This window comes from Nicotiana tomentosiformis, chromosome 3, assembly GCF_000390325.3.
Source record: "Nicotiana tomentosiformis chromosome 3, ASM39032v3, whole genome shotgun sequence".
NCBI classification, from domain to species: domain Eukaryota; kingdom Viridiplantae; phylum Streptophyta; class Magnoliopsida; order Solanales; family Solanaceae; genus Nicotiana; species Nicotiana tomentosiformis.
In genome coordinates, this window is record NC_090814.1 from 137,475,301 (window position 1) to 137,547,389 (window position 72,089).

The following is a 72,089-nucleotide window of genomic DNA, read 5'->3' on the forward strand; positions in this document are numbered from 1 at the left end:
TAATGGATGGTAAAATTTTATTAGAAAGATAGTGTTTGTATCTTCTCTAGAGAGAGTCTTCTTCTCAAAAAGTGCTCTTATCCGAAAATATTACATGCCTTTTCCCCTTATCTCTTTTTCTATTTATATGGGACATATCTCCAGTCAACCCTAAAAGTACCAGTACATAGAATATTAGTGAAATATTCCCTTAAATATCCGAATACAAAAACTAGCTATTAGTACTGTCCTTGATACTTGACCTTGGCCGTTATTGACCGCTCGGCTACGAGCCCCGCTATCCACTAGTCGACCTCGGCCACATCATTTTTCATAATACCACTCCATGCTAAATCCCATTGAGGCAGATTTTGACCTATACAACTATGGGTATAATAGGAAAAAAAAACGTCTTCTCTTGATATGCTAAAAGTGACACTTAAAAGTAAAAATCTATTTTTAGAATATTGGACAAGTAAAAGTGAACGGAGGGAGTATTTTATACTGGATTCACTCAGCATATATTTTTGCCCATTTATAGCAGGAGTATAGTTAAGTAGTATGATATCATACCGCATTCTAATTTCTTCTTAAAATTCTTCTCTGTTTGAGGTAATGTTAATAATTATGATTTTATATAACTACATTCATCCTTATTACTGTTTACCCGAAAAAAGGGATAGAGTTGAATTTATGCGCAGTTCCGAAGATACGTGGTATAACTTAATACAGAATGCTAGGATAAATAAAAGTATGAATATAGATTCGAGAAAACGTAACCTAGGCCAATCAGTTATGAACAGTGAAATTTAGGTTTTAACAAAAATAGAATCACTCTCAAAAAACTAGAAAGATCCCTCTTGCTTGTAGAGGGGATAATACAATTTGTGATAGTGTAAGTCCTCCAATAGATGCCTTACAAAAATGATAAACAAGTCTTCTTATAGTGAAGGGGTTTGGTTCCAATAAAATAAATATTCAGTGGGAAACCCATGGTAAATCAGCTTTTCCATAATTTCTGCCAAGATTCCCTCTAGTGGGATTACAACGGCTTTTTGTCTGCGAGCTCGATCTTGCTTCGAACCCTCGATTTTGGTTCGAGCTTGATTTCGGCTCGAACTTGTGATCTTGACTCGAGCTCGATCCCGGTTCAAGCTCTCGAACGGATTCCTGGTCTATGTAGGTTGGTTTTTGGATTATCTGCACGATAGATCTACCCGCGCCATGGTTCGATTCTTGTACGAGTTTGATTGTGATATCGATCTCAACATGGACCGGCCTTCCCAGGCTTTAGATTAGTTCGTGCCCCCCTTCGGGATCTTACTTCGATACATCACCCTTCGAACCGTACCAGACATGCCAAATCCATTCCGACCGTATACAGATAGTCCCCTCGTTTCTCAAAAATAAATACGGCGAGAAACGATATGATTTTCAACAGCTCGATCAGATTATATTTTGTTGATTCCATCAGGTTCGACCATGACGCACATGATAGCTGTCCTGTCGGCTTAGTCTCCCAAGGCATTTAATGCATATCAGGCGGTGGTCGGCCACTGCTGATAATGAACCGCCGTTGCTTTGAACCTATAAATCACTCTCACCTTTATCTTTTACCAATTTTACATCTTCAATCTTCTAAAATTTCTCAATCTCTTCTTACAAAAAAAAAGCTGTGATTTCTTTCCGAAAGGATCTCTCAATTCTACCAAATCTCTATCACCTCCTTCTGCTCCTTATTTTTGAATTCAAAAATGGCAAAAACATCGCAAACAGTTCTTCAGAAAGAGAAATCTTCATCTTCACAGTGTGTCGCCGATGAGACACCGGTGGAACCACGGCCAGAGGAGTGTGTCCCCGGGGCGTGCATCCTTACTTCAGATTTTAAAGTTGATAAAGGTTCATCGGTCCCTGGCCAGTGCGAGCCGGTATCGAGGTACATGTGTTTGATTACTGAGAAACACCTCGATCTGTTAAAGAAAGACTGCAATTGGGGGGAAAAAGTGATAATACCTACCCCTGACGAAGGCATTACTTCCCACGTGAAAGGGTTTTTGAACGTATATACTTACCCTTTCACTTTGGGTCCCCTCGATTCCGTCGTTATCGACTTCTGTCGACAGTATCAGGTAACCTTAGGCCAGGTCCATCCTTCTTTGTGGCGGATCGTTATTCTGATCTGATATTTTGTGAGCAAAATCGAGGGGATGTCGTTCACCCTTGATCATCTTATTTGGCTATATCGTCCCCGACTTTTTCGGGGAGGGTTAATAAAACTCCAGCGTCGGGATACCAAGGCTTTGTTCTCGAGTATTGATGAGGACAGGGACCGGGGTTGGATGAGCAGGTTCATTCGAGTAAGGACTTCAGACCTGATCCCGACCGAAAATATGCCCTTTCCCGAGGACTGGAATTTGAAACGTAAGTGTGATTTTGCTGTTGTTTCTATTTTGTTCTTTCATTTGTTCTCTTATCGACACTCCTCTTTTCATGATGTAGCGGTTCCCTGGATGCCCGGAGTGGTTCCCGACCTCAAGAATTGGGTACGGGCTCTTGTTTCGACTTCCACATACGCCGAGCGCTCATGGCGTGATTTATCTAAGGGTCGGTGGGAGGCCATAAACCACGGTAAGTTCATTTCTCGGAATCTGACGAGGCACTTCTCGATATATTTTTGATAAGGTTTGATAAGGTTTCCCATATGTAGGTTTGGGTAAGGATGCGGTCTTGAGACCTCTGTCTAATGAGGAGGATGTCTCGAACTTCGTTCCAAAGCCTGTGAAGGAAAATAAAAAGAAGAGAGCTTAGTTGTCCGAATATCCAAAACAGAAGAAGAGGACGGCTCGTAAACCAAACAAGAATGTCATTCCTTTGACCGTAGAATCCGTTTTGCGCCTAAGGAATGAAGAACAAGAAGAAGAAGAAGAAGAAAATAATGAGTCCACGCTGGCGGTCCGGACGAAGAGAGCCACCGATGCTGCAATGCCGGCTGGATCAATGATGCCCTATGGGGCTCCGTCTCGAACTGAAAATATATCGGAGAGTGGTTCCGGTAGAGTCCCCGAACTATCGGATGTTGAAGATACCTCTTATCGGAATCAACCCGCAGGGGTTATAATCAGGGAGCCCTTCGAACCCCTCCGAGCCGAGGGGAATGCTCTGAGCGATTCACTTGAGGCAGCAGCAATCGAGGACTCGCCTCTCTTTCTTGCTTTTTCCGCAGGGGTGATTCGGGAAGCTCAAGCTTTGGGGGCCCTTAATCTAGATAGGCCTCACGATGAAGAGGATCCGTTTCGTGACCTGTTTACTGGTATCGAGGACGTTGCCGGTGCCGGTGATGAATCAGATCTTTTTCATGGTTTGCGGCAGGCTTTGGACCAAGTGAGTCTTTTGAAAACCTTTTTGTTGGTATTGCCTTTACGTTCGTCTTTCGTTAACTTCGCCCCTTGTTTCTTCGTAGGCTGTGGCAGTCCATCGAGAACAATGTTCTCGTTCCCAGAATGAGCTGCATCGATACGCGGCCGACCTGAAACGCGCTATCGATGAGAGGAACTCTCTCAAACTTTCCTTAGGACAGAGAGAGGAGGAAATAAAGGATCTCCGGGCCGAGCTGTCCAAGGCTTATCGAGACCAGAATGATTTGTTTGAGCAGGTAATGATGCTTTTGAAAACCTATGGGTTCGATACCGGAATGGTATCTAACATTTCGGTCTCACAGCTGCAGCGAAAAATCGAGATGATAGGGAGGCTGCGTGAGGAGGTCGATGTGATAAGGATGGAATCCTTGCGGTGGAAAGAAGGTATGGACCGCTTTGCTGCAAAAAAAGAGACCGCTTGAGCCCAGTTATCGTCGTATGAAACCCAACTTCAGAAAGTGAAGGAGAAAAACCTGGTTCAAGCAAAGAAAATCGAGGAGCTTGAGGCTCGGTTGGCCTCAGTACTCGCCAAGGCCGAATCCGATGCCGAAAAGGATAAGACTTATGCGGATGCGCTCGTGGCCGTCTATCGGGCTGATGCTGAAGCTGCCCAAGTTCAGGCAAGAAAGGCAGCCGAATCCGCCGATGGTCGGGCGCATTGGGTTGCCGAACTTGCTAAGTACCGATCCAGGAGAGAAACCCTCGAGGAGATTCATGATCGCGGCTTCGATCTCACAGAAGAGATAAAAAGGGCAAAAGAACTCGAAGCTGATGCCGAAGCTCTGGTTTTCGATGATGATGATGACGACGATGGGAGCAAAAGTGGATCCGATAACCGGGGGAGAACGGGGGGGGAATCTGATAAAGAAAAAACCGCTCCCGTTTAATTTTTTTTTTTTGTAGCCACCCATAAATAAATTTTGTGTATAGGCCTCTTCTCTTGCCGACTTGCTTTTGATTCTGTTTTCTGGGTTGCTGTGATTTGCCTCATGAATATTTCCATAATATTTTAAACCAATTAATCAAACTCGAACTTCGTAGTCTCTTCAACCGAGTGAGTGTCCGCTTGTGCTCGATTTAATTGTCAACGATTCAATTTTGAAGAGAATATAGTCTGTGGTGGTCGAGCGAGTGTTTGCTTGTGCTCGAATTAATGTAGCCCGTAGGCTTGGTCGAGTGAATGATTCGAACTCGAATTAATGCAGCCCGTAGGATATTTGGTCGAGTGAGTTTTTGCTCGAACTCGAGATAAAAAATAGCCCGTAGGCTTGATCGAGTGAACGATTTGAACTCAAATTAATGTAGCCCGTAGGCTATTTGGTTGAGTGAGTGTTTGCTCGAACTCGAATTAAAGAATAGCCCATAGGCTTGATCGAGTGAATGATTCGAACTCGAATTAATGCAGCCCGTAGGCTATTTGGTCGAGTGAGTTTTTGCTCGAACTCGAGATAAAAAATAGCCCGTAGGCTTGATCGAGTGAATGATTCGAACTCGAATTAATGCAGCCCGTAGGCTATTTGGTCGAGTGAGTGTTTGCTCGAACTCGAATTAAAAAATAGCCCGTAGGCTTGATCGAGTGAATGATTCGAACTCGAATTAATGCAGTCCGTAGGCTATTTGGTCGAGTGAGTGTTTCCTCGAACTTAAAATGAGAAATAGCCCGTAGGCTTATTTGGTCGAGACAGTTTTTGCTTGAACTTGAGATAAAAAATATATAGCCCGTAGGCTTAATGGTCGCATTATATCTTAATTTTTCACATGTTATTACACGCCTGGGTTCAGGCCAACTTATACGAGCATGGCTTGCTTCGATCATTTGGCTCTTTACAGTTTTCCTATCGGGACCCTGTTGCTGTGAAGTAACTCTCTTACGGGGCCTCGGATATTATCATAAGTGCTGCACGACCAGTGGTTGCCTAATTAAAAACCTTACCGAAAAACCCATTTGGGATAAAAACCGGTCTTAAGAAAAAAAGAGTGCAACGCGTGCTTTCTGATGAGAGATCCGTCCCCTGTTCGGACTTCTACAGGGGTCAATTTCGAGATGTAAACGAATATGGAAAGGTTGTACCTTAACAGTAGTATCGTTTCAGATGTGATACATTCCAGTTGCTTGATAACTGTTTGCCATTTATAACGCCGATCCTGTACGATCCCTTTCTGATGTCCTCGAGTACCTGATATGGTCCTTCCCAATTCGGTCCTAGCTTCCCTTCATTCGGATTTTGGGTATTGATGGTAATTTTTCTTAACACTAAGTCCCCAGGCTTGAAATGGCGGAGCTTGGTTCTTTGGTTATAATACCTTTCGATTCGTTGCTTTTGGGCGGCCATTCGGACGAGGGCAGTTTCTCGCCTTTCGTCCGATAGTTCGAGGCTTGTGTTCATAGCCTCGTTATTTTATTCTTCCATCGAGAATCGAAATCTAGCACTGGGTTTACCAACCTCGACTGGTATTAATGCTTCGGATCCATATACTAAGGAGAACGGGGTCGCCCCCGTATGGATTTTGATGTTGTCTGATATGCCCAAAGGACTTCGGGCAGGATTTCTTGCCATCTCCCTTTAGCATCGTTCAGCCTCTTCTTTAAGTTTTGAATGACAGTTTTATTCGTTGATTCGGCCTGCTCGTTCCCACTGGGGTGGTACGACGTCGACAGTATCCTTTTTATCTTGTGTTCTTCGAGGAATCTTGTTACTTTGCCGCCAATGAATTTCTTTCCATTGTCACATACTATTTCGGCGGGTATCCCGAACCGGCATATGATATGATCCCAAATAAAGTCTATAACTTCTTTCTCTCTTTATTTTCTCGAACGCCTGCGCTTCAACCCATTTAGAAAAATAGTCAGTCATAAACAAAATGAATTTAGTTTTACGTGGGGTCGATGATAGAGGGCCGACGATATCCATTCCCCATTTCATGAAAGGCCACGGGGATAAGACCGAGTGGAGTTGTTCTCCGGGCTGGTGGATCATTGGCACGAACCTTTGACATTTATCACATTTACGAACAAATTCCTTTGTATCTTTGCCCATATCGATCCAATAATACCCTGCTCTGATTATTTTTTGGACTAATGTGTCAGCTCCAGAGTGATTCCCGCAAGTACCCTCATGCACTTCCCGTAGGACATAATCGACATCCCCCGGACTCAAGCATACCGCCAATTGTCCGTCGAACGTTCTTCGGTACAGTGTTCCATCTGAAGCCAGAGTGAATCGAGCAGCCTTGGTCCGTAGGGTTCTGGACTCTTTAGGGTCCAATGGGAGTTTTTCGTTTTTCAAATATTCGATATACTTGTTTCTCCAATCCCAAGTTAAGCTTGTAGAATTTATTTCGGCGTGTCCTTCTTCGACTACCGATCTCGAAAGTTGAACCATATTCCCCGAGCCCATATCATCTACCTCGATCGATGACCCCAAATTCGTCAGTACGTCGGCCTCATTATTCTGTTCCCGTGGTACATGCCGTAAAATCCATTGTTTGAAATGGCGCAAAGTGATAAGCAGTTTATCTAAATACCTCTGCATTCTACCTTCTCGAACTTTGAAAGTTTTGTTTACTTGACTCACCACCAGCAAGGAATCGCAGTTGGCTTCAATGATTTCTGCTCCCAAATTTCTAGCTAGCTCGAGACCTTGCTCTTCTCGAACCAGGACACCGCTTATGGCGACTTCCGACACTGCTAGGTACAAACAAAGTTTCTCATCGATTTTTAGAGTGTGAAGCAGTAGTGCGCTTGACAGATATCGTTTTAGTCCTTCTAATGCTTGTTGGCACTCCGGGGTCCACAAAAAATCGTTCTTCTTTTTGAGTAGAGAAAAAAATTTATGACTTCGATCGGATGACCTCGATATGAAATGGCTTAGGGCGGCGATCCGACCCGTTAGTCTTTGCACGGCCTTTACGCTGTCTACGATGGTGATGTCTTCAACAACCTTGATTTTATCGGGGTTAATCTCTATTCCCCGATGTGATACTATGAAGCCGAGGAACTTGTCCGAACCGACACCGAAGACCCATTTTTCGGGGTTGAGCTTCATTTTGTATTTCCTCAGAATCTCGAACGTTTCCTGCAAATGAATTAAATGGTCCTCTGCGCGCAGGGATTTGACTAACATGTCATCAATATAAACCTCCATTGATTTTCCTATTTGTTCTTCGAATATTTTATTCACTAGGCGTTGGTAAGTGGCCCCTGCATTTTTTAGCCCGAAGGGCATCACATTATAACAATACGTCCCATATTTGGTGACAAACGAGGTTTTCTCCTGGTCCTCCGGGTTCATCTATATTTGATTATACCCGGAATAGGCATCGAGAAAAGTGAGGATCTCGTGGCCGGCCGTGGCATCGATCATGTGATCGATGTTGGGCAATGAAAAAGAATCTTTGGGGCATGCTTTGTTCAAATCCTTATAGTCCACGCACATCCTAAGTTTGTCCCCTTTTTTAGGGACTACGACTACGTTGGCTAACCATTCGGGGTATTTTACCTCTCGAATGGATCCTATTTGAGAAGTTTGGTTACCTCGTCCTTTATGAAGGCGTTCTTTCTATCGGACTGGGGTCTTCTTTTTTGCTTCACCGGTCTGAACCTATGGTCCAAACTTAGTTGATGTGTCGTTATGTCCGGCGGGATCCCTGTTATATCTAAATGGGACCAGGCGAAACAATCGATGTTATTGATAAGAAATTGAACGAGTTTCTTCCTGAGTTCAGGGCTTAGCCCCGTTCCCAAGTATACCTTTTGTTCGGGCCGGCGGTCGATTAATACGACTTGTTCTAGCTCCTCGATCGTTGATTTTGTGGCATCGGAGTCATCGGGAGTTATGAAAGATCGAGGGACCCTTTGGTCTTCATTCTCTTCGACTTTCTAGTTGTCAGGCTGGGTTGGAATCATTGTCTGTGATTGCTATTTGGTGTCCCGTTCTCCTTCCGGGACCGGTCCCTTTATCGGTGAAAGTGAGGACATTGGTTTGGCTTCATCGACGGCGAACATTTCTTTTGCGGTTGGCTGCTCTCCGTATACCATTTTGACATCTCCCGACGCCGAAAATTTGAGGACCTGGTGCAGGGTCGAAGGCACGGCTCTCATATTGTGGATCCATGGCCTTCCAAAAAGGGCGTTATACCTCATATCGCCTTCGATCACGTGAAACTTTGTTTCCTGGACAGTTCCGGCCACGTTTATTGGCAAGGCTATCTCCCCTTTGGTGGTTTCGCATGCCATATTGAACCCGTTTAGGACCAGAGTTGCAGGCATGATTCCATCCTGCAGGCCGAGCTGCTCTACTACCTTCAATCGGATGATATTGGCCGAGCTACATGGATCGATCAACACACGCTTAATCTTAGTTTTATTTACGAGTACGGATATTACCAGTGCGTCGTTGTGAGGTTGGATGACCCCTTCTGCATCTTTATCACCAAAGGACAAAGTCCCCATGGGTGCGTACTCTTGAGTCCGAGATCGCTTTTCCCTCACCATCGATGTTTTAGTGTGCTTAAGCATCGGTCCCCGGGGGGTATCGGTGCCGCCGATGATCATGTGGATAACATGCCGTGGTTCTTCTTGCTCGTTCTGCTTGCTGACATCCCTACTTCTAAAATGTCTCTTTGCTCTATCACTCAGAAACTCTCGAAGGTGCCCTTTGTTAAATAGGCGAGCTATTTCCTCTCTTAGTTGCTTGCAATCTTCCGTTCTGTGGCCATGGGATCCATGGTATTCGCACGTTTGATTGGGATTTCTCCAGGCAGGATAGGTTTGCATTGGTCGGGGCCATTTAGTGTCTTCGATGCGTCCGATGGCCGATACGAGAGCGGATGCGCCAATGCTGAAGTTATACTCTGATAATTGAGGTGCTTCTATATGCTCGGCGTATTTGTCGAAGCCGCTCTTACTCATAAGCCCCCGAAATTTTGTCCCTGATCAACTCTTTGACAGTTCCGAATTGTGTTGCGTGTTGAACCATTGTTTACTCGATCGGTGATGTATGGTCGATATCGGTCTTTATTTGACCTTTATTCCCTGTCGATCTGCTTTTGATTAATAACTGTCCTGTTCTGATGAACAAGTCCGTACGGGGTCCCCAACTGATCGTCCTCGACCCTAATTTTCGATTGATATCGGTTATGTACATCTGCCCAAGTTACCGCCGGGTACTCGATCAAATTTTGCTTCAGCCGATGTGATGCTGTCGAACTTAGCTCGTTCAATCCTTGGGTGAAAGCTTGTACGGACCAGTCGTCGGTGACCGGGGGTAATTCCATGCGTTCCATTTGAAATCAGGATACGAATTCCCTTAGCATTTCTCCCTCCCTTTGCTTTACTTTGAAGAGGTCTGATTTTCTCGTTACGACCTTTATGGCACCAGCATGTGCTTTTACGAACGAATCTGTATCATGGCAAAAGAATCGATGGAATTTGGTGGTAAATTGTGGTACCAAATCATAGCTCCTTTTGAGAGGGTCTCCCCGAACTTTTTCAATAGCACGGATTCAATCTCATCATCTTCCAAATCGTTGCCTTTTATGGCACACGTGTAAGAGGTGACATGTTCGTTAGGATCGGTCGTACCGTTGTATTTAGGAATTTCGGGCATACGAAACTTTTTGGGGATTGGCTTTGGTGCTGCCCTCGATGGAAAAGGCATTTGTATGAATTTTTTTGAATCAAGCCCTTTTATCATTGGCGGAGCTCCCGGGATTTGATCGCCCCTGGCATTATACGTCTCCACCCTCTTGTCGTTGGCTTCGGCTCGTTTCGTGAGTTCCTCGAGCAGTTTAGTAATTCCGGGATTAGTCCCCGATTCCTGCTCGTTAGATTTTACTATGGCAGGCTCTGTTCTGGGGGTGACCTCTCGAAGTAGGTTGGAAACCAGCATGCTTTGCGCGCGAGTTTGGCTCTGTAGCTAAGCTATTGCTAATTGTTGGGCTTGTAACATCTCGAAGATCATGCGTAAGCTGGCCCCGATCTCCTCTGGGTTTTGGGTGTCTTGGGCTACGGATCGAGCGCCGCCCTGAATGCTTCTTTCCGGTTCGGAATGCTGATTTGCTTCCAAAGCAATTTGTGAATTGACATCTAGTGGTATTCCGGCTCGAATCTCGGGTAGTGCCAAGTTGTTGGTTTCATCTTGAAGGCCAGCTTCGTAATCGGTCGGCGAAGCCATTTGGTCGGTGGCTATTCGTATCCGAATCTGAATTGAAGGTTGTTTTCGAAAATCAGTGACCACTATTATCCTCGGCCCCACGGTGGGCGCCAAACTGTTTACCCGAAAAAAAGGGATAGAGTTGAATTTATGCGCAGTTCCGAAGATACGTGGTACAACTTAATACAGAATGCTAGGATAAATAAAAGTATGAATATAGATTGGAGAAAATGTAACTTAGGCCAATCAGTTATGAACAGTGAAATTTAGGTTTTAACAAAAATAGAATCACTCTCAGAAAACTAGAAAGATCCCTCTTGCTTGTAGAAGGGATAATACAATTTGTGATAGTGTAAGTCCTCCAATAGATGCCTTACAAAAATGATAAACAAGTCTTCTTATAGTGAAGGGGTTTGGCTCCAATAAAATAAACATTCAGTGGGAAACCCATGGTAAATCAGCTTTTCCATAATTTCTGCCAAGATTCCCTCTAGTGGGATTACAACGGCTTTTGTCTGCGAGCCCGATCTTGCTTCGAACCCTCGATTTTGGTTCGAGCTGGATTTCGGCTCGAACTTGTGATCTTGACTCGAGCTCGATCCTGGTTCGAGCCCTCGAACGGATTCCTGGTCTATGTAGGTTGGTTTTTGGATTATCTGCACGATAGATCTACTCGCGCCATGGTTCGATTCTTGTTCGAGTTTGATTATGATATCGATCTCAACACGGACCGGCCTTCCCAGGCTCTAGATTAGTTCGTGCCCCCCCTTTCGGGATCTTACTTCGATACATCACCCTTCGAACCGTACCGGACATGCCAAATCCATTCCGACCGTATACAATTACTGAATGAGTAATAAGTTAGATTAAGTAAAGTAATATAAGCCAAATGTACTTTTGGAAATTTAAGACCAATGTGTTAGAGATTATATTCACCATATATCATAACTTCACAATTATTAATAAAACAAAACATCTAACGACATAGAATGCAATTTTCCGATATTATTTAACTTAAGAAAACTACATCTTAATGCATCACCAATATTGCGAAATAGTCTTTACTTCGGGGTATGAGCTTTAATTTTGTGTTGTTTTCATTAATATTATGATAGAATGGATAAAATCTCTCTAACATCAGCCACAAGTTTTGGGTTGTGATGGCAAAATTCTTGATAGGATGCAATGTGAACTAGTCAAGCTTGTAATTTTGAATATGGAAAAAATATTTGTCAAACCCCCACCTAGAGAGCTTGATTATAAAAATTATGGAAATTTGGGGAAACAACTAGGCTACGTGGGTATTTGCCAATCGCCACATGGAAATTTCTTCAGAATGGCATGTGGAAGTGCAGCTGTCTTATTTTCTAATTGTTTCAGGGTTCGTTCCATCTGAATTTTTGTATAATCATACTGAACCTTGAACATGTTAGTATATACAGTCAAAACCGTTTTCGACCTACGTATGATTAATCAATATTGGAACATAATAGACCGAAAGTTATCTTCATAATATCGAGATGGGTTCTGAATCCAAGTACAAAGCTCGAAGTTCTGGGACCGATCAAGTACCGAGCTCGAAGTCATTACCGAGCTCGAGTCCAAATCAAACCATGAGGTGAAGCTGTGTCATCGAGCTCAAGAGCTAGAGACCGACCAATATCAACCCGGTTTCGATACCGAGCCCTGAGTCACTATCGAGCTCGAATTAATATCGAGCTCTAAATCTGGAAATCAACCAATATCAAATCCGACCGAGATCGAGCCAAGAGACAAGAATCATTACAGCCGCACTAAGGAGAGAGAATCTTGGCGAGAATTAGGAAAAAGCTATTCTATCATGGTTTCCCCACTATGTATTTTTAAATATATCCAAAGTAGGATCCCTCCACTATAAGAGGGATGTCTGTTATTTCTGTAAGGCATCCAATATTAAGGCATTGATACATTCTCACATTATTGATATTCATAGAGAAAAACATATTGATATTTATATTGAGATTATCCTCTTGTGAGCTATATACATTGATTCATCTTGCTTGTTCATAAAATAGCTTTCTATTTCAATTTGGTTGGTATTTCATTCTTCATACAGTCAATACCTAGTATATTTCTACTTACTTTCTGATTTGTGCCAAGTTGTATCACGTATCCTTAGAACTATGTATAAATTCAACTATATCCGTTTTTTGGGTAAACAATTTGGCGCCCACCATGGGGCTAAGGATAACAGTGGTTGTTTGGTACGAATCTCTACAAAACACACTATTTTACACTTGCTCTTGGATGTATCTTTGATTTCAGGTTAAAAATGACGAATTCTCAATTAATGGCCCTACCTATCGACAACGAAGTTGGCCTTCAAGATGAGAACAACAACTTAACCCCCGGGGGTGGAAGGCCACTCGTCGATCCCGTTGGAGCTCGGGTCGAAGAGCCAATAGACGTCAATTCACATGCGGCCATCGAGGTGAACTAACATTCCGACCCTGAAAACAACATTCATGGTGGAACTCGGTCTGCAGCTCGAAATACCCAAAACGCTGAGGAAAACAGAATCAGCTTGCGTATGATCTTCGAGATGTTGCAAGCTCAACAAGTAGCAATAGCCCAGTTGCAGAACCAAACCTAGGCACCGACCAGACTTGAGCCCAGTCCACCCCAAGAAGTCACCCACAAAACGGGACCAGCTATAGTAAGGTCAAATGAGTAAGAATCGGGGACTAATCCCGAAATTGTTAAGATGTTCGAAGAACTGACAAAACGAATAGAGTCAGGAGAAAGGAGGATCGAGGCAAACGACAAAAAGGTGGAAACATATAACTCCAGGGTTGATCAGATCCCGGGGGCACCGCCGATATTGAAGGGCTTAGATTCCAAAATATTCATACAAAAGCCTTTCCCCCCAAGCGCGACTCCTAAACCGATCCCAAAAAGGTTTCGCATGCCCGAAGTTCCTAAATACAATGGAACGACCGACCCCAACGAACATGTTACCTCTTACACATATTCCATTAAAGGGAACGATCTAGAGGGGGATGAGATCAAATCTGTATTATTGAAAACATTTGGTGAAACCCTATCAAAGGGAGCAATGATATGGTATCATAATTTACCATCTAACTCTATCGATTCTTTTGCTATGCTTGCAGATTCTTTCGTAAAAGCACATGCTGGGGCCATAAAGGTCGAAACCAGAAAGTCGAACCTGTTCAAAGTAAGACAAAAGGATAATGAGATGCTAAGAGAATTCGTATCTCGTTTCCAAATAGAACGAATGGATCTACCACCAGCCACAGACGATTGGGATGTTCAAGCTTTCACTCAAGGTTTAAACGAACAGAGCTCGATGGCTTCACGACGGTTGAAGCATAACCTGATTGAGTACCCAGCTATTACTTGGGCCGATGTACACAATCAGTATCAATCCAAAATAAGAGTCGAAGATGACCAGTTGGGTTCTGGGTCCGATATTAAAAGGGATATCGACCGAGAACCAAGGTCAAACAAGGATCGATATCGGCTGTATAACGGAGATCGTAGGGGTAGGGAACCTTCATGCAACCCCGTACGAGGCGAAATGAGAAATGATTGAGGCCAAGGGTCTAGGGGCTGATGAACAAGAATGGGTTCGACATGCATACCGGACCTAAGGAAGCACCTCGGTTATCGGAGTATAACTTCAACATCGATGCATCCGATATCGTGTCAGCTATCAGACACATCAAAGATACTAAATGGCCTCGACCTATGCAGACCGATCCTGCTCAGAGGAATCCCAATCAAATGTGCGAATATCATGGCACTCATGGCCACAGAACGGAAGATTGCAAGCAACTAAGAGAGGAGGTAGCCCGATTATTCAATAAAGGGCACCTTCGAGAATTTTTAAGTGACAGGGCCAAAAACCATTTCAAAAACAAGAATTTCAATAGACAAAACGAACAAGAAGAGCCACAACACATCATCCATGTGATCATTGGTAGAATCGATACCCCTTAGGGGTCGGTGCTTAAACGCACTAAGATGTCGGTTGTAAGAGAAAAGCGATCCCGAACTCAGGATTATACCCCTGAAGGAACCTTGTCCTTTAATAGCAAAGACGCGGAAGGAATAATGTAACTACTTAATGATGCACTGGTAATATCTGTACTTATGAATAAAACTCAAGTTAAAAGTGTGTTAATTGATCCGGGTAGTTCGGCCAACATCATTCGATCGAGGTTCGTAGAGCAACTCGGTCTATAAGACCAGGTCGTGCCCGCAACCTTGGTACTAAACGTATTCAATATGGCATGTGAAACTACTAAGGGTGAAATAATCCTGCCAGTTAACGTGGCCGGAACCATCCAATAAACAAAGTTCCACGTGATCGAAGGCGATATGAGATACAATGCCCTGTTCGGAAGGTCGTGGATCCATAATATGAGGGTTGTACCCTCGACCCTCCACCAGGTTTTGAAGTTCCCAACATCGGAGGGAATAAAAACGGTCTACGAGGAGCAACTGGCAGCAAAAGAAATGTTTGTCATTGATGAAGTGATTCTGATATCATCATTATCATCAGCACAAGGATCAGATTCGAAGGAGGAACAGACTACCAAATAGCAATCACAAACGTCATCTTCGACTCAATTGGAGAATCAGAAGACTGGTGAAGATGATGAACATAGGATCCCTCGATCATTGTGGTTCCCGATAATTCCGACGTTACCCAATCAACAATCGAAGAACCGGAGCAAGTCATACTAATCGAATATCTACCCGAACGAAAGGTATACCTGGGCACGGGGTTAGATCCTGAGCTCAGGAGAAAGCTTATTCAATTTCTTATAGCTAACATAGACTGTTTTGCCTGGTCCATCTTGACATGACAGGGATCCCACCAGGAATCACCACTCATAAGCTAAGCTTGGACCCAAAATTCCACCCGGTAAAACAAAAAAGAAGGCCCCAGTCCGAGGTCAAACAAGCCTTCATCAAAGACGAGGTAACCAAACTTTTCAAAATAGGGTCCATTCTGGAATTAAAGTACCCCGAATGGCTAGCAAATGTGGTGGTAGTCCCTAAAAAGGGGAACAAACTTAGAATGTGTATAGATTATAAAGATCTGAATAGAGCATGCCCTAAGGACTCTTTTACTTTGCCTAATATCAATCGTATGATCGATGCCACGGCTGGCCACGAGACTCTCAGTTCTCTCGATGCCTATTCCGGGTACAACTAAATACAGATGAACCCGGAGGATCGGGGAAAGACCTCATTTATCACTAAGTACGGGACCTACTGTTATAATGTAATGCCATTCGACCTAAAAAACAATGGTGCAACTTATCAACGCCTAGTAAACAGAATGTTCGAAAAGAAAATAGGAAAATCAATGGAAGTTTATATTGATGACATGTTAGTTAAATTCCTGTGAGCAGAGGACCATTTAAAGCGTTTGCAAGAAACTTTCGACATACTAAGGGAGTGCAATATGAAGCTCAATCCCGAAAAATGTGCTTTCGGGATTGGGTCGGGCAAGATTCTCTGTTTCATGGTGTCCAATCGAGGAATCGAGATTAACCCCGATAAAATCAAAGCTATCGAGGACATCACAGTGGTAGATAATGTAAAGGTCGTGCAAAGGCTAACGGGACGGATAGCCGCCCTGGGACATTTCATTTCGAGATCCTCGGATAGGAGCCACCGATTTTTCTCTTTGCTTAAAAAGAAAATCAATTTTTTATGGACTACGGAATGTCAGCAGACTTTGGAAGAGCTAAAATGGTATCTATCGAGCCCTCCGTTGCTTCATACCCCGAAGGCAGACGAACAACTTTACCTGTATCTAGCTATCTCGGAGGTAGCGGTAAGTGGAGTCCTAATTCGAAAAGAACGAGGTATGCAATTCCCTATTTATTATGTCAGTAGAACTCTAGGCGAGGCCGAAACTAGATACCCATACTTAGAAAAATTAGCGCTTGCTTTAATAAGTGCCTCTAGGAAATTAAAACCATATTTCCCGTGCCATCCGATACATGTTGTAACAATTTATCCTCTACGAAATATTTTACACAAACCTGAGCTTTGAGGTCGATTGGCCAAATGGGCCATAGAGATCGGCGGGTACGACATCGAGTATCGACCTTGAACCGCTATCAAATCTCAAATCTTAGCAGACTTCATGGCTAACGTTACGCCGGCCTTCGTACCCGAGACGAAAAGGAATTATTGATAAAATCGGGTAGCCCTTCGGGAATCTGGACCCTCTTTACAGACGGTGCGTCGAACGCAAAAGGGTCCGGACTGGGCATCGTACTAAAATCGCCCACATGTAATATAGTTAGACAGTCTATTAAAACTACAAAATTGACTAACAATGAGGTGGAGTATGAGGCCGTGATTGCAGGTCTCGAACTAGCTAGAAGTTTGGGAGCCGAGGTCGTGGAGGCTAAATGTGATTCCCTCTTCGTGATAAATCAAGTCAACGGGACTTTTGAAGTTCGGGAAGATCGAATGCAGAGGTACTTAGATAAATTGCAAGTGACTCTACATCGATTTAAGGAATGGACTTTGCAACATGTACTTCAAGAGCAGAACAGTGAGGCCGACGCTCTTGCAAACTTAGGCTCATCGGTCGAGGATGATGAACTGAACTCGGGGACTGGCGTGCAACTCATGAAATCGGTAATCGAGGAAGGTCATGCCTAGATAAACTCTACAAGTCTAACCTGGGATTGGATAAACAAATATATAGAGTACTTCAAGAATGGGAAACTTCCATCGGATCCAAAGAAATCGGTAACTCTACTCACAAAAGCTGCACGGTTCACCTTATCCAATGATGGAATGTTGTTTAGAAGGACGTTAGATGGTCCACTGGCAATATGTTTGGGACCAAGAAATACCGACTACATCCTACATGAGATTCACGAGGGTACTTGTAGGAATCATTCTGGTGTCGATTCATTAGTCCACAAAATAATCAGAGCAGGATATTATTGGATCAGTATGGATAAAGATTCAAGGGAGTTCGTTCGAAAATGCGACAAATGTCAAAGACATGCGCCCATGATTCATCAAACCGGGGAACTTCTCCACTCGGTCCTAGCTCCTTGGCCTTTCATGAAATGGGGAATGGACATCATTGGCCCCCTCTCATCGGCCCCAGGTAAGGCTCAGTTTATTTTGTTTATGACTGATTATTTCTCTAAATGGGTTGAAGCACAGGCTTTCGAGAAAGTCAGAGAAAAGGAGGTGATAGACTTCATTTGGGACCACATCATATGTCGATTCGGGATGCCATCTGAGATGGTATGTGACAATGGAAAGTAATTCATCAGAAGCAAAGTAACCAAATTTCTCGAAGGCTACAAAATCAAAAGGATCCTATCAACACCTTATCATCCCAGCGAAAACGGACAGGCCGAATCTACCAACAAAACCATCATCCAAAATCGTAAGAAAATATTAACTGACACTAAAGAAAAATAGAGAGAAATACTACCCGAAGTTCTATGGGCTTATCGTACAACATTGAAATCGAGTACCGGGGCTACATCATTCTCATTGGTTTATGGCGCCGAAGCTCTTATCCCGGTTGAGGTAGGGGAACCTAACATCAGGTTTCGATATGAAACAAATAAGTCGAATAAAGAGATGATGAACACGAGCCTAGAATTATTGGACGAAAAACCAGAAGCAGCTCTCGTCCGATTAGCTGCCCAAAAATAACGGATCGAAAGGTATTATAATCAAAGAACCAATCTTCGATATTTTAAAATCGGGGATTTAGTGCTAAGGAAAATTACCCTCAACACCTGAAATTCAAATGAAGGAAAACTTGGTCCATACTGGGAAGGACCGTATCAGGTTCTCGAAATCGTCGGAAAAGGATCCTACAAGCTCGGTGTGATAAATGGAAAACAACTACCAAGCAATTGGAACGTGTCGCACCTAAAACGATACTACTGTTAAGGTACGACCCTCATATGTTTATTTATATTTCGAAATTAACCCTTGCAGGTGTTCGATCATAAACAAGGATGGATTATTCAACTCGAAGCCTTAGGCCTGAAAGCACGCGTTGCTCTTTTTTCCCCTTAGACCGGTATTGTCCCAAATGGGTTTTTCGGCAAGGTTTTTAATGAGGCAACCATTGATCGTGCTAACTCAGAACAATTCAACAGTATCTGAGGCCTCTTTACAATCAACTTCGAATACTGGGGGGCATTACCCTCGAATATATCAAATTCGATGAAAGAAAGTTACTTCATGACAACAGGGTTTCGATAGAAAAAATTGTAAGAGCCAAATGGTCAAAACGAACCATGTTCATGTAGTTTGCTCGATCCCTGATACAGAACATAAACACATGTATAATGACATAAAGAGAATTTTCTTCTTTACCGATATCTTATATTTCAGAATCCATCCTCTATTTCGCGATCTATTATCCATAAACCGGGGACTGCCAACCGAAAAATTGACGAGATCAAACCCCACATAAGCCTACGGGCCACATTACTTCGAGTTCGAGCAATAACTCACTCGACTATTAAGCCTACAGTCTACATTACTTCGAGTTCGAGAAATCACTCACTCGACTACTAAGCCTACAGGCTATATCATTTTGAGTTTGAGCAAACACTCACTCGACTATTAAGCCTACAGGCTACATTACTTCGAGTTCGAGCAAATTCTCACTCGACTATTAAGCCTACAGGCTACATTACTTCAAGTTTGAGCAAGCACTCACTCAACTATTAAGCCTACGAGCTACATTACCTCGAGTTCGAGCAATCACTCACTCGACTACTAAGCCTACGGGCTACATTACTTCGAGTTCGAGAAAATACTCCCTCAACTATTAATCCTAAGGGCTACTTTTATTTCGAGTTCGAGAAACCAAATACACTCGACTATTAAGCCCAAGGGTTATTTTTATTTCAAGTTCGAACAAACGCTCGCTCAGTTATAAAGGCTACAAGGTCCAACTTCGATCAAATTGCCTAAGGCCTCGAACTTATGAAAACTTTCATAAGGCATGAATGAAAAACAATCTTCAAAAGGAAGAGAATAAAATAGAGACAAGTCGGGAAAGGAAAATATATTTATATATATAAGAGTATTTACAATGTCCGATCAGGACCCTACACAAAAAATCAATATGGAAAAAACCTAAGTTTCCTGGTTATCTCCGAGGGCAGTCTCTTCTCCATCGGGCTCCTCCCCGCTCTCATACCCACTCCCACTCCCATCATCATAATCGGAAGCCAAGGCTCCGACATCGGCTTAAAGCTCTTTAGCCTTTTTTATCTCTTCGGTAAGATCAAAACCTTGAGCATGGATCTCCTCGAGGGTTTCCCTCAGAGATTGGTATTTGGCGAGTTCAACAACCCAATATGCTCGAGTTTTAGCGGTCTCGGCTGCCTTTTTTGCTTGTATTTTAGCGGCTTCAACATCGGCTCGATAAGCGGCCACGATTGCATCCGCCTCGGCCTTTGATTTTTTGGCTTCAGATTTGGCCTTGGCAAGTTCGGAAGCCAATCGAGCCTCAAGCTCCTCTATATTTCTTGTTTGAATCGAGCTCTTCTCCTTCATGCCTTGAAGTTGACTTTTGGTCGATGATAATTAGGCTCGAGTGGTCTCTTTTTCTGCATTGAGGAGGTCCATGCCTTCTTTCCACCACAAGGTCTCCGCCCTTACCGTATCAACCTCCTTACGAAGAAGCCCGATCACCTCAAGCTTCTGCTGCAGCTGTGAGATCGAAATATTAGCCACCGTTCCCGAATTGAGCCCATGAGTTTTTAAGATTATCATTACCTGCTCGGTCAGGTCGGTCTGATCTTGGTATGCTTTGGCCAACTCGGCTTGGAGATCTTTGATCTCTTCCTTTTTCTGCCCATTAAGAAGTTTGAGGGCATTTCTCTCTTTTGAAAGCCCTCGGAAGTCGCTTCACGTCGGCTCAGTTCCGTTCGGGATTTAGAAAACTCCTCTTGATGAAGAGCTAAAGCCTATACGAAAAAGAGAAAAAGTTAGGCAGAAAATGGAAAAATATGACATCAACAAAGGGAATCGAGACTTACCCGATTCAGGGTTCATTGAACCTCGAAGAAAAGACCTGATGCATCACTCGGGCCGATGGCATCTTCAATACCGGTAAACAAATCACGAAAGGGGTCCTCTCCCTCATGGGCCCCATCTATCTCGAGGGTCCCCAAAGCTCGGGCTTCCCGAATCGCCCATTCGGAAAAAGCGGGGAGAGTAGGCGATTCTCCGATTACTATTGCCCCAAGCGAGTCGCTTGGTGCGTTTTCCTCAGTTTGAAGAGCTTCAGGGCCGGCCCCTTCAGATATACCAACCGTTTGTTGACTTCAGTGGGAGGAATCCTCGATATCTAATGACTCGGAAACTTTGCCCGAGTCCTTTACTGACATCCCCTCAGTCCGAGATGGAGCCTCATCAAACGCCATCGATTCCGTTGCCTTTGGGGCATCGATGGTTTTCTTTACTCAGGACACCAGTATGGACCCGTCGTTTTCTTTTTCCTCTTCGTCTTCATCCCTTAGATGTCGAACTGATTCTTTGGTCAAAGGGATGGTGTTCTTCCTCGGCTTACGAGCGTCTTTGTCTTAAATGTTGGATCCTCGGAGGTAGAGGCCCTTTTTCTTTTGTTATCCTTCACCGGTTTTGGAACCGGGGCCAAAGTCTCTTCCTCGCCATACGAGGGCCTCATGACCGCATCTTTGCCCAGGCCTACACACAAGAGAATTAGTTAAGTATAAGAAAGTCACTTCATTCGAATCTTCGAAGGCATGGGGAAAAGGCTTACCATGATTTTTAGCCTCCCATCGGCCCTTTGATAAGTCGCGCCATGAACGCTCGGCATATGTGGAGGTCGAAGCCAGGTCCCGTACCCAGCTCTTCAGGTTAAGAATAGCATCGGGCATCCAAGCAACCGCTACATCATGGGAAAGGATATCGACAAGAAACAAAAGAGCAAAACAATAGGAGCTAACAATAGAATTATACTTATGCTTCATGCTCCATTCCTCGGGAAATGGCATCTTCTCGGCCGGGATTTGGTCTGAAGTCTTCACTCGAATGAACCTGCCCATCCAGCCTTGGTCCTTGTCCTCATCTATGCTCGAGAACATCACTTTGGTATCCCGGCGCTGGAGTTTTATTAACCCATCTCGATAGAGGCGGGGGATGTACAATCTAATGAGGTGGTCGAGGGTGAAAGGAATCCTCTCGACTTTGTTCACGAAGAAGCGGATCATAATAATGATCCGCCAAAAAGAAGGGTGGATTTTGCCTAGAGTTACTTGGTATTGGCGGCAAAAATCGATGACAACAGGGTCGAGGGGGCCCAACGTGAAAGGGTAAGTGTACACACTTAGAAACCCTTTCACATGAGTAGTAATATTTTCTTCGGGAGCCGGGATTATCACTTCTATTTTCTCCCAGTTGCAATCTTTCCTTAACTGTTTAAGATGGACCTCGGTTATCGAGCACATATATCTCGATACTGGCTCGCATCGACCAGGGACCGACGAGGATTTGTTGATCTTAAAATCGGAGGTAAGAACATATCCCCCGGGAACACACTCCTCAGGTCGTGGCTCCACCGGTGTTTTGTCGCCGGCGGGCCGCGAAGAAGAAGTTTTTTCTTTCTGAGGAACGGTTTTTGATGTTTTCGCCATTAGGATCTGAAGATTGAAGATATAGGAAGATGACAAGATTTGGTGTTCTGAAAGATGGATTTTGCAGTAAAAACCACAAATTTACAGATGAAGAACTCAGAAGATGCGAAAGGGAACTTAGAAGATTTGGAGATGTAAAAGTAAAAAATAGTAAAAAGAGGGGCTATTTATAGGGTTGGCAATGACAGTTCAGTATCGACAATGGCCGATCATCGTCTGACACGCATTTAATGCCTTGGTAAACTAAACCGACGGGACATCTATCACGTACGTCATGGTCGGCTCGATGCAAACGTCAGTATTTATCTAGTCATACCGTTGGAAAATCATGTTGTTTCTCGCCACATTCTTTCCGAGAAACGAGGGGACTATCTGTATACAGTCAAAATCGTTTTCGACCTTCGTATGATTAGTCAAGATTGGAACATAATGGACCGAAGGTCATCTTCATAATATCGAGATGGGATCTGAAACCAGCTTACAAAGCTCGAAGTTCTGGGACCGATCAAGTACCGAGCTCGAGTCCAAATCGAACCATGAGGTGAAGCGGTGTCATCGAGCTCAAGATCCAGAGACCGACCAATATCAAGTCCAATTCGATACCGAGCCTCGAGTTAATATCGAGCTCTAAATCTGGAAATCAACCAATACCAAATCCGACCGAGATCGAGCCAAGAGACAAGAGCCGTTACAGCCGCACTAAGGAGAGAGAATCTCGACGGAAATTAGGGAAAAACTATTCTATCATGGTTTTCCCACTATGTATTTTTAAATATATCCAAAGTAGGATCCCTCCACTATAAGAGGGATGTCTGTTATTTCTGTAAGGCATCCAACATTAAGGCATTGATACATTCACACATTATTGATATTCATAGAGAAAAACATACTGATATTTATATTGAGATTATCCTCTTGTTAGCTATATACATTGATTCATCTTGCTTGTTCATAAAATAACTTTCTATTTCAATTTGGTTGGTATTTCATTCTTCATACAGTCAATACCCAATATATTTCTACTTACTTTCCGATTTGTGCCAAGTTGTATCACGTATACTTAGAACTACGTATAAATTCAACTCTATCCGTTTTTCGGGTAAACACATGTATTGACTGATAAAAAAATTTCCTCACCATCCGTTTATGACGCTAATTACACTGATTTGTTCGAAACCATATTCTGTCTATTTTCTAGCAAATGAATTTGCACATGCTCTTCGTGGAGTGGCGGATCTAGAGCATAATATATGTGTTTTTGGGAACCAGTAACTTTTGCCTAGACTCTCTCTATTAAGAAATTCCATAAATATATATAAATATTTGATGACATGAATCGAGTTATTATTGTATATTAGGACGTAGCATGTAGGAACTTAGAATCCTAAATCGATACCATTGACATACATGTCACTGTGTCAGCATTTTCAACATTTGATGTGTCAGTCAACTCGTCCTTCGTTTTGACCGTATGTGGATTTCAAGTAGAAAACTACGTGCTACGAAAGCAGTATGCAGCATGAAAACAATGAGCAATTATAAGAACTCTAATTCCTATATTCATGTGAGTTCCATTTCTGACAATTTTTCAGAGGGTTTTCCCTTTTTTAAGGAAGGAGTCAGACAGGTCATGTTACAAACGAATAGAAACTATAGTATGAGATAATTAAGCCAGCTGCATTTTCTCAGACACGACTATTTTTTACAAGCTAATCCCTTCTCCCTCCTATATTTCAATTTCAATATCTAGCAGGCATCAGTAAGCAACCCACATATTATACAATTCTCAACTTGATTGTCCAATTATAACTCAAAATCCTCTTACTAATTGAGCATTCAGAGAACATGTGCTGTTGACTTACCTGATAGTGTTGGTGCGGCAGTTATGTTAGATTTGGCACATTTGATGCATGAAGTCAGAAATTAATCATGAAAGAATGATTAGTGTTTAGTAAAAGGCAATAGGAAATTCAGCTTGTTTTAGGCTTTACTGCTTTTTTAATCTTTGCCATGTTAAGGATTTATTATTTCGTGCTGCAACCTATTGAGATCAGCATATTCCTTTTTTCTTATGTCTTGTTAATTGCACTGCACATTATTTTTGAATTAAAGTGCCTAGAGCAATTCTTGTTTGTCTTGTATTATCTATCCAGAAGAGTTGAACTTTAACTTGATTGAACCAGAGTTCTTTGTGCCCTCCCTACTGGACTACAGCGCGCTTCTTGATTTTCGTAGCCAACAAATCCACAATGCTGAATAATAAGGCACTATCAGACCACGGCAGTAGGCGTCAAATTATTGAGCTTAACAACATGACAAATATCAAGCATGAGTAATCTGAGGAAACCAGTTCTTCTCTTTTTTGACATAGGCTAAGGCCAGAGAAGCATAAATGGAAGGAACATTGTTGACAAAAGAATAAGTCTAATAGGTTGTTTATTATTCAGTACCAGTTATTAAGACAATATATGAGCAAAAAGGGAGCAATAAATACATAGGAAGCAATTACAACACTGTTCTTAGTTCCACCTTAGGACACCACAAGTAAGTATTTATCTTGTTAACCCCATCAAAACAGCAGCATGCTGTAGGATGAAGAATAACACGATACCAGACTTATTCTCTGCCATAATATACTCCTTACTTTAAAAGAAAAATACAGATGAAATCAATTCCTTGAACGGATGTTCTATTTATAGAGGCTATGAAGTTCTGTTCTGAGCTGTGGTATTCTCTGCAGCTATCTGTGCTGAAGCATGTGATAGTAAAACTGCAGTAGTAGGAGTCATAGTTTGGTACTGAGAAGGATGTGATGGAGCTGTGTTTTGAGTGTAGTACACCTGTTCATGCACAGGATGAGAATACTCATAGCCGAAATTAGCAGCGCCATTAGAAACAGCAGTCATTTGCTGTGATGGAGGAGGAACTTGGGAAAGACCATAATACTGTTGATGATATTGACTTTGAGGAATTTGAACTACTGTTTGAGTCGCTGGGGTAGGTGTTCTATATACATTCGCAGCCATTTCAGGGTTAGAGGACTGGACAGTCCTTGACGGATAAATAGGCGGGAGAGCTTCTTTAAAGGCTGCTGAGGATGAAACCATTGTTTGATTTGGTGGTGTTAGCTGCTGGCTTGAAGCTACAGCAGTAGCATCAGCTATATTAGATTGCACTGCCATGTTATACGGCTGAGTCTGAGGTACTGGCATGTAATACATGGGATATTGCTGATCCATTTGTTGATGAATTGGTTGCTGGGTTGGGGGTGCATACATTTGATAGTAAGATGGGATTGCCACTGGACCGGTTGCAGTATGTTGGATGTAATGTGTGCTGGTAGGAATGAACTGCTGCTGCTGCTGACTTTGCTGTGGAACTTGTATAACCATAGAATCCTGAACTTGCTGCACCTGAATTTGAGAGTTCTGGTCCACAATATTATTTTTGTGGTCAGTTGCTGCATAAGGCACTCTGGTTTCACGACTCGCTGCTGGAGGTGCATCTTGGTAAATCGTGTGTTTTGAGAAGGATGTTGCTGATGCAATGCTGCTATCACTGAAAAAGATCCAAAACTGTCTTATTATTTGACGAAAGTAAAAGCTTTTCATGTTTTTTAATCCCAATTACACTAAAACATGCCAAAAGTAAAGAGCAACAAAAATATTTCAAGTCTTGTTGTCACAAAATTTATTACTAGTTCTTTTTGTTGTTTAGATCTAACTTTCTAAGTGACTTGGTGGACGAACTTCAAACTTATGTGCTATATCTAAAGCTAGCTATTCATTTACCTGCCAAGATTCTAAATAAGAACATATGTCCTACAATAAAATTTTGAGTTTGAACGATTGACGAGTTGTATGATGCATTAAGGAATAACTGATGTTTCACTTTCGAAAAGACAAAAAAGGTTACTGTAGTGATTTTTACTTAGATAGCCTGCTATTGCTAGTTGATCTTGAACATAGTCATTTGGTTGACATTAGTTATCAACCAAATGAACAGAAGTAAAAATAATAGTACCTTGCTACAGAATCAGGTGATTGCAAGTTGTAACCCCCAGCAGCATGTTTTGAATCAGGTGATGGCAAGCTATAGCCGTCTCCAACTTTCCTCTGAATTGGCTGTAACGGCAATGGGGGTTTTCGGCGCCCAGTAGGCGCACCATGATCTGATCTTTCATCATCAGAGATAACCCGACCCTGATGTTCCCCTGTAGCCGGTGCAGTGTTCACCAATGTAGCCGATGACATAACGGCTGCGCCACCGATTACAGTAGGAAGAGGTGGTGTTGCCGCTGCTGCAGCCAAATGAAGATAACCATCCTCCACCTTTTGTGCATTTGAAGCTACATTCATCTGTGAGAACTGTTCATCTATCCCAAGCATCTGATCCTGGAATCTTGCATTTGCGTAACCTGTATCTTCAGCTCTAACTCTAATTGGAGGCAAATTTGGCATAGATGGGGATGAAACAGTGGACTCAAATGATGAGGTTGTTTCAACCATTGGTGAATCAGGCATAGTGGATTGCACTTCTTGGATTGCATTCTTTGCCATTTGCCTATTATTAGCAGCCAATGACTCATTCTGAGCCTCTAGGTTTATACCAGAATCACTTTTGGGAATGGTTTCAAGTTCCAGAAAATTATCCCCCGCAGCTGAATCAGAAAGCCCTCTAGAAAGCAAGCTAGCATTATTAAGAGCATCAACAAACCACGTTTCAGATTTAGAATCAGCAAGGAGGCAACCCATAGAGGCTGCTGTCTCAGGTTTGGCAAGAAAAAGGAACAAACGAAGACGAGAAGGTTTCAAAGGCAAAGCAGACATTGCACGATCGTACTCTTCAATCATGTTATCTAAGTCCTCATTAGTTGTGACAGATACAAGGGAATCAAGTTCTTCATTCGGGAGCTGATACTTCAGGGAAAATCCACGGCCATTGAGGAGCGTGTGGGAAAGGCGAATATGAAGATCGGAGAGGGAGGATTGACGGTCCACTACCACAATGCGGGTGTCACCACCAACATAGCACAGGGACTTATCGTGGGGACGGGGAATAATATGACCCCCGTAGCTGCATATGAGGCGGAGTTTGGCACCAGGGACTTGTGCCAGAGACTCCTGATCCCACGTATCATTTTGGCGTGAGCGCGGGGAGGAGCTGGTGGAATCTGGATAGTTTTGTTGGGCAATGGCAATTTGAGTGATGGCATTAGTTGTAGGAATGACATTGATTTGGGATGGAAGAGGTGGAGGATCCATTGATTTCAGATGAAAATGGCCTAATGAGAGCTCAACTGCTGAAGTCTTATTTTGGGAGAATAATGTACAACACTAGTAGTTTTTAAAATATTTGTAGGCCAGTAGTAGTATTATATTTCATCAAAGGTTACAGCTAGCACATGATCAGAAGGGGGGAACAGAGTTCAAAAACTTACTGGCAACAGCTAACTGATCAAGAAGTGAATGGGGGGGGATCCATTTATCTATTGAGCTTTATTTGGTTGTGCATGGTAAGTAGCAGGGGCCGAGCTACAAGTCCGGATACGGATTTGACCTAACTCAATAGCTTTTGTTTAAACTGTGTGTTTATGCTAAAAATTTTCTCAAAAATATACAAATATCACGTTAAAACCCCAGTTATTAGTAATTAAAGTTATAGTTCTAAATTCATAACTCAAAGTTGAAAACCTGGATAAGTAGAAAAGTAATAGTATATAATATTTGACACTCTTGTTCTAAGCAATCGAACACTTTTTTTTTCCCAACAATCTTTCCAACTACTTTTTACTATAACAAGTAATTTATAATATTACATCTAAGGTAGTTCGTTAAATAGGTAATTTCCGTTCAAAGATTCAAAAAATTCAATATTTGAATCCACTAAAAGTTAAAGTGTGATCTTTGTACTTAAAAACTCATTATTCTTATTTAGGACGAAAAACTTATATTTAAAATTCTTTCTTTTTTGCCAGCAATGATTTCCATTTTTTTTCTCCTTTTTTTTTTTTTTTTGATTCGAGTTTGAGAATGGGAGGATCACATGGGGAGTTTTATCGAAGAGACAAAAGGGGAGCTGAGACTTGGGGGAATCCACGTGTGGTAGGACAAGATTCAGGCTATTTGGCACATGACATGTTATTTTGGATTTTTTTCTTTTCTTTTCTTTTCTGGTTCTCAGAATGAATACATGAGAAGTAGTGAGGGTAGTGGCGGATAGTAAAAGCAATCCAATTTTCAATGACAAGTTTAGCTTTGTGCTTCCTTAAGATTTGCGAAATTTGTACTGTCCGCGTGGAAACCCAACGGAGTCTATTCATTCTGTATTGGCATTGGCATGGAGATCCAAATGACACCATTAATAAGTTTTAAGAAAAAGAAAAAGATGATTTTAGTGGCAATTTGTCTCGACCAGTGTGGAGCCAAAAATTTTATTATGCGATATCAAAATATAAAAGAACAAATATACAAAGAAAATAAATGAAATCAACATATAATGTATATACGTACAAAATAAAATATTGATCAAGCTAAACAATATAATTTTTCAACAAACGAGTGTCAATTAACATCCCTTAGCATAAGGTGGCTCCGCCACTAATCTCAGCGACTAAATCATCGTGGTTTCTTAGAGGCAAAATCATGATTGTCTCTTTAGAATGATTTTTGAAAACAAATTCATGGTCGAAACCTAGATATATGTGAGAAAAATAAGTACATATAAAAATATGTCCCAATTTATGTGTCATAATTTGAATTGCGAGAGTCAGACATTTTAGTTTTGATCGTAAATCGGAAATATAATCTTTAAGTTTTTAAAAATAAAATTTACATATTTGAAAATTACGTAAAACTACCATAAGTCACAATGATAAATAATTAAAAATATTTAAAGGAAATCGCACTAAAAGAAAAACTCTTTTAACTCTTGAAATATGAACACCACCACATAATTAAATTGAAATGGAGAGAGTAAATTTTAAAACTCATTTTCTCAACTTAGAACCCATAGTATTTATATTAATCCACCACTAGATTTGAAAACGCAATACAAAAATGATGAAAGAGTAATATTCGCATAGGCCGGAGTGGAGAGTGATCAATGGCTGATCCACCCTTCTACGTGAGGGTGGCATGACACCCGCTAGGTTGACAATTTTTTTATATACATATGCTAAATTTTCTTAAACAAAGTTAAATAGTTAATCTTGCCACCCACGATCTCAAACTAGACAAATGTGTGGTTGTAAGGGCATTTTGCAAGGTTTGATTGTGTGTAGGGCTCATGTTCCAAGGTAAATACTTACTCGTACCGGGTATTTACATCAATCCAATAAATATACGATACATGTATTTAAATATATAGTATTAACTAAACTATAATTAATTAATATATATTCTCACACTAATTTATTACTTAACCATGGTAAAAAAAGGGCAGGCGGGTGCACAAAGCATCCTTCGTTGACGCATGGTCCGGGAAGGACCACACTCAAGGGGTGATGTAAATATTGTAAATTAGTACAATTTGGTGCGAACACTCGGTATGGGTAAATAAAAGTATTGCTCTTAATCTCTTATTTTAAAACTGAAAAACTTGGGTCTTGATGAGAATTTTGGATTGAGATCAAATCCATTTTTTATAATTTCTTTTGTTTACCATATCATAATTTGTGTTTTTCTATGGTTGTTTTAAGTTTAAATCTTTTTATTTTAAATTGTAATGAAAATTTCATATGCATTGTACAAAAAAACCATAAAATTTTTGGTTTTGAGTTTTGGAAAATTATAAATTATCGAATTTTACAATTACCTATGGGTTGTTGTTTAACTATTGAAGATGTTTTTTCTATTTTTCTTATTCTGAATTGATGTATTTCTCTTATCCAAGATGTTATTTTACTTGTGCAAAGTTTTCTTTAATAGAGAGGGTGTGATTCTCTAAATAAAAAATATTACTATTAATTTTACATGTGAAAATTTATTTTTAATTTATAAGAAAGAATATAATTCCACTAGTGAAATTATTATTTTTACTTGTATTGTTAATACTATAGATGTGATATATTGTTCAATATGTTGATTCTATTTGTTTCTTGATATATAAAAGATGTAATTTTCATATTTATAAATAAAAAATCTATTAAGTTGACCTGAATAAACTTGAAAGGGATCGAATCGAACTGAATATATATTTCTAACAAACATTATAATCAATACAATAAAGTAAATATGACATCCATCACCTCAAGTCGTGGATCCGCCTCCGGTGACGTTGATAACAACAATTCAAACTTGATACCTTGTTATTCTCTATGCATGAATCTTCCCTAATAACTAACTCGTAGTGTTCACTACCCTCTATATGAAGCTATATCCCATTTGATACCGGATACTTAATGGGTACTTAAAGATTTAACTTAAATGTTACACACCCAAATAGGAAAAAAAATATATTTTTACGTATAGAACTTAAGTGAAAGAGTCTTACAGTTAATGGCAAATTCATGCATCGACGACTTGTCAAGCGTTACACTACCTAATTAAAGCAACTATGTCCCCAAGTTCATGCATAATAATCAACAATAATGGATAACAAAAATAAAACTTATTGTGTCACATAAAGCAATAGTACTTAGTTTCAGACAAATAATTAGGCCATACAAAAATCAACTACACAAATCTCCTTCCTTTTTTTTTTATTTTTATTTTAAATTTCTTTCTGTTTTGCAGAAGACATATTTCAAGATAGTAGCTCTCAAGAGGCTTCTGATTTATTTCAACAAAAGGGAGGAAAACCAAGGTAAGAAGTAATTTTTGTGGATTAAGATTCAACAAAAGAACTCTCAATCTTTTAGTAGTAATTGTTACAGATATCCATATGAATTAAACAATTTGGACATTGACTAAAGTATAAGCAAGGTGCAAATCCCTGCTACGAAAAGAAACTCTACTTTTATCTATATAGCAGAAGTATTATGGCCCATATTCCAACAAATAGCTTCCACTTCTAATTATATATTCTAGCTACATATCTCCAAGTTGAAGCTACACTTTAGGCCTAAGTTGCTCGCACTCGGGCCGGGTGTCTGATACGGGTGCGGATTCAGAGGTGGGATCCTTCATGATCTAAATTTTAAGATTTGGGGGTATGAATCCAGGTACGAATATGAGTGCGGAGATTCGGCTAAACATAATTCAAATATTTAAAAATAAAGTTATAAAGATATATCTAAATTATGAGACATTATATGAAAACTTAAAAGGTATTCTAAGAAGAAATGAATATTAATCAAGAGGAGAATCCAAGAAGGAAATAAAAGGAAAAAGACTGACATAAAAATTTCTATATACAAGGTATTAAGTTTTCTTCAATTTTACCCTAACTTTTATTTGGATTTCAAAAATCATTGTATCTATCCTGAATTTCTCAGTTGATTTTGGTCAAAGTACCCAAAGTCGGCTGACCAGATCTGGTAAGGATCTCACGCCCATATGCACACCCACGTCGTATCGACATGGATACGGCACTGAAAGTGAAGAGTCCGAATAACTTAGCTTTAGACAATGGCTAAGAATGTCTTTTACAATTTTGTTTTTGGTCACCCTTTCTTCTTTAAATTTTCTTGACCTCTACTCAAGCAATAGCTTGTATATTGTGGAAAACCTCTTACAATCTTGTACCGATATATACTCTTCTGCACGTTTAGTGTTATTTGACTTACTGCAAATTTTTTTTTAATCACATAGGAGATCGAAGAAAGGGAAGGAGAAAAGGACTGACAAAAATCAAAGCTCAACCTATTGTAGAAAACTCTCACTATATATACCCAAATTATTTCAAGGTTAATAATCCACATTCTTAGTCCCAGTTAATACATAATTTTGATTTTGGTCGTTGTTATATTTGGCTAAGAAAATTTAACCAATAATTAATTCAAATGTGTTGATAAAATTGATTAATTCTGTCCCTTTTGTTTGGTTTGTGTGTGTTTTGGTGGTAGTATCCCTTGTGTTATGGATAGAGTGAGGATCAATTTAAATATTAGTATGTTTTTATCTCAGTATTGTCTAGTATGTCACTTCGAATGAAAGAACTAGAACATATATTTGTTCACTATTAAGTATAAATACACAGGTCTTTCATAAATTGTGCAGCACATGATTAGCAAATTTTAACATAATAATTTTATATCAAATGTTCAAATTAGCATGAATTTTGAAGCTCCTATCATCAAATATACCCTTTGAAAAAATTTGAAAAGGATTGAAATGACTGAGAAACACTTAGGTAAAGAGATTATTGTAATTCACTAGTTTAAATTGTACACGTAGCTCTTAAAAAGAGCAACACTCAAAATTGACCAAGGAAATAGCATCAATAAAAATAGGGAGTATGATTAAACTTTTTTGTATCCAATTTTTTTTTTTTTTTAAGATAAAGAGTAGATAAGACAAGTAATGAAGAAAATTGGTTGGGTACGGGTACAAAAGCAGAGTGCAATAATAAGTGGGCGTTTGGACATAAGAATTGTAAAAATTCGGAAAAAATTAAAAAAAAAATTTCAAGTGAAAATGGTATTTGAAAACTAGAGTTGTGTTTTGACATGAATATAATTTTGGATTGTTTTTGAAATTTTGTGAGTGATCTGAGTTAAAATTTTGAAAAATAACTTTTTGGAATTTTTCAAATTTTCGAAAAATTCTAAAATTCATTTTCAAGTGAAAATTTGAAAATTTATGGCCAAACACTGATTTCAGAAAAAAGTAAAATTTTTCTTTATGTCCAAACTAAAAAGCATCATCCCATTGATTAAGAAAACACCAAACATTATTGCATAACTAAGATGCAATTAATCCCACAGATAATCAATCCCGTAATATAAATCAGTCAACCAAAAGGTTTTAATGATCAATGAGATGCTAAAGAAAACAATAATCCCAAGTCAAGAAAACAACCAAAACCTGTAATCTAATACCGGCCACTAGTTCCAAACAAAAACAAAAACAAAATACCAATCCAATAGTTCCTACAAACCAAGTAATACAAAACAACATAATCTCCAACATCCAGCAAATGAAAAATGCAATTTCCACTTCAGAAAACAGAATTGTCACTGCAAAACAGCCCTTCTGAAAGTTGTCAATGACTGCATCGGATCATGCCAAATCGTCAGGAAAGTTTGCTATTCCAGGAAACGGGACACTTGGTTTCACCTGCATATGTTGGTTTAAGGTTAAATCAACAAGAGATTAGTCTGTTTGGTAGCACGGAAAATTATTTTGTCCGCAATCTTATCTTTTAGCTACCGTGTTGGCAAAATGGATTAAGAAAAAATAGTTATTCATCTGTATAAAATATTTAAAAATAGGTTGGATAATAAACTTTTTAAAAGTGGGTCAAATATGAATAGGATCCATATTATCCATTTAAAAAATGGATAATCAATAAGTTTAACACATTCGCAAAGATTCAAATTGGGAGTTCCTCAAGTTTAGGAAACTAGTAATTCTCCAAAAAGTGATCATATTCAAGAGGCCATGGATAATATGGATTATTTGTCGGTTAATCATTTTCTATCTGTATTAAATATGGGGCGAGTCAGATGTTTTATCTATTTTTTTATATTATCCATTTTAACCCACCGATGTCTGATCCGACCCGGCCGTTTGCCACCCCTGTTACCTACTATCAATATATGTTGAATATTACATACGTATAGTTGATAGACATCCTACTTTAATGCAAGTATTATTGATTATTTCTGCAGCTCGAACCGTAACCTATAGATCATACGGAAATAACTTTACCATTGCTCAAATGCATATTTCGAATATAAATCAATAGTAGCTTTGTGACAATAAGCAAAGTTAGATAGAAAGCACTAACCTGATCATCAGAGTAAACTGGACCAAACTCAGTGCCTTGTTCATTAGGTAAGTTGGATGTAGGAGGTCCAAGATTCTGGAACAGATAATCCACATCATTGAAATCGAAATACTGATCACAGTTTTGTCCCTCATTTGAATCAGTTCCTTCAGAATCACTCACATTTGATGGGGCCACAAAATTGCTGGGCTCAGTCATGTTGGGCTGACCATATTGTTGCTGGAAATTAGGATTTGCTGCTGCAGCAAAGCCCAGCCCATTCATTGTCACATTTCCACTCATATCTGAAATCATTGGGCCACCTGAGTATCCCAAATGGGCCGCATTGACATTCATGTTGTAGCCATTTTGAGCATTATGATCCGGCCCATTATTAATCGTAAACCCAGGCATGTAATTAGTGCCCCCAATTATTGGGCCTTGTCCTTGGCCCATCATTCCAACAAAAGGTCCATGTTGTTGTTGTTGTTGCACAAAACCACCAGCATTATTTTGGGTAAAATTTGGGTTATTAAATGGGCTGCCAATGCTAAGGTATTGGGGTTCAACATAAGGAAGTTGTGGGCGATAGACCTGTTCCTGTTGAGTTGAACTCTGTCTTCTAGCAATAATGTTACTGCTATTCAACTGAAACTCAGGAGGACTTCTTTGGTTAATTTCTTGGTCAAGTTGCTGCTGTTGCAGATTTGTGACAATATTTGTTTGGATACGAGGCATTGAACCAAACTTTCTGTGGCCACTTCGTTGTTGAGAACCACTGGACGAGCCCTGACCTGATGAGTTACGAGAAGATTTTCGCTTTTCTGGAGCTCTCCAATTGTCGTTGCGACATTTCTGAAAGGTGTTGAAGGAGAAAAAGGAATTAGTAAGATTAGTTAGTAACCTCGAAACATAATGGTAGGTAACTATTCGCATTTACACAATCATATCACCTAAAATATAAAGATAGGTAATTGTCCATAATAAGTGTACCTAAGTTAAATCTAATTCAAGAAGGGGTAAAGTTATAGTATATACTAATGTTCAAAGAATTTTTACATTATATGTACAACTTAAACAGGTATAGCAAGTTACTGTATCAAAGTTGATATGACAAGTTACATGTTATTGTTAAGTCAACTTAATCTAATCGTATAAAAAATTATATGTTGTCAGTGCAAACATAACTTAAAACTCATTGAAAATACGGTTGAATATATAATAGTATAGGAATGTCATCGAGAGCATAATCACATGTAAATAATTGCTGAATATATAGCAAAATTGTTCTATTTATCATTTTGAATGAATTCAATGTAAATCAAATGAATCGTGAATTTCCACATAGAAAATTATATCAATGTACCTGAAGATGGCTTGCAACTTGCATCCTGGTAAGACCAGGCACATCCATCAGCTCAAGAATCTCTTTCGGATAACATCCTGTAGGTTCCATAAGAATATAACTTAATATAATTGAGCTATTCCTAGATCAAGTCAGTTATAATATTAACTCTTTATAAATTCTGACGGAGCATGTCGTTCTATTTAAGCTCATCTCATACCAATATTATATAATTAGGTACATTCAAGCCTCTCTATAATAACTTTATTTGTTCCGATATTTTTTTGCTACTATAGTAAAGTGCTGTTATAGAGGACATATATTATAACATAACATAAAAATCGGTTCCGAGTAAAACTTAGGTTTTATAGTGAATGATGTTATAGAAAGGTGTGACCGTACACATAAATAATTGCGAAGTAAACTTACTTCCTTCACCAAGTTGAGCCACAGCTTCCAAGAATTTAGCATGAAGTTCCAAAGTCCACTCTGTGCAGACCTTTCGCTTAACAGACTTACCACTGCTATGGCTATCTCCTTGATTAACCTCTTTTGTGCTTTTTCTACCTCTCTTTTTCCTCAGCTTGTATTTTCCATTGGATTCACTGTTTACAACCTCATGATTGTTATTCTGTTCCTCATCATTACCCATACTCGTCTCTCCTTGTTCATCACCAACATTTTCACCAGTTTCATCATCATCACCGATGTTGATGATCATATCCTCTCCATTTTCTAAAACTTTTTTCACTTTCTCCCTTTGCAGTTTTTCCTTCAGCACAAACTGCCACAAGTATTTCACCATTTCCTCTTGAAGTGGTTTTTTCAAATAGAGGTAAGCTCCAACGTCCAAAGCCTTCTTTGCTAAGAGAGGATTGTTATCATCACATACAACTGCATTATTTCACGAAACCATTGCGTCTAAAGAGTTAATTTCATGTACGATCACCATAATAAAGTTGCAAGAATTATAATTTTGCTAGGTTAAACTCACTGAAATTTATTCACTAAAACAATAGAGTTACATATTGAAATACTCACAGATCGAAATGATATCCAACGCCACTGCTTGACCCAAAAGCCGAGTGGAAAGCAAATCAGGTGAATATGCATTGATTATCATAACATCATATCTTTCTTTGCCTTTCGACAGCATATTCATAGCCATTTCGGCAGCTCCAACTGTCGTAACTGTATCAATGCATTTGAATTGTCAGCCAGATTCAATGTTTACTTTTCCTAACCAGCATACATAAATTATACAACGATTATATACGATTATAAATATATTATACATGGATGATATTTAGTTTAAACGATTGGGTGAGTAATTATTTAGATTAATTCTTCAATTATATATTAGCATGAGGGTATGTTTATTTCTCATATAATTTCAATTATAATTTTTTATGTTATAATGCTATACTTTATTTATTGAACGAACTTCAAATTGTACATGTCGATAAACTTTTTCTTTAAGGCACATATCGATCAACTTATATATAGTAAGCAATGTGTGCAATTAATTAGACAGGTACTAGTTCAAAAAAATAAATATCGACGAACTATTTAGGATAAATTAGTAACTAGAACAGTGAAAGATTGTTAAAGCTAAGAATCTATTCCTATTTATTCAAATGACCGGACGAAGTTAAACAAACACTAAATAAAGATACTATCAAAAGCAAGAGATAATAGGCGCACAAGTTTGATATAATTTTATTTCATGAAGATTTTAATAAGTTTAGAAGATTTTGCAAAGGGGGGCGGATTTATTAATAATTTGTTGTTCTCTAATCCAATTAAATATGAAGATATTAATAGTAAATTTTATGAAATCCGCGTGTTATTACATGTCTCATATATAATATCACCGTTTAATAGAATTCAATAATCTTAATTGCGACAACAAAAGTACAAACGGTTATTATTAGATGATAAGACGACAAAATATGATGTGTTGAATCTTCACTGAACTTGGATGAGTTAATAATCGACAAAATATGTATACTTTCCAGAAATAGGTGTTACCTGAAATCTCCACTTTCCAGAAAGAGGTGTTATCTAATATAATACTAGTATTTGATGGATTATATTACAGTGTGGTGTGTTTTCGATCTTAAGTATCTAAAATGAAACCCTAACCCATTATTTAGGTATTGACTTTGAGTTTCGGAAGTTTCTAAAGGCAGAAAAAGGATTTAAAAAACCCTTCTTTTTCTCTCACATTTTGCTATGCTTTTTATCATGCCATACGAATTAAAATCTGATCTCTTAAACATCTTATTCTTTCTTTTCTGTACCATTTTACCAGATAAATGCATCCTTTTTATTTCCATAAAATAAAATGTTAAAACCACTATAACAAAATGTAGCACACCAATTCTAGTCAAAAAGATTAACACCATTTTGTAGACAAGTAAAGACTATATTTTCTTTCTCTAATTCTAAAGAGAATCCACATTTTATGCTAGCTTTTTGGGTAAGATAATTGTAGCACTTACTTCTTTTTTCCAAATATTCTGATTTTTTTTATTGTCCTAATTAAAGTAGAGGAAGTAATTAAATGACCATCAGGAGCCAAAATGCAAAATAATATTTGGCAAGTAGTTATTAAAATGGATCCACTTTTGTTTCTTTCAAATTGAGAAATTTTTTATTTGAAATAGTTTTTAGTTCAACGAGCTCAGTCAAAAGGGTGAAATAACATTTGTTTATGAAAAAAATTATAACCAAAAACTTCTTTAAAGATGCAAGATTTTTTAAAAAATATTTAAATTACATAGGAAAAAATCCATGATATATATGAGTTTTAAACAAAGGTAAAACTTTGCATAAATGAAAAGGGAAAAAAATGGCATCATGGATGTGGTTCCAAATGAAAGGATTGAAATTTTTAATTAAACAATTTTTTTTTAATATGTGAAAATCATGTCAACCAATTTTTTGTCTACATTCAATAAAAAGATAAAATCTTTTACTCATGGTCAATAATAATGATAGACATGTCGATTCTTATATGGTCCTTCTCTTTCTCCTTCCTTCCGGCGCTCTGCCCTAATTCTGTGCCCCCCCCCCCCCCCCCCCAAGGGGAATGTTTACTCTCTAGATCATAGCTAGATTTGTAAAAATCAAAGATCCTCCTCCAACTCTCTTGTCACTCTAGGCCAAGACAAAGAACTTATGGTTTAATTTCCCTTTTTCTTCAAAAGGACTAGGTGTAAAAAAACATACGGAATTATTTAGAAACAAAAAAAGACGGATTTTAAGTTGATTAAATAAATAAAGTAATCAACTTAAAACTATCATCCCCCTCCCCTTTGGATATACATTTGTGGAGGAAGCTAATCAAAGACGCATCGGCCTATATTCTCACCAATGTGATTTTTATTATTTTTGGACAAATCTGTTTGAAAACAAAATTATTTTATCGCGATTTTGTGTGATGCACATAGCAAAAACCAACAGTAGAGAATCTAATTTATTTCTTTACAACCACTAAAAACTCATTTATTTGCTACAAAAAAGCAATAGAAATAGTGTTATGACAAGGAAAAGAAATCCAAGATTTACAGGATAAACAAAATCTAAAAGAGATGTCAAAGAATTCACAAATGAGATAACAAGAATCAATCAAATCTCTTATAAAAAGGAAATCACACAGAAGTTATATCAAAGAGGGAAAAAAAGGTTAGTTCTATATATCTAAAGATGGCCATTTTTACCTTTATATTTGTTAGACTCTAGCAAATCAACCATCTCATAAATAGTCTCCTGGTCATGATCAACAAGCATCACACGAACTTCATTTATCATCCCATAATAAGGAGCCATTGGATTAACTAATCCTTCATTAGGTTGATTATTAATTTCTTGTTGAGACATAATGAAGAGGAGATTCAAGGGAAAATGGCCGAATTAACAAGTGAAACACTAACTTTTTGGAAGGTTGATTAGCTTAAGCTTGTTTGAGGTGTGATTTTTGCACTTAAGCCTCTGCTTATATAGAATCCTCTACTGGCTAGTGTGCATGTTGAGTGTTGACCAAACTAATAATTTTTATTGACTTATTTGCTTTTTCTTTTATTTTCTTTCTTGAGTCAAGACAAGGGTATACTTTTTGCTTTTTTGTTTTTGTTTTCCTTTTAGGGTTTGTTTAGTATGGCGGCGGGTTATATTTTCTAGTATTTGGTTACTTAAATGCGTTTAAAGTGTATCTCGATGGTTAGTTACTTACGCGCTAGCCATTTGTGTTTACAAATATTTTAATTTTTACTTTATGTCGTTTGTTCAACCAACACATAGACCTGAATGCAAACTTATTAATTACTACTCAAAAATATTATCTAAAGCACTATCTACAGATCATATCGTCCACATTGTATTATTACCATTTGTCACTACCTTTATGCTCTATTAAATATTAAAAATATCTAGAAAATAATTTTTCAAGATAAAATATTCTCTATATATTCTTTTAAAAAAAAAATCAAAACACACCCTTGTTGATTTTGTTGTAACGCATACCTTAAGACATATGAGACCTTAACTTCTGGTGGAAACAAAATCAAGATAAAATAATTACCTATTGATTACCTCCCTTGTCCACTTACCATGCCAGTACTAGTATTAGTAAGTTATCAAATAATTAAGAAATTTATTCCAAATTTTGTTCAATATTCTTCTTTTTAGTTATATATTCATAGACATGCGCACCTTATACTTATTTAAGATAAATAATATTTAACAAATAAAATTCTCGAAGCAGAAACCTTAATGGTGAAAAGGCGATGTGTATAAACGCTCAAGTATGTTAAGCAGGCTCATTTCATTGTTATGTATATTAATAGTGGTTTATCGTTAAATTCTAAATCTCTAACAAGTCAAAATAGCTACTCAAAATGATCCACTATTGTTAAAATGATATTAGTGACACTTATCTCTACCAAATTGAAAATTATTATTATCATTGACAGTGGAAATATTCTTTGATTTAGAATAAAATTACAAGTTGTATACAGTAGTTTTCACTGTTAAATCGCCATGACAAAGATTAGAGTTTATCAGTAGATAATGCCAAGAAATGCAATTAAGAGCTACTTCCAAAGCAGCACACAGTATTCAGTTTTAAAATAGACACAAACAAACGTATAATTAATGAGAAAGTTAGCTACTAATTAGTATCAGTTTGTGGCTCATTGATCTCTATGTAAAAGACTCGAGTTTATTTGTTATAATTTTGTTTTTATTGTTGACCTTATTTTTCAATTCACAGTTGACACTTGCTCACTTATCACTACTCTTTTATTCCAATAGTAATTAAAATTAATTAGAACTCAGGCAAGAAGCAGAAGTGGACCTCGCTCAAGGATAACAAACTCTTTTGTTTGTTTTATCATTTTCTTTTCTTATATATATATATATATATATATATATATATATATATATATATAAAATATATATATAGAGAGAGCGCGTGTGTATAAACATTTCAAGTGATCATTGATAGGTATTTGGGAGAGTGCTGGGCCCGTAAATAGAAAAATAATAAGAAAGAATACATAAAGATCCTTGGTTAAGAAACGAATCAGGCACTACGTATAATGAATGGTAAAGTCGTAACTAAGTTTCCGCTCAATGTGGTTCCCGGTATGTTAAAAGATTTAAGAAATTTCATAATTCAAATTGTTGAACTTCGGTAAAAAAATAAATTTGCTGAATTTCCACTTTGAAATGTTACTAAAATTCTTGTTCAATATCATATATGTGCAAATAAACAACAATTGCAATGACCAGGCCGATATCTATTTTCACTAAGAAGATCATGGCGTTCATACTAGACCATCCAATTAATGAGTAAAAAGAATATTATATTATTATTATTTCTATACAACAACTATTACATGCCTCGTTCTTAAACAAGTATGAGTTACTTAATTATTTTCATTATTATTGTTATTTCTCTTATTATTGCTGTTATCATTATTATTATTCAAAATTTGTAATATTAGGTACTAGGTTGTATTCTATTTTTATTTATTCTCAAAAGGATATGTTGACAGAACAAATTGGGTCTATCCTTGTTATTATTTGTAATCGGGTCTTAGGAAGACTTTATATATATATATATATATATATATATATATATATATATATATATATATATATATATATATATATATATATATATATTCGTAATAATATATTCGCTGCTTAATTATGAGTCGTAAAGGTAATTTAGCAGTCATGAGGACATGTTTATAAGCTATTTTCGTGTTTGCCTGTAAAATCGTTTAGTTAGATATGTTAGAAACTATTATTTTGAAATATTCTATCTAACATCCCCTAGTAATCGATATAATAGGTACTACGTAAATGATTCTAGAGTCAACTGCCATCCTACGTTCACGTGAATCTAGTAGATTTTATTCAAATAATGTAAATGTATTCGAAAAATTTACTAAATATCTATAAATGTTTGAATGTGAACCAAATTACTATTGAAAATTTTACCCGAGATCGTTGCAGGAACCTATAAACACTAAATTCTGAATCTGCCTCTGCCTACGTTTTGTAATGACGGGTATTAAGATTATATAACTTTATATATAAAATTACAGAAGCGCCTAGTAATTTGACTAATATGTTTTTGATTTCTTGTCAATAGATTAAATATTACAATTCAATTTTGAATGATAATATTCAAATTAATTTTACTTATTTGACATTTTATGTTTTAAAAATTTATTCACTCAATTTTCGGCGTACGAAAAGTCAAATGTTAACTTTAGTATTCAGACATCAGCTTAATCAAAAAAGGATCGAAGTTAATATTTTGTTTTTACTTAAAAAGAAAAAGACTTCCATTTCAGACATCAGTTTAATCAAAAGGTATTGGAGCTAATTTTTTTGTTTTCAATTTCAAATTTCTATGTGAAAGAATTAGTCATGACTAGCCTTTGAGCAATTAATATGCCACTACTTTTGTTTTTTTATCTTTATCTTTGTGTAAGAAATAATGAAAACTAGTGATTCAGTGACACGTCATTAGTGTTATTACAATAGTTATCTCCACTTTATTTTTTCTCAAAAATGAAAATTTAAAAAGTTCTCCCTCTTTTTTTCCCTCTCTTTGTTTTCATAGTTCCCTCTTGCTCTGTTGCACATCAATAGCATTTTATTTTATTTTTACTTTAGAAAAAATTAAATTATGCGCTGCAAAACTATAAGGAATGGTATATTGGTATTGGTATTTCATAATTTTAACCAGACTGCATCACATAAGACAAAATATCAACTACGTCATCGTTGACGTTTGCCTACGTCAAAAATATCACAAATGTTATTACTCCATTATTTAGTCCCAATAGAAAACCACTTTTGGAGAATTCGAAATCTTTGTCCAAATTATTTTTCCTCCAATTCAGAATCAAACTTACGTTGCTTCTTAAAGTTGAAGCTTGTTTATTAATTATTACAATGAATACATTAATGATTGGATATGAATTAGAGTTAATGAGGATGATATGACATTAATTAAAAATTAGACGTCTTGATAACTACCTGAAACTTAACGCTAAGCATTAGTTTGACTAAAGATATTTTGACACATGTTTGCAGCCATGCAGGAAGTGAGCACTTGGCCCGTGCTACTCAATAGTGCAACCGATGAATGCACGTGGTCAAGTAACGTTTAACGATAAATCCAAAATAAGCATCGATTTAGTCAAATTAATTTGTGCAAATAAGTACTTTCACTTTCTCCACCCCATTTTAATTGTCGTTTTAACTTTTCTTTTTTAAGCCCATTAAGAAAAATAATAAATACAAGGTATAATTTACTAAGTTACTCCTTATTAAAGATGTGCACGGATAAAATCGGAGATAAAGTTACCCCCAATTTCCGGTAAAAAAACTAGAGGAAAGCACGATCTGACATGGCCTCGAGTATAGCCGAGGGATTCCATGGATAAGAGCCTCAGGAGAACGAATGGTGCACCCAGGACTGGACATGGCCGAGCATTGGGCTCGAGCAGAGTGAAGAGCCGAGACTAGGAGAAAAGACGGTTAGACAGGATAAGTGAAGGGCCAAAATATTCGCCCTTAACCGGATATTACGGCGCAAATCTCGCCCGATATCAACTACGTATCAATGTTTATTGGAAGGAAACGATTTTTTTACCTTATTTAGACTTGTACTAGGATTGAAACTCCCCAACTATATAAAGGGGGAACCATTTTATTTTGGGGACCACTGTTAGAACGCATATCAAAGCAATAAAGTTAATTTTTATTTTCTTGCTATTATTAAAAGTGTTCTTCGACTGCTTGTTCATTGAGTTACAATCGGACCCGTTCCAAACGCTGGATCGGTACCGATTTCCAACATCCATCGTAAAACTACGCTTAATCATCCATCGCATTTGGTTTGATCACTTTATTTTTTTTTAATTCTATTATTTTCAGATCATAGTTCATTCGTATTAAATTAAATCACATATCATTTAAATCGCGTATAAATTTAATTGTTACTCATTTTAAGGGTAAACAATTTGGCGCCCATCGTGGGGCCAAGGATAATAGTGGTGATTTAATAAGAATCTCCATAATACATCCTATTTTATACTTGCTCTTTGAAGTTTGATTTCAGGTTTTTTAAAAATGTCAAACTCTCAGTCTGCTCATTGAACGTTGACGCCGAATCAGGCCACCACGGTGAAAACAGTAACGTGTTACCAAACAAGGACGTACCCTCTATTTATCTCAATGGTATTCTAATTGTTGACCCGGTCGACGCTAACTGACAAGTTGCCATCAACATCAACCTGCCAACTGATCTCAAAAATAGCATTCACGGGGGCACCCCGACCATTGGCTCGAGAAGCACCCAAAGGGGAAGGTGATGGAGTTAGCTAACGATTGATTTTTAAAATGTTACAAGCTCAGCAAATAGCAATAGTACAACTACAGACTCAAAATCACGCCCAGAACACGACCGAACCCTAGCGGGTTAGAGAAAGCATTCAGAGAGATGAACAAATTATCGCATAACCGGATGAGTTCGGACCCGGAGAAACTTTCGAGGTGATGAAAATGCTTGAAGCGCTAACAAAGCGGGTGGAGTCTGATGAAAAGAAGATAGAGGCGAATGACAAAAAGGTGAAAACTTACAATTCTAGGATCAATCAAATCCCGGGAGCGCCTCTAATATTGAAAGGGCCGGATTCTAAGAAGTTCATTTAGAAACCCTTCCCCCAAGTGCGACACCTAAACCAATTCCAAAGAGATTCTGAATGCCTGATATTCCCATATATAATGGGACCACAGATCCAAACGAGCATGTAACTTCCTATATGTGCGCAATAAAAGGCAATGACCTAGAAGACGATGAGATCGAGTCGGTGCTATTGAAAAAATATAGAAAAACCTTATCAAAAGGGGAAATGATACCATAACTTACCTCTGAATTCTATTGATTCATTTGCTATGCTTGCAGATGCCTTCATTAAAGCCCATGCCGGCGTTATCAAGGTCGAGAAGAGGAAATCGGACATCTTCAAAGTCAAGCAGAGAGACAATGAGATGCTTAGGGAGTTCGTGTCGAGGTTCTAGATGGAACAGATGGACCTTCCCCCGGTCACATATGATTGGTCCGTTCAGGCATTCACTCAAGGGCTCAACCCCCGAAGTTCCATTGTTTCTCAGCAATTGAAGCAAAACTTGGTGGAATACCCGGCGGTTACTTAGGCCGATATTCATAATAGGTATCAATCAATGATCCGAGTCGAGGACGACCAACTGGGGGGCCCTCGGGGTCTATTTACCCCAATAGAGCGAATGACAGATCTTAAAGGATTATGGACCAAGAGCCAAGGCTGTTCAATAACGGTATCATCTATACGGCTCGGATAGAAGGGAAAATGGACCTGATCGCCACCCAGCCAGGAACGACAGGAGAAGAGACCAAGGACCTAGCAACCGGGGTCTAATGAGTAAGCACGATTTCGACAAATCACTTGGGGGCAAGGAAGCCCGAGACTATCGGAATATCACTTCAACGTCGATGCTGCGAGTATAATGTCGTCTATTGGTCACATCAAGGAGACCAAATAACCTAGGATACTTTAGTCTGATCCCGCATAGAGGAATCACAACTTGGTATGTAAATACTACGATACTCACGGTCACAGGACCGAAGATTGTCGATAGTTAAGGGAAGAAATGACTCTTCTATTCAATAATGGGCATCTTCAGGAATTCCTAAGCGAGCGTGCCAAATATTATTTCAAAAATAGGGATGCCAATAAATGAATTGAGCATGAGGAGCCTCAACACGTGATCAACATGATCATTGGGGGAGTAAATGTCTCGCAAGGGACAATGATAAAGCGCACCAAAGTTTTTATCACAAGGGAAAAACGCACTCGAGACTATGTCCTAAAGGGGTCCATTTCGTTCTTATTAATCTCGAGTTAAACGTGTGTTAATTGATCAAGGTAGCTCGGCCAACATCATCCGATGGAGGGTCATCGAACAATTAGGATTATTGGACCAAATCATACAGACAGTACTATTATTGAACGAGTTCAACATGGCATGCGAGACGACGAAGGGTGAAATAATCCTACCGGTAAACACTGTCGGGACCACCCAGGAAACAAAATTTTATGTGATCGAGGGGAATATGAGGTACAATGTCTTATTTGAGATGCCATGGGTCCACAGTATGAGAGCAGTGCCTTCGGCCCTACATCAAGCGTTGAAGTTTTCCACCCCAGGTGGAATCAAAATGGTCTACGTGGAACAACCAACCGCAAAGGAGATGTTCACTGTATAGGAAGTGATCATGATGCCCGCGGTCACAATATCAAAAGGTAGGGGACTGGCCGAAGAGAAAGAAACCAAATAGCAATCAGCAGCCTCAACCCTGACCGGTTCGGGGAAACAAGGGGAATACACAGCAAACGAGGAGGATGATTTCGGTGTCCCGATATCCTTTATAGAAACCGAGGATACTGACGCCACCAAATCCACAATTGAGGAATTGGATCTGGTCATACTGATCGAGTACCTACCAGACAGAAAGGTATACCTAGGCATAGAGTTAACTCCCAAGCCTAGGAATAAATTTATTAATTTTCTTAAAGCTAATACCGATTGTTTTACCTTGTCCCACTTAGACATGACATGGATCCCACCGGAGGTGACCACTCACAAATTAAGCTTGGATCCAAAATTCTACCCGGTAAAATAGAAGAGGAATCCGTAGTCCGAGATCAAACACTTATTCATCAAATATAAGGTACCCAAACTTTTGAAAATAGGTTCCGGGAAGTTAAATACTCAAATTGTCTAGCTAACGTAGTGGTCGTGCCTAAGAAAGGAAACAAACTTAGAATGTGTGTAGATTATAAGTACCTAAAAAAGGCATGCCCGAAGGATTCATTTCCATTGCCTAACATCAACCAAATGATCGATGCGATGGCCGGGTACGAGACGCTGTATTATAACCCAAATTCGCATACCATAGATCACGCCGTAAGTTAGTCGACGTAAATCCAAGAAGCGATTATCTTTGAGATGATAAGAAGTTAATCCTATTGGTCTTAAACGATACAAGGGTGTATAAGAGTGGTTAACAAATATTAGAAGTTAAACGAATCAAGGATGTTGTAACCCGTATTTTCGGGTAACACTAGAGGTGATTAACTATCCCAAGAGGTCTTGTTTTAATGTATTTGAATCATATAATATCCGCATCATAAGTCTTGAAGTCAAGCGAGTTATGAAACAAAAGTTGATAAAAGTTGTCGCAACTTAGGTTTATAATTTTACTTAAACTTTAGGTCAAATGTTACTGCATTTTTCTCCCAATGTGCTTGGAATTGTGGGGTGATCTACCTATCAAATTGAAGATCTATAAGTCTAGTTTCCAACGCATTAAACCGTTTGTCGATACAATCTCGGAATAGAGAGATATTCGCGTTTTCGCGAGAGTACGCCAAGCTGCTCTCTATGGGGCCCACAAAGGCGGTTTAAGACATATGGACATATATAAGATACCTCAACCCCGTTTTAAGTCATTATTTTTCAGTATATTCAGACCTTATAACCCTAAAATCAGTCTCTCAAGGTTCTCTCATGATCCAAGAACCAAACAAAGGGCAAACAACACAAATCAAATGTCAGGAATCCCGTGGCGCTAGTAAGTTTCTTGTTCTTCTTGTTGTTGCTGATTTTTGTGTTGTTCCAGCTCGTGTGGGAGGTTGTTTTAAGTGTTTTATGTTCTGTAAATATACCTTCAAGTTTTTAATATCAACCCTAGGTGATTTCAAGTCTTCTAAAGTAATTCTAGTGCCGAAAAACCCGAATTAATTGCTAGTTTCGCTTCCTTGTTCTTGTGGCAGAATTGAAGGGATATTTCGTGGAAAATTAAGGTCAAATTGGAGTTGTTCTTTCTGTTTAAAGGTAAGGAACCTCTTACTCTATATATATTTAAGATTATCCAAGTTGCAGCTAAGTCGTTGAAGCTAGAAATTGTGAAATATATATCGAAAGGCTTGGTAGTAATGTTGTTGGTTGGTGGACTGTTTTGGAGGCTCAATATGATTATTAATGATGTTGTTTGGGCTGTTTGGTGATTGTATTGACTTGTGGAAAGTCATATAAATAGGGGAGGTGCTGTCCGTTTCATCGTAAAATAGGTTGCGGTTGATACATAATAGTTACGACGCTTAAACGATAATGATAGTGTCATTCGTTTTATTGTAGACTAAGGAGTCGTGACATTTGCATAGCTTGAGGTTGGGCAGTATATACAAGGTATGTGAGGCTATCCCTTTCATTCTTTTGCATGACTCCGATTGTACATAATTTAATGAACGAGCTCCCAAAGATACTCTACTCTTAGAAGCTAGCAGTACTTACATTGCTGCCCTTCTTATGAAACGATTGATATTGATGTTACTTCTCTTATTCTTATATTATTAATATTGTTGGTAGTTCCTGATTCTTATAAGATTCTTGATGAAGAGTTAATCCTAATAACGTGTACAAAGGATACCGACCTTACGTCACTTCGAAAGGTTCAAAATGTGATTCCAATGAGTCCAGCATGCATCATATATATGTATCTATTTTACTCTACCGAGCCGTGCTATAGTCGGCCGGGTATGGCACCTATTGTGCAACCACTGATCAGTTGGGTTTTACCGAGCTCCACGTGGCCGGGTACGATTCTACCAAGCCCTATGATGGCCGGGTACGTTTTACCGAGCCTATTACGGCCGGGTACGATATGATGATGGTGATGCCCACAAAGGCGTATGTTTTAAAAGTTTATGTATATATATGTATGTATCATGTATTTCATGTCAGTAGCCCTCAGAGGTACCCAGATGTCACAGGTTGTATATTCTCTATCCCTGTTTACATTACTGTTCTTACTTATGCTTTCTTGCCTCACATACTCAGTACTTTATTCGTACTGACGTCCTTTTTATTTGTGGACGCTGCATGTCGTGCTGCAGGTCCTGATAGACAGGTAGACGTAGCTCCCCCACCACAGTAGGCTGTCCAGTTCAGCGGTTATTGGCGAGATCCCTTCTCCGGACTTGCCGTGGTCTTGGTATGCATTTTTGTTATAGACCTTATGGGTATGTCGGGGCCCTGTTCCGGCAATGTTGTAGCACTTATGTTCTTTTAGAGGCTCATAGACAGGTGTCGACTTATGTATGGTTTAGAATGCCTTTTCGGCTGATTTTTGTTGTATAGTCTTTCATGGCATCATGATAGCTCGTACCTTATATATAGTTTCTTGACAGTCTTGTCATCTCATGTTATGTATGTTCATGACATTATCTTTCATTGTTGGATGTTCATGATCCATGTCTACCATTTATATTGATCTTGTTGGCCCTTAAAGATAATAAGAAAGATTAGATAAAATGTACGTTGGTGCTCGGCAAGTATGGCCCGGGTGCTAGTCATGACCCTCCAGTTGGGTCGTGACAAACTTGGTATCAGAGCAAGTCTATCCTAGGGGTTGTCTATGCGCCGTGTCAAGTAGAGTTTTGATTATGGATATGTAGAGCGCCACATTTATAATCAGGAGGCTACGTGACATCTAGGGTTGTTACCTTCTTCCTGAATCTAGATCGTGCGTAGAGTTGAGTAGTAAATGTTCATATCTAATATTCACCTTGTTTTCTTTCAGCGATGCCTTCGACTAGGAAGCAAGCGATTAGTAAACGGCTTGATACAGCTGTGGGAGAGGGTAACATTCAGGTGCCTCCAGCCAGAGCAGGCCAAAGTGAGGCTCAGAGTGAGATGCCGTCTCATACCTCTCCGTCTCCTCCAGAGGATATTAGGAGGCACCCAGTACATCCAGTTCCTCCGTCTGGCACTACAGACCATGATATGCGCAGTGCGGTGCAATTGTTGACTAGCTTGGTAGCTGCTCAGGCTCAGAAGCAGAATACCGATGCTGCTGATAAACCGGTTAGTGCGAGAGTTTGTGATTTTATTAATCTAGACCCTCCAGTGTTTACCGGATCAGACCCCAAGGAGGACCCACAAACATTTATTGATCAGGTTCATCGTACATTGCGGGTTATGCATGCTAGTGATACGGAGGCAGTAGAGTTGGCTTCTTATCGGTTACGGGATTTAGCGATTTTCTGGTATGATAGTTGGGAGAGATCTAGGGGTCCGAACGCTCCTCCAGCCGTGTGGAAGGAATTTTCTGAGGCCTTTCTTCGTCACTACTTGCCAGTTGAGATACGACGAGCTAGAGCTGATGAGTTCTTGAACCTTCGACAGGGTAATATGAGTGTACGAGAGTATAGTATACAGTTTGATTCTTTAGCAAGGTATGCTCCCCATATGGTGTCAGAGATGAGTGATAGGGTGCATTTGTTCGTGAACGGGTTGGGACCACATCTGATAAATGAGTACACAATAGCCTCCTTGGTAGAGGGCATGTATATTTCCCGTATTCAGGCTTATGCCCAGACCCTAGAGGATCGTAAGCGCCAGCAAAGGGCAGATAGGGAGCAGGATAGGGGCCAGCATAAGAGGGCGAGACTTGCAGGGTATTCTAATGAGTTCAGAGGCAGTATCAGGCCCCAATCTTCGAGGAGTTTGGCGCCACCTGTAGTTAGTGCTCCTCCATAGTTTCAGAGGCTTCGGTATGATCGATTTACCTATTCTGGTTCAGGTCAGAGTTCGAGGGCATCAGGCTCACAATTTCATAGAGATACTAGTCAGATGAGACCCCCAACACCTCGTTGTGATCAGTGCGGCAAGGCCCACTTTGGACTGTGCCGTCGAGGTTCCGATGCGTGCTATTCTTGCGGACAGCCTGGCCATATGATGCGAGATTGTCCTAATAGAGGAGGTGGTGGTATGGCTCAGCCGACTGGATCTGTGTCTGGTTCTTCCTCATCAGTTCGACCTCCAGCGCAAGGTTTTTAACAGTCAACAGGTCGTGGTAGAGGTAGAGGTTCAGTGCCGAGTTCGAGTGGTGCTCAAAATCGAACCTATGCTCTAGTAGGTTGACAAGATCTCGAGTCGTCTCCAGATGTTGTTACAGGTATATTGTCTGTGTTTTCTTATGATGTATATGCGCTAATTGATCCAGGATCTACCTTATCATATGTTACACCCTTTGTGGCTAATAAATTTGGCATTGAACCTGAATTGATAAGTAAACCACTTGCGGTATCCACTCCGATAGGAGATTCTGTGATTGCTAGAAGGGTATATAAAGGTTGCACTGTGATGATTTGTAGTCGTCAAACCTCGGCAAATTTATTTGAGTTAGAAATGGTTGATTTCGATGTGATAATGGGAATGGACTGGTTGGCCTCATGCTATGTAAATGTTGACTGTCGTACGAAGATGGTTAGGTTTCAGTTTCCCGGTGAACCCGCCATTGAATGGAAGGGGAACATTGCTACGCCGAAAGGTAGGTTTATTTCCTATCTTAAGGCAAGGAAGATGATCTCAAAAGGTTACATTTATCATCTTGTTCGCGTTAGGGATGCGGAGGCGAAGCCGCCTACTCTACAATCAATCCCCGTGGTCAATGAATTTCCAGATGTTTTCCCAGATGAACTCCCAGGCCTTCCTCCTGAAAGGGAGATTGAGTTTAGCATTGATGCGTTGCCTGACACTCAACCGATCTCTATCCCTCCATACAGGATGGCCCCGGCAGAGTTGCGAGAGTTGAAGGCGCAGTTGAAGGACTTGCTGGATAAAGGTTTCATTAGGCCTAGCACTTCACCTTGGGGTGCGCCAGTCTTGTTCGTGCAGAAGAAAGATGGGTCGTTAAGGATGTGTATCGATTATCGACAGTTGAATAAGTTTACAATAAAGAACAAGTATCCACTTCCAAGAATTGATGACCTGTTTGACCAACTCCAGGGTGCCAAGTATTTCTCCAAGATTGACTTGCGTTCAGGGTATCATCAGGTAAGGGTTAAGGAGAAGGATATTCCAAAGACGGCCTTCCGGACAAGATATGGGCACTTTGAGTTCTTGGTGATGTCGTTCGGGCTAACAAATGCCCCAGCAGCTTTTATGGATCTCATGAATAGTGTATTCAGGCCCTATCTTGATGTGTTCGTGATCGTATTCATTGATGACATTCTAGTGTATTCTCGTTCGGAGGCGGAACATGCGGGCCACTTGTGGATAGTATTACAGACCCTTCAAGATCATAAGTTATATGCTAAGCTCTCTAAATGTGAATTCTGGCTGAACTCAGTAGCATTCCTAGGCCATGTGATATCTGATGAGGGTATTAGTGTCGACACTCAGAAGATCGATGCAGTGAAGAATTGGCCGAGACCGACAACATCGTCAGAAGTCCGCAGCTTCCTGGGGCTAGCAGGATACTATAGGCGGTTTGTAGAAGGGTTTTCCTCTATATCAGCACCATTGACTAAGTTAACACAGAAAGCTACCAAGTTCCAGTGGTCTGATGCTTGTGAACATAGTTTTCAGGAGCTAAAGAATCGATTGACATCCGCGCCAGTGCTCACTCTCCCAGAAGGAACAGAAGGTTATGTGGTATATTGTGATGCCTCAGGTATAGGTTTGGGGTGCGTATTGATGCAACGTGGGAAGGTGATTGCTTATGCATCAAGACAATTGAAGAAACATGAAAAGAATTACCCGACTCATGATTTGGAATTGGCTGCAGTAATATATGCTTTGAAGATATGGAGGCACTACTTATACGGCGTCCATGTTGACATCTACACAGATCACAAGAGTTTACAATACATCTTCAAGCAGAAGGAGTTGAATTTGAGGCAGCGTAGGTGGCTTGAATTACTGAAAGACTATGACGTCGAGATATTGTACCATCCCGGTAAAGCCAATGTTGTGGCAGACGCTCTCAGCCGTAAGTCAATGGGAAGCTTAATACATATTGAGGCAGGTAGACAAGGGTTGACCAAAGAGCTTCACCAGCTGGCCAATATGAGAATCAGATTGTTGGACTCTGATGACGGAGGTGTTACTGTACAGAATACAGCAGAATCATCTTTGGTAGCCGAGGTAAAAGCACGGCAATATGAAGATCCTACCTTAGTAAGATTGAGAGAGGGAATTCAGCAGTGTAAGATTACAACTTTCAAGATCGGAGGAGATGGGACACTGAGATACCAGGGCCGATTATGTGTGCCTAGTGTGGAAGGGTTGCGAGAGAAGATTATGATTGAGATTCATCAGTCCCGATATTCTATCCATCCTGGCTCGACAAAGATGTATCATGACGTTAAGGAGCAGTATTGATAGGATAACATGAAGAAGTCTATTGCAGAATTTGTAGCCCAGTGTCCTAATTGTCAACAAGTAAAGATCGAGCATCAGAAACCCAGTGGATTGATTCAGAATATAGAGATTCCGACCTGGAAATGGGAGGTGATTAATATGGACTTCATTATTGGATTACCTCGCTCTTATCATAAGTTTGACTCCATCTGGGTGATAGTTGATCGACTTACAAAATCTGCCCATTTTCTACCAGTTAAGACAACTTACACGGCTGAAGATTATGCGAAGTTATATATCAAGGAGATTGTTAGGCTTCGTGGTGTGCCGGTATCTATTATATCAGACCGAGGAGCTCAATTTACGGCTAACTTTTGGAGGTCTTTTCAGAAGGGTTTAGGTACACAAGTAAATCTCAGCACTGCATTCCATCCGCAGACTGACGGACAGGCTGAACGTACCATCCAGACGCTTGAAGATATGCTACGAGCATGTGTTCTAGATTTCAAGGGGAATTGGGATGACCATCTGGCACTTATAGAATTTGCCTACAATAATAGCTACCATTCTAGTATTAAAATGGCCCCGTATGAGGCACTGTACGGGAGGAGATGTAGATCACCAGTTGGATGGTTCGAAGTCGGTGAGACAGAATTATATAGGCTAGATTTGATTCACCAAGCCATTGAGAAGGTGAAAGTGATACAAGAGCGACTGAGGATGGCACAAAGCAGGAAAAAGTCTTATTCCGATGTCCGGCGTCGTGATCTGGAATTTGAGGTTGGTGATTGGGTTTTCCTGAAGATCTCGCCGATGAAGGGTGTTATGCGTTTTGGGAAGAAGGGTAAGTTGAGTCCGCGGTATATTGGGCCGTACAAAATTCTTCGACGAATTGGACAGGTTGCTTACGAGTTAGAATTGCCATCTGAATTGGAATTTGTCCACCCGGTATTCCATGTATCTATGTTGAGGAAATGTATTGGAGACCCTTCTCGGGTCATCCCTATCAAAGATGTACAAGTTACAAAGGATCTATCATATGATGAAGTGCCAGTGGCTATATTAGATCGACAAGTCCGCAAGCTGAGAACAAAGGATGTAGCTTCCGTGAAAGTATTATGGAGGAACAAGAATATAGAAGAAATGACATGGGAAGCAGAAGAGGAGATGAAGTCTAAATACCCTTACCTATTCCAGAGTGAAGATAACGAGGATGCCGGGGGAAAGAAGGACGCATTATAATGTGAAACGGCTCTATGAGTTAAGCAATAGCTTGTGAATACTCTTTTTTTTAATACAAAATGGTGATATGCAGATAATGTACATATCCATAATGCTTTGTATAGTCTTGTAAGGCCATAGGTTGGGTTTAACTACTTGCAAGTTTGGCTAGTGTCCATTTTATGGGGGAAACTCAGCCGGAAATCTCCGTCGGAATCCACGATGAGTTAGACACCCCATAAACCCTTACATTCGAGGACGAATGTTCCTAAGGGGGAGAGGGTGTTACAACCCAAATTCGCATACCATAGATCACGCCGTAAGTTAGTCGACGTAAATCCAAGAAGAGATTATCTTTGAGATGATAAGAAGTTAATCCTATTGGTCTTAAACGATACAAGGGTGTATAAGAGTGGTTAACAAATATTAGAAATTAAAAGAATCAAGGATGTTGTAACCCGTATTTTCGGGTAACACTAGAGGTGATTAACTGTCCCAAGAGGTATTGTTTTAATGTATTTGAATCATATAATATCCGCATCATAAGTCTTGAAGTCAAGTGAGTTATGAAACAAAAGTCGATAAAAGTTGTCGCAACTTAGGTTTATAGTTTTACTTAAACTTTAGGTCAAATGTTACTGCATTTTTATCCCAATTTGCTTGGAATTATGGGGTTATCTACCTATCAAATTGAAGATCTATGAGTCTAGTTTCCAACGCATTAAATCGTTCGTCGATACGATATCGGAATAGAGAGATATTTACGTTTTCGCGAGAGTGCGCCAAGCTGCTCTCTATGGGGCCCACAAAGGCGGTTTAAGACATATGGACATATATAAGATACCTCAACCCCGTTTTAAGTCATTATTTTTCAGTATATTCAGACCTTATAACCCTAAAATCAGTCTCTCAAGATTCTCTCATGATCCAAGAACCAAACAAAGGGCAAACAACACAAATCAAATGTCAAGAATCCCGTGGCGCTAGTAAGTTTCTTGTTCTTCTTGTTGTTGCTGATTTTTGTGTTATTCCAGCTCGTGTGGGAGGTTGTTTTAAGTGTTTTATGTTCTGTAAATACACCTTCAAGTTTTTAATATCAACCCTAGGTGATTTTAAGTCTTCTAAAGTAATTCTAGTGCCGAAAAACCCGAATTAATTGCTAGTTTCGCTTCCTTGTTCTTGTGGCAGAATTGAAGGGATATTTCGTGGAAAATTAAGGTCAAATTGGAGTTTTTCTTTCTGTTTAAAGGTAAGGAACCTTTTACTCTATATATATTTAAGATTATCCAAGTTGCAGCTAAGTCGTTGAAGCTAGAACTTGTAAAATATATATCGAAAGGCTTGGTAGTAATGTTGTTGGTTGGTGGACTGTTTTGGAGGCTCAATATGATTATTAATGATGTTGTTTGGGCTGTTTGGTGATTGTATTGACTTGTGGAAAGTCATATAAATAGGGGAGGTGCTGTCCGTTTCATCGTAAAATAGGTTGCGGTCGATACATAATAGTTACGACGCTTAAACGATAATGATAGTGTCATTCGTCTTATTGTAGACTAAGGAGTCGTGACATTTGCATAGCTTGAGGTTGGGCAGTATATACAAGGTATGTGAGGCTATCCCTTTCATTCTTTTGCATGACTCCGATTGTACATAATGTAATGAACGAGCTCCCAAAGATACTCTACTCTTAGAAGCTAGCAGTACTTACATTGCTGCCCTTCTTATGAAACGATTGATATTGATGTTACTTCTCTTATTCTTATATTATCAATGTTGTTGGTAGTTCCTGATTCTTATAATATTCTTGATGAAGAGTTAATCCTAATAACGTGTACGAAGGATACCGACCTTACGTCACTCCGAAAGGTTCAAAATGTGATTCCAATGAGTCCAGCATGCATCATATATATGTATCTATTTTACTCTACCGAGCCGCGCTATAGTCGGCCGGGTATGGCACCTATTGTGCAACCACTGATCAGTTGGGTTTTACCGAGCTCCACGTGGCCGGGTACGATTCTACCGAGCCCTATGATGGCCGGGTACGTTTTACCGAGCCTATTATGGCCGGGTATGATATGATGATGGTGATGCCCACAAAGGCGTATGTTTTAAAAGTTTATGTATATATATGTATGTATCATGTATTTCATGTCAGTAGCCCTCAGAGGTACCCAGATGTCACAGGTTGTATATTCTCTATCCCTGTTTACATTACTATTCTCACTTATGCTTTCCTGCCTTACATACTCAGTACTTTATTCGTACTGACGTCCTTTTTATTTGTGGACGCTGCATGTCGTGCTGCAGGTCCTGATAGACGGGTAGACGCAGCTCCCCCATCACAGTAGGCTATCCGGTTCAGCGGTTATTGGCGAGATCCCTTCTCCGGACTTGCCGTGGTCTTGGTATGCATTTTTGTTATAGATATTATGGGTATGTCGGGGCCCTGTTCCGGCAATGTTGTAGAATTTATGTTATTTTAGAGGCTCATAGACAGGTGTCGACTCATGTATGGTTTGGAATGCCTTGTCGGCTGATTTTTGTTGTATAGTCTTTCATGGCAGCATGGTAGCTCGTACCTTATATATAGTTTCTTGACAGTCTTGTCATCCCATGTTATGTATGTTCATGACATTATCTTTCATTGTTGGATGTTCATGATCCATGTCTACCATTTATATTGATCTTGTCGGCCCTTAAAGATAATAAGAAAGATTAGATAAAATGTACATTGGTGCTCGGCAAGTATGGCCCGGGTGCTAGTCATGACCCTCCAGTTGGGTCGTGACACGCTGAGTTTTCTCGATGCCTATTCCGGGTATAACCAAATACAGATGGACCCGGATGACCAGGAAAAACCTTCTTTTATAACTAAATTCAGCACCTATTGTTACAACGTAATGCTGTTTGGGTTAAAAAATATCGGTGCCACGTATCAATGCCTAGTTAATCGGATGTTCGAAGAATAAATAGGCAAATCAATGGAGGTTTATATTGACGATATGTTAGTTAAGTCCCTTCGAGCAAAGGACCATATGAAGCATTTGCAAGAAACCTTCGGCATACAGAGGAAATACAACATGAAGCTGAATCCGGAGAAGTGTGCCTTTGGGGTCAGCTCGTGTAAGTTCCTCGATTTTATGGTATCCCACCGGGGAATAGAGATCAACCCGGACAAGATAAAAGACATAGAAGATATCACCGTAGTTGACAACATCAAGGCGGTACAGAGATTGACCAGGTGCATAACCGCATTGGGCCAGTTTATTTTGACATCATACGACAAAAGCTACCAATTTTTCTCATTACTGAAGAAGAAGAAGAAGAAGAACAACTTCTCTTGGAACTTGGAATGACATCGGGCTTTAGAGAAACTCAAACAATACCTATCAAGCCCTCATTTTCTACTCACCCCGAATGCGAACAAGCAGCTATATCACTACTTGGAAGTCTCCGAGGTAGCGGTAAGTGGTGTCCTGGTCCGAGAAGAAGAAGGTACGCAATTTCCTATTTATTATGTTAGTAGAACCATAGACGATGCCGAAAAAAGGTATCCACACTTAGAAAAATTAGCACCCACCTTATTGAGCGCATCTAGAAAATTAAAACCGTATTTTCAGTGCCACCTTATATGTGTCGTGACCTCGTACCCACTAAGGAATGTTATGCATAAACCCGAGCTCTCAAAATATAATGCATAAACTCGAGCTCTCGGGCCGACTGGACAAATGGGTCGTAGAGGTTATCGGGTACGATATTGAGTACAAATCCCAAACTGCCATATAAAATCTCAGATTTTGGCAGACTTCGTGGCCAAATTTATGCCGGACTTGATCCCCGAGGTCAAGAAAGACTTACTGCTTGCCTCGGGGACTAGCTCGGGGGTTTGGACCCTATTCACGGACGGTGCTCCTAATGCGAAAGGGTCCGTGTTGGGAATCGTATTAAAACCACCTACGGGTAACATAATAAGGCAATCTATTAGAACTGTGAAATTGACTAACAACAAAGCTGAATATGAGGTTATGATTGCGGGTTTAGAATTGGCTAAGAGCATGGGGCTGAGGTGAACGAAGCCAAGTGTGACTCCCTCCTCGTTGTTAACAAAGTCAACGGGATGTTTGAAGTAAAAGAGGACCGGATGCGAAGATTCTTGGACAAGTTGCAAGTGACATTACACCAGTTCAAGGATAGACTCTACAACATGTACCCGAGATCAAAATAACGAGGCCGATGCGTTGGCTAATCTAGGATCGCCAGTCGACTCCGATGAATTCAATTACGAAGCAATGGTGAAGTTGAAGAACTCAGTGATAGAGGAAGGTCACGCTGAGGTAACTCAACAAGCTTAACTTTGGGATTGGAGAAACAAATACATAGACTACCTTCAGATCCCAAAGAATCGAGGGCCTTACGTACTAAGGCTGCGAGGTTTAGCTTGGTTGGTGGAAAATTATACCGAAGATCATTTTTCAAACCATTAGCGAGGTGTTTGGTCCCGAGGGAGACCGATTACGTGATGAGGGAAGTACACGAGGGTACCTATGGAAACCATTCGGGAGCAGAGTCCTTGGTTAGGAAATTGATCAGAGCTGGTTATTACTGGAACGAGATGGAAAAAGAGGCGAAGGACTTCGTTCGAAAGTGTAACAATGCTAGAGGCATGCCCTGATAATCTACCAACCGAGGGAGGTGCTTCACCCTGTACTTTCCCCCTGGCCATTCGTGAAATAGGTAATGGACATCGTCGGTCCGTTGCCGTGGACACCCAACAAAGCCCAGTACATCTTGCTTATGACCGATTATTTCTCCAAGTGGGTCGAAGAGCATGTATTCGAGAAAGTTAGGGGAAAAGAGGTCATTGACTTCATCTGGGATCATATAATATACCAGTTCGGGATACCGTCCGAGATCACATGCGACAACGGGACGCTGCTCATCCGTGGCAAGGTTAATAAGTTTTTTGAGGATCACAAAATCAAAAATATTTTATCGACGCCCTATCACCTAAGTGGGAACAGACAGGTGGAATTAAAAAACAAGACTATACACCAGAACTTGAAGAAAAGATTGACCGACTCTAAAGGGAAAAGGAAAGAAATTTTGCCTTAGGTCTTATGGGCATATCGAACGATTTCGAAGTCTAGCACCGGTGAAACACCGTTCTCACTAGTCTACAACGTGAAAGCTCTAATTCCGGTAGAGATAGGAGAACCAAGCCTAAGGTTCCAATACGCTATAGAGACATCAAATGACGAGGCCATGGCCACGAGCTTATACTTAGCGGACGAAAGGCAAGAAGCTGCCCGAGTCCGGTTAGCGACCCAAAAATAATACATGGGGAGATATTACAACCGAAGGGAAAACCTTCGACACTTCCAAGTCGGGGACTTGGTATTGAGGAGAGTTACACTACATACCAAGAACCCGAATGACAGGAAACATGACCCGAACTGGAAAGGACCGTACAAAGTCATCGTATAATCGGGAAAGGCTCGTATCAACTCGAATCCGAAAATAGGGTACTCCTACCCAGCATTTGGAATGTGGCACATTTAAAGCAATACTACTACTAAGGTATGAACACAGTCTTTTTTGTGCTTTATTATGATTTGAACTAACCCGTGCAGGTACTTAGTCAAAGTCAAATATAAGGATTATGTCTGAAAGTATATGTTGCACTCTTTTTCTCTTGTATCGGTTTTTTTCCCGAAGTGGGTTTTACGGCAAGATTTTTAATGAGGGCAACAGTAAAATATGCTACCCTAGTTTTGAAAATCGTCCTCAGACCAGGGACTGCGGATCACCCGTATTAGATCAATAATATTTGATCCCTCACAAATTCAGTCTTGAATACTAGAGGGCCATCACACCCTAAGTCAAGGTCCTGAGTTCATAAATATAGAAGGCATTTTATATTCGATATTGAAATCCAAGGCTTGAATATTAGGATCAACTATAAGGGTCAAAGTCAAATGGTCAAACGAATCGTGCCCGTGTAGCTCATTCTCGCCATGGCAGATAGCTTTTGTACCTTCGATTGTTTACATTATGTTCAAAGTAATAAAAGAAGTTTGCCTTCTATGTTTCATCGGTTCACATTTGCACAAACAATATTATCGTTAAGTTACATAGAGTGAATATTGGGTTCAAAACCCTTAAGCCAACGGTCCTCCCCGAACCGGGGACTATTACCCTATGATAATATCGGGGAACTCGGGCTACCAAATCCCAGAGGCACCGAGCCTACTAGGAAGGGCCCAAACACGAAAGGATATAGTTAACTTAAATGGCTCATAGACGTCCGAATCCGTACACAAAAAGTAAGGCTCTTACACATTTTTATTTTATGAAAGATTGCTTCAGACTCGGCTATGAAATGAGCCACCTTCAGCAAAGAAAAATCATATCTGGTTAAAACGTTCAAATATTTTAACAAAGACTCCATTTTATATCGGGTCTTCCGCAGTCAAAGCACCTCGGAGTTATTACTTAACCCAGGCCTTATCCGGGCCTTGGGGGAATGAACAGTCTAAGCTATGTCAAATTCTATGTTAAGACATCGATGGCATATTTTGAAAACTAAAACACAAGTTATAAGACTTGAACAAAAGCAAATATTGAAAAACAAAGGACATAATGTATAGCCAGAGAGAATATTTTTATATATATATTACCAAAAGGTATTTACAGAGGCACCAGGAAACAGTCCCAAAATACAAAATATGTAGCTACAAAGAAAAAACAAAAATAAACTAAGTCATTTCCTGCTTAATCCTCGTCGGAGCCTGACTCGCTGCTCGAACCATCGAGCTGTTATCTCATTCTTGCCTCGACTTCGAGCCTCGTTGCCTCCTCGATCTCGGCCGCCAGGTCAACTCCCCGAGCTTGTATCTCCTTGAGGGTTTCTCTCCTAGATAGCCATTTCACATATTCGACCTTCATTATTACACATGCCTCGGCTTCCTCCATATCGTTCTTGTATTGGGTCAACATGTCCTGAACTTCGGAGGCCACGTTCAAATTCTCCTCTAATTTGGACTTCAGTGCGGTATATTCTTGTCCAAGAGCATACCATTTCGTGACGACCGAGTCTAGTTATGCTCAGAGCTCCTCATTTAGTTGAGACCACTTGTCGGCTTTTTCCCTCATCACTCGAATTTGAACTTTGGTCGATACCAAATCCTCTTTAATAACATCCCGCTCCGAGGCCAGGAGATCCATCTTGCTCCGCAACTCCGCAGCTGAGGCTTTGAATTCGTCCATCTCGGCCCTAAGCTGGTCGATCAGGTCTATCTTCTCTTGGACATGCGAGGTTGCAACATTAGTGTTTATGCTTAACCTCTCGTTATTAATATCAAATACTCTTACCTTTTCAATAGAATGGCATGTTCCCATTTCACCCTCGAGGTCTCCTTTTGAGCTCTTTCCAGCTCGACTTGAAGGATGGAGTGGTCTGTGAGGACCTCATCTTTTTGCTCACAATTTGTATATGTCCTTTTGCCGGACCTAGTACTTGAGCTCCAACTCAAGGTGACTCACCTCCATTTGAAGCCGGTGGAAGCTCTCATGGTAAAGCACCAAGGCCTAAGATATAAAAAAGGGGCAAAATTGTTAAAATCCGCTAAGGCAAATGAGTTCTTTAAAGATAGAGAGGAAAAGAAGATATGAGTTGTTCAGAACCTGCTACGCCTCGTTGAAGAGGCTCAACACGTCCACCTCGTTCATCTTCACTTTGTCCTCTTTGGTTACCAAGGAATGAAGGTAGTTGGCCATACCGACCAGCCCAGATAGCATCCTGGTATCCTTTGGTACCGTAAACATGACCGTCTTCTTACGGTCAGGGACTATACTCGGGGCAGGGAATTGTTTCACAAGCTCTGAGCTTGAATCTGGCCCTTTTGTCCCCGGAAACACCTCCTTTTTCGGAATCTCTAGGTGTCCTAAACTGGAGCATCCATAGCAATGACGTCCAAGCCTACAAAAAATAGATTAAGAGCTTCATTTTCGGCCCTTAATGTCTCGGTTGACTTTTTTGTAACGGCATGAGCCTTATTAAAAAGAGTCTCCGTGTGGGATGGCGACTTCGAGATATCAGTGACGTCGGAAGCTTCTCTCGGAACCGGAGTAGCTTCTCGAGAGGCGCTAGAAATAAGATTTTCCTCGGGCTCCCAAACTGAAGAGGGTTCAGCTTACAATCGCCTCCCTACGGTGCTGACCGCTCTTCTACAGCGACAACTGGCTCATAGGCGACGAGCTTCATATCGTCATATCCAGGGTAGTCCCTGTGCTGATAATGAGGATAAGGGTCTGGTACCCTAGCCCGAGTACTCTTCCTTATTTAATCCTCCTTCTTTGCAACAACCTTGGTGGTAGGTTGGACCGAAACGGAGGGTTTTACCGATGAATATGAGGCCTCATCCTCGTCCACAACCCGAAACTCGGTGGTCTTAGGCAAACCTGTGGAAGGAAGAAAGGGACTTAGTCAAAATGACAGTGGAATGAAAGGGAAATTCAATCAAGAGAAGAAGGGCACTCACCATGGGAACGAGCCTCCCATTTGCCTTTTAAAATTTTGCGCCACTCGCGCTCGGAGTATGTCAATTGTGTACAAATCCTCTTGACCTACTCCTTGAAATGGGGGACTGCATTGGGGACTCAAACGATCGTTGCAGAACAGGAAAGCCGCGTGATGAGAAAGAAGAATAAATTCGAAGAATATTTTTGACAACTTAAGTGGAGATGAACTTACATGTTGAGTTCTACTTCTCAAGGAACGACAGAAAATCAGAGGGGATGAGATCTTCGGTCTTTACCCGAACAAATCTCCCCTGCCAACCTCGGTCCCTATCTTCATCGATGCTCGAGAAAAGAGCTTTCTTTTCTCGTCGGGCAAGCTTAATTAACCCCCCTCGAAAGATTGGGGGGCTGTAGATGTGGAGCAGATAGTTGATAGTGAACCGGGGCTCCTCCGTGTTATTGACAAAGTGACGAAGGAGAATCACGATCCTCCAAAAGGATGGGTAGATCTGCTCGAGGCAGACCTCGGGGATGACTACTTCCTTGCTGTCCCACTTGTTATCCTCCTGAACCATTAGGAGCGTATCTTCTATGATGGAACGTACCTCTACACCTTCTCACCTCGATCTCCTAGTTTGGAGGCTTTCTCGACCTTAAAGTCGTTGTCAATATAGCAGCCTCCGGGGATAAAATCCTGAAGAGGAGGTTCCGGGGCTTCTACCGGAAGGGTTGCTTCGACATCTGCGGCTGGGGTAGAAGTTGAAGGAGCAGTGTGTTGAGGCACAAATTTGGAAGTTTTTTCCATCGTTATCCAGGAATATGAAAGTTTGAATACTATGTATGAAGGTTTGAAGGTGGTTATGAAGATTTGAAGGTTTGGCTTGAATATTTAAAGGCGAATTATGAAGATTTGGTTTGAAGGAAGCCTAATCTTTTATAAGCAGGAAATGTTTAATGCATGATGTTTCGCATTCGATGCCCACCGAGGATGGTCAATCGGAAGCTGACACGTGTCCGAAGTCAGAACGACGCGATTAATGAGATGTTTCGCTGGCTCATCAACCCGTTTGTAGCGTACGAAGGAAGGAACCGAGGTTAGTTAGTCACTTCTCGTCGTTTCTGTCACGACCCAAATCGATGGGCCATGACGAGTGCCCGAGTCCTACCTGTCGAACACCCCTAAGCATGCATCTCAGATATAAACATGAATTAAGGGTAGGTCATGAATAACATCTGTCAATAAACTGATGAATTAAGTGAATAACATACGTGAGGAAAACATGCCCAAAAGACATATATACATATACATGCAGAATACGGTAGGGCGAGCCGACAAGGCTGCTATAGACAACTATATATCCAAAACTGGAAGCCGACAAGGCCACATACTATCCAACTATACATGACTATCTACAGACCTCTAATAGAGTATACAACTGTATAAAGGAGGGGACTGGGCCCCGTCGTACCCATATCTACATACCAAAAACAACGTACCAAAACTAGTAACAACTCCAGATCAACTGGAGCACACCAACTGTTGCCGATCAAGGATCCTAAAAAGGGGGACCGTCAGCCTGTCTACCTGCACCTGCGGGCATAAAATGCAGCGTCCCCAGGCAAAAGGGACGTCAGTACGAATAACGTAATGAGTATGTAAGGTATGAAAATCAATACATAAAAGACATAAAAGAAACATGGAGTAAAGGAACCCACCTGTAAGTCTAAATGACTTTATGAATCCTGAAATATTTATAAGTTCATACATGTGCGCATAAATGTCATATCATGCATAGGTATATGTGTACATAACATCATCAAGCCTCTGAGGGCATCCTGTCATATCATCTCAGCCTTTGTGGGCGAAATCATCAACATATACCGACTGATCAGGTGGTGGTGCGTATATAACGCTGTAACCTTTTCCCATATCCCATATACATATAATATATGCGTATATAACATCATCTGGTCATGGGTCAATGTACATGTATAAATGAATGAAATGCATAAGAAGTACATTAATAAGATTTCTCGGAATGTCATAAAATCAATATGTCTTCGGATAGATATTATCAATTACGTATTTTTCTGAGACCCATGAACAATAGATATAATACGATACATGGGAAATCAAGAACATAGGCACCCCTAGTGCTTCTATGAATAGAGGCATTTATGAAAGTTGTGCGTTTACTCGTTTCATTTGTATCGTATGGATCATGCCAAAAGAAAAGAAGGGATAGCCTTAATATACCTGAACCGATTCTCTTGACAATCCCTCTAACACACGCCAATCGCGACGAAACACATAACAGAGGATCAGAGTAGGGAAAAATCCGTATGATATTCTTGAGAAAGATTGTATCGTGTTCTCTTAGGATTGCATCTCACGCTGCCATTACATAATCTCATTTGAATTTGCTGAAGAAGATCCGTTACTTTGCAAATCTTAGCATCACACTTTAATAAGATAAGAAAATCTCGTAAAGTTATAGGTTGTGGCCCCCACTTTTGTGGCTTAGTTTTGCCCAAAGATCCCTTAATGTGCCACCTAGTCTTAATGAATCAAGAGTCATGGATACTTATCCCCTTGCTGCCATGTTACCAAGCTTATCCACCCAATTTTCCAATTGATTTGTTAATTTGTTAATATCCCACTAACCAATTACCCACATAATTAAGAATGATTTCAAATTACTTAAAATACTACTCACTTTTAACATACTTTATATACCTTACTATCATGGTCATGTGGTACCTTGTATGGCACTAGTCCATAAATACCGGGTATTATAACTCGGATCGTATTTTATCCCAAATTGACAACCTTCAACGAAACTCATTTTCTTTGATTCGTTTACCCTCTAACCTTCACGATACTTACTTATTGTTTGTTATAAATAGCATAAATATTTATAACCTTAAAAATAATTTCATTCCCGAGTTTATGTCGATTAATTTACGACGAAACTTTAACGTACGAAAACGCGAAATGTAACATCTTTCCCCTCTTAGAAACATTCGTCCTCGAATGTTTAACTCCCCGGGATCTATATAAATTTTGGCAGAGTCGCCTTTGTAACAATACTACTATCAACCCTTCTTGTAGAAAACTCAATAATTCAATGCCACATATTACCACAATCATCAATCACGACAATGGCCTCACACGACCAATGAAAATAATTAACACAAGAATCTATACTCGTACCTTAAGGTTGTGATGTCTCAGTCGGATCCTCCTCTGGAAGAGGAAACAAGTGAGGATGCCTAGACTTCTTGTCCTCTTCAGCTTCCCAAGTCATTTCTTCCACATTTTTGTTTCTCCAAAGTACTTTCACCGAAGCTACATCTTTAGTCCTCAAAATCTGAACCTGTCTATCTAGTATAGCAATGGGAGTTTCCTCATATGATAGCTGCTCTGTGACCTGAACATCGTCAACTGACACGACTCTGGAAGGATCTCCGACATATTTACGAAGCATAGACACATGAAAGACTTGATGTATAGACTCTAATTCAGAAGGCAAGTCTAACTCATATGCTACCTGGCCTACCTTGCGTATGATCTTATATGGTCCAGTGTACTGAGGGCTAAGTTTTCCTTTCTTACCGAACCTCATAACACCTTTCATCGGTGATACCTTTAGGAATACCCAATCATCAACCTGCAACTCCAAGTCTCGTCATCGATTATCCGCATAAGACTTCTGATGGTTTTGAGCTGCTAATAGCCTTTCCTGTATAATCTTAATCTTCTCGATTGCATGTTGTACCAACTCTGGTCCTACTAACTTAGTTTCCCCAATATCGCACCATCCTATAGGTGACCTACACTTCTGTCCATAAAAAGCTTCGTATGGATCCATCTGAATACTGGAATGATAGCTATTATTATATGCGAACTCAATAAGTGGTATATGATCATCCCAGCTACCCTTGAAGTCCATCACACAAGCCCGTAACATATCCTCAAGTGTCTGAATAGTACGCTCAGCCTGTCCATCTGTCTGGGGATGAAATGTTGTACTAAGACTTACCTGAGTCCCCAATCCTTTTTGAAAGGACCTCCAGAAATTAGTTGTAAACTGAGCACCTCTATCCGAGATAATAGATATAGGGACACCATGAAGGCTTATTATCTCCTTAATATAAAGCCTTGCATAATCTTCTGTGGAATATATAGTCCTAACGGGCAGAAAATGGGCTGATTTTGTAAGTCCATCAGCAATCACCCATATAGAATCGAACTTATGCTGGGCACGAGGTAAGCCTACGATGAAATCCATATTAATTACTTCCCACTTCCAAGTCGGAATCTCCATAGCCTGTAATAATCCAATGGGTTTTTGATCCTCAATCTTAACTTGCTGACAGTTAGGGCACTGAGCAACAAACTCCGCTATATCCTTTTTCATTCCATCCCACAAATATATTTCCCTGATATCATGATACATTTTTGTTGCTCCTGGATGGATAGAATAACGAAAATAGTGAGTTTCTCCCATAACCTACCGGTGCAACCCTGCAACATTAGGGACACATAATCATCCTCGATGTCTAAGGACTCTATCTCCTGTAATCTCAAATGGTGTCTTCTCCTTCTGAGGGGTTGTATCCCTATAATGAGCTAACACATAATCCTCGTACTGGCGTTGCTTCACTTTAGTTACTAAAATGGATGTTGTCGTGTCCTAAATAGTAACTCCGGTATCACCTGAGTCCAGTAATCGAACTCCAAAACTAGCTAGCTAATGAATATCATGGGCTATTCCATTCTTCTATGGCTGTAAATATGATAGGTTACCCATAGATCTACGGCTGAGGGCATCAACTACTACATTCGCCTTCCCCGGATAGTACAAAATATCAATGTCATAGTCTTTCAGTAGCTCCAACCATATTTGGCATAAATTCAATTCCTTTTGCTTGAAGATATACTGAAGGCTCTTATGATCTATATAGATATCAACATGAATGCCATACAAATAGTGCCTCCACATCTTTAGTGCATGAATCACCGTGGCTAACTCTAAATCGTAGGTCAGGTAATTCTTCTCATGATTTTTTAGTTGTCTAGAAACATAAGCTACAACCTTACCATGATGCATCATTACACAACCCAATCTAATGCCCGAAGCATCATAATAGATAGCATAACTATCGGTTCCCTCTGGGAGTGTTAGAACCGGTGTTGAAGTTAGTCTGTCCTTCAATGCCTGGAAACTCCGTTCGCAAGCATCGGTCCACTGAAACTTAGCTCCCTTCTGAGTCAACTTTGTCAATGGTGCTGAAAGAGAAGAAAATCCCTCCACAAATCTCCTATAATAACCTGCCAAACCGAGAAAGCTACGAACCTCCGTCGGTGTCGTAGGTCTAGGCCAAGTCTTTAGTGCCTCAATCTTTTGTGTATCAACCCGGATACCTTCACCTAAAATAATATGCCCAAGGAAAGCTACAGAATTCAACCAGAATTCACATTTAGAGAGTTTGGCGTACAACTTCTCTTTTTGTAGAACTTTGAGCACAATACGCAAATGGTCTGCATGCTCAGTCTCTGAATGAGAATAAACCGATATATCATCGATAAATACAATCACAAACAGATCTAGAAAGGGTCTAAACACACGGTTCATCAAGTCCATGAATACTGCTGGGGCATTGGTCAAACCGAACGACATAATGCGAAACTCAAAATGCCCATATCTGGTCCTGAATGCTGTCTTCGGAATACCTTTCTCCTTAACCCTTACCTGATGGTACCCAGACCTCAAGTCTACCTTCGAGAAACACTTGACACCCTACAACTGATCAAATAAATCATCAATCCTTGGGAGTGGGTACTTATTCTTGATCGTTACCTTATTCAACTGTCTATAATCAATACACATTCGCAAGGAACCATCTTTATTCCTCACAAATAACACAGGTGCTCCCCACGGTGATGTACTAGGTTTGATAAAGCCTTTTTCGAGCAAGTCCCTTAGTTGTTCCTTCAACTCTCTCAGCTCTGCAAGTGCCATTCTATAGGGAGAAATAAATATTAGCTGAGTATCTGGTAATATGTCAATAGCAAACTCAATTTCTCGCTATGGCGGAAGACCCGGAAGCTCATCGGGAAAAACATCGGGAAACTCATTAACCACATGAATAGATTGAATGGTTGGTGACTCTACTTTCACATCCTGTACCCGAACTAAGTGATAAATATAGCCTTTTCTAATCATCTTCCTTGCCTTGAGATAGGAAATAAATCTACCTCTCGGCGATCCCGCATTACCTTTCCACTCCAAAATAGGCTCCCCTAGAAACTGGAATCGAACCATCTTTGATCTACAATCAACGTTGGCATAACAAGAAGCCAACCAATCCATACTCAGTATAACATCAAATTCTACCATATCTAACTCGATTAGGTCTGCTACTGTAGATCGACTATGAACTACTACTATACAATCTCTATATACTCGCCTAGCTATCACTGGATCCCCAACAGGTGTGGACACCTCAAAAGGTTTAACCAACTCAGGTTCTATTCCAAACTTACTAGCAACCAACGGAGTAATATATGATAAGGTGGAACCGGGGTCAATTAATGCATATACATCATATGAGGAGATTGATAATATACCTGTAACAACATCAAGTGACGACTCCTGATCCTGTCAACATGCTAATGCATAAATGCAGTTTTGAGGACCGCTCGAGCTAGATGCTCCACCTCTGCCTCTACCACTACCGATTGGTGCTTGTGAACCTTGCCTACGAGGCGTACTGATGATGATGAACCAACTACAGATCCCACTGGATGAACTATGCTTGAACCACCTCTCGTTGGACAATCTCTCATAACGTGGCCTGGATAACCACAAGTATAACAAACACCTAACCTCATACGGCACTGCCCGACATACTGCTTACCACACTGAGCACATAGTGGCAAGGCCATCTGACTTGACTCACCCCTATACTGAGAACTTGAGGCCTGGAATTCTGACTAGGCCCTGAATATGTGGAACGATCAAATATCCTATCGACAAACTGAGGGGGTGCGCTAGCCGATGCCTGGGCTAGATACCTCGGGTATTGTTGTCTCTGATCACCTCGAAACTCACCAGAAGGACCGGAATATCTCTCTATCTTACTCTAGCCCCTATAATGCTAACGATCAGCCCTATGCTTCTGCTTACACTCCTCTACACCCTGAGCATATGCCTGAATACGAGAAATATCCATACCTGGCTAAAGTGAGACCAACATACAGTTGTTAAGCAGGTGCGACTCCAAATCATCACGAACCGGTGAACCCGATCCTCCAGCTTAGCTACAATAGTGGGAGCATACCTAGCCAAACAATCAAACTGAAGGTTGCACTCCCGAACACTCATATTACCCTGCCGAAGGGTCAAGAACCTATCAACTCTGGCCCGTCTAAGCTCTGGTGGCAGATAATGATGAAGAAAAGCCTCTGTAAACTCATGCCATACTTCTAGAGGGGCATCATCACCTCTGAACAACTCCCAAGACTCGTACAAATTGACTGCAACATCCTAAAGTCTATAGGAAGCTAGCTCAACTGACTCAGTCGCAGTGGCCTTCATTACCCTCAAAGTCCTATGCATCCTATCGATAAATACCTAAGGATCCTCATTTGGATCTGTTCCAGTGAATATCGGAGGGTCCAAATTAATGAAATCACGAACCCTCACACTGATGGCCCTATCTGTATGACCAATACCTACTTCCTGATGCCGAGATTGTGTGGCTACTAATCGAGTCAATAGCTGAATAACATCTCTCATCTCCTAACCGATGTATAGGGGTAGGCGCTGGAGCTGGTGCCCCTCGGAGCTCCTCTGGAGAGGGCGGGGTATGTGAAGTCTGAGATGGAATCTCACTATGATACTCTCCCCGAGCCCTGGTAACTCGTTGCGCTCGACTAGTAGTTTCATCAGCCATGGACTTGCCCTTCTGGGCGGCTGTAGCTTTCTTAAGCATCGCTGAAAACATAATATATAGTTAGCGAAATAAATTCTTATATCGCATGATCTAAGATAAAAAAAAAGGAGGTTAACATCCTATATGTCATATAGCCTCCTGTTTATAAATGTGGTGCACAACACACTCATAAACAAGACCCAACTAGACACGGTTTGTAGACAACCCTAGGACATAACTGCTCTGATACCACTTTTGTCACGACCCAAACCGATGGTCTATGACGAGTGCCCGAGTCCTACCTGTCGAACAACCCTAAGCATGCGTCTAAGATATAAATATGAATTAAGGGTAGGTCATGGATAACATATGTCAATAAACTACTAAATCACGTGAATAACATACGCGAGGAAAACATGCCTAAAAGACATATATACATATACATGCGGAATACGGTAGGGAGAGCCGACAAGGTTGTTATAGACAACTATATATCCAAAACTGGAAGCCGACAAGTCCACATACTATCTAACTATACATGAATATCTACAGACCTCTAATAGAGTGTACAACTGTATAAAGGAGGGGACTGGGCCCCGTCGTACCCATATCTACATACCAAAAACAACGTACCAAAACTAGTAACAGCTCCAGATCAAGCGGAGCACACCAACTATCACTGATCAAAGATCCTAAAAGGGGGACCGTCAGCCTGTCTACCTGCACCTGCAGGCATGAAATGCAGTGTCCCCAGGCAAAAGGGACGTCAGTACGAATAACATAACGAGTATGTAAGGTATGAAAAGCAATACATAAAAGACATAAAAGAAACATGGAGTAAAGGAATCCACCTGTAAGTCTAAATAACTTTGTGAATCCTGAAATATTTATAAGTTCATGCATGTGTATATAAATGTCGTATCATGCGTAGGTATATGTGTACATAACATCATCAAGCCTCTGAGGGCATCCCGTCATATCATCTCGGCCTTTGTGGGCGAAATTATCAACATATACCGACTGATCATGTGGTGGTGCGTGTATAACGCCGTAACCTTTTCCCATATCCCATATACATATAATATACGCGTATATAACGCCATCTAGTCATGGGTCAATGTACATGTTATAAATGAATGAAATGTATAAGAAGTACATTAATAAG

General features: G+C 40.1%; 2 protein-coding genes across 2 annotated transcripts; both read right to left on the bottom strand.

Annotated features, from left to right (window-relative positions):
- Positions 1–24,661: 24,661 nt before the first annotated feature.
- On the bottom strand, positions 24,662–27,589 carry LOC104091995 (uncharacterized). The gene is made up of 2 exons (XM_009597460.4): positions 26,266–27,589; positions 24,662–25,800 (listed from the first exon to the last, which is right to left on the bottom strand). Exons 1-2 carry the CDS (start codon positions 27,504–27,506, stop codon positions 24,945–24,947), a joined length of 2,097 nt encoding a protein of 698 aa, XP_009595755.1. The 5' UTR covers positions 27,507–27,589; the 3' UTR covers positions 24,662–24,944.
- Positions 27,590–33,404: 5,815 nt separating this feature from the next.
- LOC104091994 (two-component response regulator ORR21-like) lies at positions 33,405–39,292 on the bottom strand. Its single transcript, XM_009597459.4, has 6 exons — positions 39,184–39,292; positions 36,500–36,649; positions 35,888–36,352; positions 35,480–35,556; positions 34,135–34,968; positions 33,405–33,461 (listed from the first exon to the last, which is right to left on the bottom strand). The coding sequence occupies exons 1-6, from the start codon at positions 39,290–39,292 to the stop codon at positions 33,405–33,407; spliced, it is 1,692 nt and encodes a 563-aa protein (XP_009595754.2).
- Between the last annotated feature and the right edge of the window lie 32,797 nt (positions 39,293–72,089).

Excerpts from the sequence above, each read along its gene's own strand:
- LOC104091994 (XM_009597459.4), bottom strand. The coding sequence starts at position 39,292 with ATGGCTCCTTATTATGGGATGATAAATGAAGTTCGTGTGATGCTTGTT. Across the intron at positions 36,353-36,499 it reads GTTGGATATCATTTCGATCT|TTGTATGTGATGATAACAAT; the intron begins GTGAGTATTTCA and ends GAAATAATGCAG. Across the intron at positions 35,557-35,887 it reads GGCTCAACTTGGTGAAGGAA|GATGTTATCCGAAAGAGATT; the intron begins GTAAGTTTACTT and ends TGGAACCTACAG.
- LOC104091995 (XM_009597460.4), bottom strand. The coding sequence starts at position 27,506 with ATGGATCCTCCACCTCTTCCATCCCAAATCAATGTCATTCCTACAACT. Across the intron at positions 25,801-26,265 it reads TCACCTGATTCTGTAGCAAG|TGATAGCAGCATTGCATCAG; the intron begins GTACTATTATTT and ends GATCTTTTTCAG.